We start from the raw sequence: 72,089 nt of genomic DNA, 5'->3' as shown, positions 1-72,089 counted from the left end.
TCATACGAAACCAGCAACGGAATTTACGCTAGAGCATCAGGTGTTGGTGGCGAATCAGAAGAAGGTGAAGTGAGATATGTTGCTGCTGATGGTACTCCTATTAACTACAAGTACACCGTTGATGATGGCGGTTTTAAGCCGGTTGGTAACCATATTCCTCAAGAGCCAGCACACATTGCCAGATTGATCGAATGGTTGGAATCACATGGGTCAGAATCTTCAGACGATGGTTCCTATAGAAGTGTTGGCGATGATGGTTCGTACAGAGAATAAGTGAGTTCGGAGTTGTTAATATAACTTATTAAAGACGTTTTTGTTGTGAATATTAAAATTTGTTTTACAAAGAAACGGACTTTAGGTGAAATGTAGTTTGGAACGGAACTGGCCGAAAGTAAAGTGAAAATGACTGAAAAAGTTGTCTGAAATGTTCATATGACTAAACTGTAACTGCTTGCCAATGTGCGGCCACTGTCATATAAATTTCTTGTTTCAATTTTGTTGAAAAACGTTTCTCGTCCAGTAGATGTAAATCCCTCGGTTAATCCACTCAAAGAACTTTTCTTCATTATCGCTTGGTGCATTTCGTTATCTAAAAAGTAGACACTTCCTCAAGGCATCTGTTATCGACAACGACGACCAAGAATAAACGACGAGCTCTGAATAGCGTGACCTTATATGGAAAAAGCATTAGCTAAAACAAATGAAGTAGGAGACTTTGCATGTCAATATCTTTCAAATGTTTAGATCAAAAGAAGTAGTAGAACCAATATTTGTACGGATGAAAGGTATTTGTGGGTTCCATTACATCCATGCCTTCAATTTTTGGAAAACCTTCAATTTATCGAGCTGTTTATAAAGTAACATTAGTAAAATGTTCTATTAAATCTTACAGAAATCATTCGAGAATTTCCACCAGTCACCGGCGTAGCAAGAGTTGTTAGCACTGATTATTGTATCGCCGAATCAAAGGATCATAATCGAGAAACGGACATCCCCGATTCAGATTCTGATCGATACTCGCCCGACACAATGAGAAAACAGTATTCCCTCTCATTTTTTCTATTCGGACAGGTTGGTATTGGCGAGATGTTACTCGATGATAAATTTATAGGCTTATTCCTCACAACTGTGGCAGCCGCATGTTTTTCGTATCAGGTAACATCTCCAGTGTAGTAAGTAGGAAGTAGTAGTTTTCCTTTGTTTGAGGTAATTTTGAGTTTGGAGTTTTTGTTATTAGTTTGGAGCAGGGTTGGGCGACGCTAGTCGTCCGCTACTTTTTGTTTTTTTAAATTCGATTTTAGAGCCAAAATTTCGAATGGGGTTAAAAGACAAAGTTGTTTCGTGCACCTTCCCAGACATTTTTTCCTGAGACGTCGACATCGAAAAATTGTGAAACAGAAATTTTGGTTAAGCCTGCACTATGAACTTTACCGTTACCTCGGGTTCAATAGAAATTCCTGATTCACAGAAGGATTTTTAGATGTCGACATCTTAGAAAAAAAGGTTCGTGCAAGGATCAGCTTTTGTCTTTGAAAGCCATAATAAATTGTAGCTTTAAGTAACGAAAGTTTACAAAACTTAGCATACAACTAGCGCAGCCCAACCCTGGTTTGAAGTAGGCTTTCGAAAATCTATTACTTCAAAAAACCTTCAACTATGCAAAGAATTATATTCTCTGAGTGACAAATCGACTTGAATTATTTTCCTTCGCCAATACCAATAACCACAGATCCGTAATCTGAAATACGTAAGCATTCACAATGATTAAAATATGGCAGAATTATTTCCATTGTATTGAATTATTCAAACATGAAAAACAAAATTAAAATCACACCCTTGAGATGTTAACAGATTACCGAAATCATAGATGTGGAAAATTATTTCCTTATACACCGCAAGAAGAAAACTTGTGTGCTCTGTTACAAGTTTCTCCGTTTCTTTTCCGAAAAGCTTCTCTTCTCAATGAACGGTATGTTAGTCACTCATGTACGGTTATATATAAAGCATACAATGTTCTACATGCTTCGGGAAATTTTACATTGTATTTCTCTGACACACCAGCTTTATTACATTCACCTTTTCATTGCCACCAATAAATGAATTATGTAATAATTGAGTGATTTTGTGATGTATTGTTTGCTTCGGGGGTTGTTTTTTTTTCGGAGGTTCTATGTGCATTGATGAGTGGAATAAGACTTTGGTATTTCTTTGAATGTGATATTCAGTTGAGATACAATAATTTGTGGAACTCAATTATTAATCGAATTTTATACCATAATCAGTCATCCAATTTTGGTAATAGTTGAAAAGGTAATCGGAGATGGTAAGGAAAAAGTTTGTGTGGATGCAAGTTCTGTAGCATGCGCGAAAGACAGTTCTGTAGCATACGACAAAGACATTAAGGTTAGACAAAAGTTAGACAGATTTGGGTCGATGAATTTCAGTTAATCGTCACAATAAACTAACCGGGAATTGCGGGAAATGGTGAAATTTGAAAATTTACTAAAAACAATCGAGCAAGAATCATTTCCACGGTGATTTATTTGTTTTGAAATTGTATCGAAAGTTGTAAAAAGTTATGAAAACTTTAATTTTTCTAAAATCATCAACCGATTTTAAGATTTTACTCTTTTCAGTTTAGCTCCAGAATTTTATGTAAAAAAATCCAATGTCCACTTATTGAACGAATGAAACGTGAAATACTTACACTGAAGAGTATAACAATTTTCAAAAAAATACTCAACACATTTATTATTTTTGATTAAACTCTAAACTTCTTAGAAACATATTTTAAACAACAGCTCTTATGAGTTTAGAATTAATACGGTTGAAAATTCACACTTTCAGTGCTACTTGTATAAAATTCAAAAACATTTCCTGCGAAATTCGTTCTCCATTGAATTTGGACGTAAAATTTCACAAATAAAAAAAAGTGCAGAAAATTGGAATCAGTTGATACGCACATTCCATTCTACAAACAACGATACACTTCGATGACAACGATAAGATTTGCACAAAAATGAACTCAATTGCTGATTTGCACAAAAATATTGAACTCAATCACTGAACTCAATCAAACCTTAACAGAGTATTAGCTCTTCCCTCCTCAACCGACCATCACGTACAGTGAATTTGATAGAGACTTCTATCGAAACGGAAGTACTGTTTCGGCCTCAGAGTCCGGTGTTGGCCCTAGGACAGTATAGGACTGTCCATCATCAGTTGTTCCACCGGCTCCTTTACAAGACAGCATAAATTTACAACGTTGAACAGGTTGTTGACTATTTTATAAACTTGGATACTTTTTCATCAGATGATGAAGGTGATAGAAATTGAGAGTGCTTAGAAAAATCCCCAATACAGCACGGAGTAAACGCTAACTTTGAACAAACTCAAATAAACTCAAAATAAACGAAATCTGAGATAAATTCACACAAATGAAATCCGAACTCTCCTCACGACGATACGAACTCTCTTATTGACAATATACAGGAACTCAAAATTCGTAATCAATATCAGCGTCCTGATCCATCTTATCAGAGTCCTTGATATTCTCTCTTTCAAACGCTCCGATTGTTTTCTCTTTCAAACGCTCCGATTTAACAGTCCAACATTTATTCACTCATTCAGTGGTTCACAAATTCTTTTCGAAGTGTATCGTTGTTTGTAGAATGGAATGTACGTTATGAACCTTTTTGCTGAGATTTAATTTTTATTAAAATACCAAATATAAACATTTCCCGCAACTCCCCGCTTGTTTTTTGCTTGGAGCGTGTTTATATGACTTTAACCAATCACAACATAATACAGATTGTTTGGAGAGTTCTTTTCTTTACACCGAATCTCAAGTGCTGTCGCCCTATTCAGCTTAGCTGAATACGGTTAGTGACAGAAACTTTTGTAGGTGACAGCGTCAGTTTCTATGTATATACGCAGTGGAAGATAGAATAAACGGCATGTCTTATAGTTGTTGCATCGTGATGACAGAGATGTTAGCCTTCCTTTATGACATTGAGATACTTCAAAATTTTCATTTGTGATAACTTTCGACCTAACGTTTCAGAATCGGCAAGCGAATCTCGATAAATGCGTTAAATCTGATACTTCTTTAGCAATATTACCTAGTGCTCGACACAAAATCTTTTACTTCGCTTGTTTCAACGAACATTTTTTTTATGAAAGAACACATTAACTGAAGCGATCATTGTTGTCGTTAATATCGAAAAGAAAAAACTAGCCGTTTGTTTCAGCTCTTAAAAATCTGTTGTCTGTTTCAGTCACATACAAAAATTTATTCTTTTAAAATCCTCCGAAATTTTACGAAGGAAAATCCTTAAATTATTAGAAAATCCATAGAAAACCCTCAAATTCACATAATCAAAGAAAATCTCTTAAATGGCCATCCAGAATAAGCAAAAATCCCCTGAAAATCTTTGGAAAACGATAGGACAATCCTTAATAATCATCGAAATCCTCAGAGGACTGCCTTTGTCGACGAAATTTACAAATATTAATAATATTTACGAATAATAGCCCCTCGCTAGAAAATGCGTTTCCGAGCGGGCAGTTAATAAAAATATTTAAAATTAGACTCGACGAGACACATAGAACCGAGTCACTCAACTTACTTAGTTGCACACATTCAGTGCGAGAGATACTTTTGACGAAGAGCCTACCGATTTTTTTTATCTCGAAAGTTGTTTTTGCAGAGCTACAGCACCCTCCAAAACTCACCCCTTTAGTCTAATTTTTTGAAATTGGTTTTGGATTCAAGGGTTCAAATCGTGTCTACGCACATAAAAATGATTCCACTACAAAAACGGTCCGATTTCGGTAGGGTGTTTTGTAAAAGAAACCTTCTGCAGCATCTAGCACTCAGCGCCCTGAACCATTCAAACCATTCAGCTCTCTAGCGCCCCTTTGTCTTGACGAGCAATTTTTATTGTGTGTCAAAAATTGTCTTTTTAATTTAACCTCGATCATATTCCCAGCGCCCTGGACCGTTCAATTGGTCTCTATGAAGATGCGGCACTGCACATATTTTTCCATTTTTTTGTATCCCTTTTATCAATGCAACATTCATTTAAAAAATATAAATTTTGATGTGTCGCACTGAATAAACGAACCATTTATTAGCAGGTTTTACTACCACACCATGCCTTAAATAAATTTAATTAAAAACCGAAAAAAAATGGAAAATATTTTTATTAAACAACATGAATATGGTCTATAAAATTTATTTTATCGTCAATTCATAGAGTGTGACATTATTGTGTATACTACATCAAGTTTTAATGCTATGAAAATAAATATTTTGATTTGATAACGCATCTCTTTTTCGTTAATAAAATTAGGCGCCAAATAACAAACAAAACATATTTTCCAACGCATTCTTCAAATGACTTATAATTTTCGTTTTTTTTTATCCGTCTTTGATTGTCTTTTGAGACATTTGAAATATTTACAGAAGAGTATGTTGTTGGTGTTATCATTGAAGTGTTTAGTGTAGTGTCTACGTACAGATATAATATGCGCGGTTGTTTCAATTCCTTTTTTTCGTTGTTCGGAACAAACACAATGTCAATAAAGTTTATTTATTCCATTTTTTATCGTCAATAAATCATCTTCTCAAGAGACAAATTCTTTCCCTAATCCACAAAGAGCATTAAACATCTTTTCCTCTAATAAATCACCCTTCAACTATCCCAACAATATTTTTTTTTACTGTGTGTATATATAACTCATATATGTGCGTTGTGTATCCTTTGAGCCTTTTACTCCACACATCGCCCACATCCGTATTGGTAACAATAAAAAAACGATTTTCCAATATCCGTGATGTGATCTCTTTCGTTCAATTGCCCATTCAACCCCAACAAAGGGCTAAATGTTGTTGTTTTTGGGGATAAAAAACATATTGTTATGTGGTACCAAGAAAAGCGAATGGATGAAAAAAAAAATCACCAAAACGAGTAAAACTTGCCAAAAAAAAAGAAACCCTTACAGCATACCCATACGGAATAAATCTAATATCGTTGGGAAGGGGGATGGATTTGGATATGTTGATGGTGAGTTTATTTATTTTATATTGGTTTTTGTCATAACGAAATGTGATGGGCGTTTTGATGTGCTGGTTTTTTGTCTACTGATTAGCGATATTATATTCATCCACTCGCTCTGTCCAAATTCGAGCAAATAATTATAGGAAAATTTTGTAAAATTTCGTAAAATTTGCTCGATATTGTTATCTGAACATCAGCAGTAGTGCCTGTCGAATCTTTATAAGTCTTTTGATGGATAACGACGCTTAATAAGCAAAAAATTTAAACTTTGAATTTAATCAGAACCAATCAAATAACGGATCTTTGGCTCAGTGACCAAGGTAGACTAGTAGCAAAATTTGTGGTACAGCTGAGTCACTTTTATACAAATTGATTTTAATTGAACTTTGTGGAATTATTGGTAAAAATTCTTTTGACTAACCGAGGGACTCACCAACCGTCTATTCCAGTTAAACGTTCCTAAAATCTGCACTGAGTTGCGTCTTCGAATCAGTATACTCATTCTTTGGTTGCGGAAAAACGTAGAACGAACATCTACATAAAGTACGTTTTAAAATTTCCTCAGTTCATCCACCGACCGGACCGGCGTAACCTCACAGGATGGTCCAACTGTTTCCATTGCATGGTTAACCATTATGGTTTGCAATATCCAAATGAATATAAATTACCAGGTATGGTCTAATGTCACCGCGAAAGACGAAACAATTTAAAAAACGGATTCAAACGCACTCATTTTCATATTATTTTGACATGAATAATGAATGCGTTCAAGATAAAACGATTTTGAAGATTTGGTATTTCCTGGATTTAAATCGTACGGCGTACCTCGTTAGTGCACCAGTCTCTTTTGATGAGAGACTGTTTCCATAGGAAAATCGTCATTTCATTGGCTCATTCCATTTAGATTTTGATTTAAAATAGCTTGCTGATCAACTTCCCGGCGTGACAAGACTGACTATACATACAATTTAACCTCTGACCATTTACTTAATTTGGACTTTGTGGAGACGAAAGAAAAGTTTAAATTTTATTTACTTTAAATCGAATTACATGCGACATTATGTACCATTTTTTTATTACATAGTATCACAGTCAGCATTGTTCTTCCAAACCACGATATTAAAAACGTTGTATAGAAATCGCAGCATGAAACCTTCAATTTGATCGTCAAAAATGTATAGAAGAAATCAGTTTCTTTAAAAAAAGGAAGACTCATAGTGATTTGGAGTGTACATGTATTTGGTTGCGGTGGCGGTTGAAGGAAAAATATATTAAGGATTCCAACTACAATACATCATCTTGTGAATGAAATGTATTTTATGAGATTTATATTTACCATTCTATGGCATAATATCTGATGAATGTTACAAATGCATTGAAATATTTAAAAGAAAAAAAATAACATTCTCTTGAGTTACGTGAATATTTCACCCTATCGTCGTTGTAAATATTCCAATGTAATAAATTACGTTATTCTTTCGATTGTCACCAATATACGGATGTTAGTAAATCGTCGTCTTCGAATGTAAAACGCTCAAGTTAGAAGGGTTGTAGATGTACAGTAAATTTACATCTCGTCAAATATATGTTTCAACTTTCAGACGACAAGCATATCAGCAAATTTTTTTTGTCGGATCTATTACTTCATTTGATCTAAGTATTTTCAGTAGATTGATTTCAAATCGTTTACTTCACGAAAGTGAATAAAACTTGGCAAAACCTTTCTATAATAACGTAGCTGGGAGCTTGGTGCTGACATTATCTTATTCAAATAGCATAAGAAAAATTTCCCTTATAAGCTCTACTAGCTTATGATCATGAATAATACAGCGATATCAGACCGTGTGGAATGAAACAATGATATCGCTGACTATACTGCAATATGAATCAACATTTTCATTTAGCAACAAACTTAAATAAAATAAGAAAAACTTTGGAGCATCAGTAGTGGTAAGAGAAGAAATAATGACGAGTTCTGATATTGGTTTTGTGATTGTCAACAGAAACTTTATTATCATTCCCTCTACTTGCAACCACATAATACGAAATTGACGAAATTGCAATGCTAACCATCTGGTTTTCATTATGCTCTGCGAACAAACGGATCATTATTTGTTGATTAAATATTGGCATATACACAAAAGTAACAAATAATTTGCTGAGAAAAGACCCTTGGCAAAACACATAAAAGACATCCTTAACACTTGTGCCTATCAAATATTATTTTGACGCTCTCTTCGAAATTGTAGCGTGTCAGCTCATACATTTCCGTCATATATAGGATACCTATATGCACAACCGAAATTACAGATCAGAATCTATTTGAATTTTCTCACATCGAAAACCTCAATAACTTAACAGGAAATTATTGTACAAACAAAACACCCAAAATTTCCAAATGTAATATGCGGTTACATGACAAACATTTGGTTTCAAATAATCGGTTTCTGATTAAACTGCTTCTTCAAGGAGTAACCAATTCATAATTAATTAGCAAAGTTTTCGTCTAAGTGAGTGTGGATTTTGTTTCCAGGCGAAAAGGTAAATAATGTTATCGCTTCCACGCTGTATGTATTGTACACCGTAGTATTTGATTATATCATTATTTCATTGTTCAAATATCGGTTTAAATGCTGCAATTTAATGGTTATCGAGATCTGAATATTGATAATTTTGTAATTTTGTCTGTTTAATTTTTTTTATAAAGTTTACTCGAAAAGATTGGGAATAATTTGTAGCATTTGACAAGTCACAAATAATACCCTTACATTCACTTAGCGTTTCGTTTCAATGGTACAATACGACCGTTTGTCATTATCATCCTCAAATTATGAAATAAGAGCAGAACTAAATAAGAACGTTGTCCAGTCCATTGTCTGGTGCATACAGAGGCGTTGAAGACAAGATTTACCGTCTTGAGAATGTGTATTGAATCGAAGGCCACGATAAATTTGGGATTCCACTTGTTCTGTATAATGCTGACAGCGTCATGACTTCTGGCATTACCGTCCGCAGTGACCAAGTTTTTATTGAATCTTTAATTTCTTTTGGTTAAAATATCTTGAAGTATCTTGCTAATGTGTGATTACAAAATCTATTACTTCAATAGTTTTAACATACACTCTACTATATAAGACCACATAACTCAGAGCTTATCGATTATTTTTAACATGGCTATCGATAACAGATGATGACTTTAAATTATGTTTATAGTGCGTAGATAGCCAAGGGTAGAAAACAGTGTTTGCAACGTTTCATGATAATGCCCATGTCCTGTCCGTGGAAACCCAAACCCATGGGCATGTTACATCGGCTGCAGGTGGAGGAATCAAATCAAAAGATTTCAGATTGCCTCATTTTCTTTCATCCTAGACTACATTATACGAATCAAAACAATCAACACGAAATTCAGTGGGTCTTGAATGATTGGTTTTTCACTTTAGCCGCGTTCGTCAAAGTTAAACATGATTAATTGATTATTTGTTACTTTTTGGGCTGGTTTTTCGATTTGTTCGATATTTCCTCTAAATGGAAGTTTATGTATTCAGTGTATCAACACCCCCGTATTTTTTTGTCATTGTCATTATACGAAATGCATCACAGAAAGTGTTGTATACCAGACAACAAACATTTTCGGATGTATCTCCTTTTGAACAACCCACCACAAATCAATAGTCTTCTTTAACTAATACGAAAAACAGAAACAAAACATTTGAAGACTGGAAATGGATGAAAACATTTTTAATATTTGAAATGGATGCATAGCATTTACAAACCAGCGCAAGTGCATCACATATATATAATACTTTATCAAAAGTCAATGCTTTACATATAAAACCTCTGCGGGCGATTTTAATACATCACTCTCTATTTTTGATATCACTGGAGAAGAACTCATTCAGTCGTTCCCTTTGTTATTATAATTAAATCGACCGGTTATAATCAAATTCTTTTTCAAACTTGTGGCAGTTTGACAGCTTCGACTTACGCATATTGTGTTCTTTTTTCTTTTCCTTTAAATGAAAAAAAAGGGAAAATCAAAGGTATCGTTTAAACGTTGATTTTGTATGGGGAATTCGGTTCGGATTCTTATTCCTATACGTTCTACACGTACATATAATAAATGTGTTAGCATACACGGTTTTGTAGTTAGTTATGTTTAAATATGTTCAAAAGCGAAATAAAAAATCAACAATTTCTTATAAGAAAATTATATGCGTTGAACTTGTAAATACATTTCAAATTGACAAGGAACTAAATTCATTTTGAAACACCCTTTGAATCAAATTATATGGTTTTGTAATCAATTCGAAAATGGTATTATTGACTGCTGCAACTATAAAGGTACCCAGTCAATGTGTCAGAAGTGGAGGAATATTTCATGCGCTTTTATGTAGATCCTCCAGGTCAGTTGAGGTTACTTACAAATCTTCGAATTAAAATGTCAGATTGACCGTCTCTTGTCAGGCCATGACAACAAAGGTTTTGGTTACAAAGGTTGCATTTTGATACAATGCTCTAACTATCCCATTTTGCACACAAACAAGTCTAGCGAATCATAATGAAAATGAAATTTCAATTCATATCTAACCTTGTCGAAGCTGGTTAGTAAGCTACGACAGCTGAGGCTAAACGTAAACATGTTGTTTTAATTCTTCTGTAGAAACGAAGGGATATGACTATTTCAGGTCAGCCAACGATGTTCAGGTATCGGGTTAAGTTAAAAGAAAAAATCAGTTTCGGGTCAAATCAGTCTCCAGGAAATTTCAGATCTGTCTCGTGTTGACTCTACCCGTTACTACCTTCGAAAATCGGTTTAAAGAATTTCCTCAAATTGTCAAATTGTCCATAACTTACTTAACAAAATTATAAAAGCCTTCAATTTTCTATAAAATGTTCGATGACTGTTTCTCACTCAGGGACGGCTTATGACGAAAATTATTTACAGAAATGTTGACAGTTAGTGTGAAATTAAGTCTCGAATCTAGTACAATTATTGGTCCTGATGCGATGATTAAGGATCGATGGAACTAAATAAGAATACGTCTAGTTCAATGCTGTGCAAGAAAGGAAGTGAATTTTTTAACTTGTAAAATGTCATACAGAGTTGAGTACACTTATTGCTACTGAGTATTCACAGTATTGTCATATGAGAGACTTACATCCCCAACAATGTAAAAATAAAGTTTGCGAAAGAAAATACTATTCACTGGGGCTTGCGTACCTTCTTCGGTCCAGTTTTCGTTGCAAACAAATGGGAACGCCTAACTCATTATCCCATTGCCTAACCCTTTCGTCCCGCGTACACGAGTACATAATCGAATATGTCCATTTGATCGTTTTTATTATTATTTTTTTCCCTGATATTCTCCAATCTTTGAGAAAGATATCTTTACCATACACTTGAGCTAAATATTAAGCACCAATGTATATATTTAATAAATAACATTGATTGACATTTTTCAATTTTTGTTTGAATGGAAACTCCCGCAGAGAACATATCAAACTTCAATTATGATTGAAAATAATTAAAATAATTTTTGATTTTTATGTGATCGTACAAATATGCTAGATGTGTGTAATTATGATCGAAATTACTGTTTATGGTTGAACATTGATTTGGCTTGTCTCTTTCTCGTGCTTAAAGCGATACAAATATATTTATCGTGGTAGTAATTAGATATTCTTTAGCAATGTTTTACTTTTCGAATGATGGTATATCAAATGTCGAACGTACTTTTTTGTGTTGCCTTACATGGTACAGTAGTTCAAATAAGAAACAATTATTAACGAGAAATGAACACTAAAAATGTGAACTATTTTGAGGCCGACGGTCACAAAATTCATCAAATTCGACCGGCACAAACAGTTTAATTTTGGATGTATCAGATTTACCTTAAAAATCTCATTACGGCTCTCTTCAGCCACTTTAGTGTACTGAAATGTAACCGAATTTCCCGAAGTGATTAGCCGCCAAATCGCAGACAATCCACACTCCAACAATTAACTTTTTTACAATTTAGGGTCTATTACTTCATTTGATAAAAGTACATATTTTCAAGAGATTTTTCAAATCTTTTACTTCATTTTTTCAAAAATTCTTTTCGCTATATAAGATCACATGAATCACAGATTGTGTGGTAGTTTACTTCTGTAAACTTTATCGATAACAGACTATTGTCTTGTTTACTTCTGATAATTATGATCTCTGAGGTCAGACGTTGTTCATCAGCCTTTCCACACGATCTCGGGAATCTCAATCGAACCAATATGTGCTTGGAAAATATTGACCTGATTGTGAAAACAATAAGTTTACCAGATTCCTGAGATCATGCGCTACACAATGGCATTATGTTTAATTAAAATCCTTGCAGACAGAATTTAATTATTTTTCTATGAATCTGTCAAACTTGCCATTTCCGTCTGCGTTTCCGTTTGTGTTTTCGTTTGGATTTTCTGTTCAGATAACGTGACGTTCCTTAATTAGTTGTATGGCCATGTGATAGTAGCACAGTTTACGATTGTCATGCATTGAAATAATTTATTTATCGCATACGGTGTGTGTATTGTGCGCTATAATTATATCACAAGAAAAAGAGATGTTTGCCTACTGCGATAAAATACCTCACTGATATAAGGCTGTATAAGAGACTCGTACTAATACTCGCGCAAGCGCTTGTATACGTACACGTCTCTTATATACAGCCTTATAGCAGTAATGTACTATTATTGTTATAATCCGTTCTTACACAGCACTGCTCCTAGCATAAACACTGAACTGATAAGTGTCAAAATTGGAGGCTTTGGTGATGTGATGTTTTAAGTCATTTATCTTTACAAAAGAAACGCAGTGCATCCTGTGATTTCATCAGCCTCCGAATATTGTCCATGTTCATACGAGAAGCAGTGATGTGATTCATACATTTTTGTATCTAATAAACTCGGCTATTTTTCCAGAAATATCTCACTTCGCAATCCATCTGATGAATTCCATCAACAGTCTCTCTAGCAAACAAACTTCATTTTGACGCTGTCAAAATACCTCTTTAATTGTTTGTTTGTTTGCACTGTTGATTCATCTCTAATTTTATATGTAAAATACAAAGGCTACCTTCCAGTTTTACTACCTTAATAAACGTAGTTAGGTTGCTAGAGGGGTATTGATTCCATAATTTACAATTTTTAAATGTGAATCGGATTATTGATTAAATCTATTTCTAAAAGGTTATTCGAATGAGTCTTTAATTTTTCCTTGTCACACACACTCTCAAACGAGTAATTTTCTTTATTTTTTGTTGTCAAAAGTTATGTGTTATCAAAATTCAATCGAACGGACGGCTCTCAAGCCCATTATTTGAAGAAGAAAAAGCAGAATCAATTTTTCCCCTAGAGCTTTTCAATAAATTTCTCAATTTATATTAACTTTTCCTTTATTATGTACCTCTATATCCCTCGGTTGCTTTCGCATAAAATCATTCTTTTTCCAACTAATCAAATTTTATTCTTCATATCCTTAATTTTTATATTGCCGCGAAAACAAAGTCCCAAGTGTCTCGTAAAAAAACAACTTCACACAAAGTAAATTTAGATCAATATTTTACACAGTCATCAGATTGTAAAGGAATTTTTTTTTGCTATACTAAAACACCCAATAAATACTGAAATTGCTCATAAATAAAAATAAGAATTTTCAAGGGGGTGTGAGTGCAAAGCGAACATCAGAGCACGATTACAAACTTTTATTCAGCTGTTTCGATTTAGAGCCTAGTAACATAGACAACGTCGGTTTTATGGTTACTTTAAAATTTTCAATAAATTTTTGTTGTTGAAATTTATGCCTCTAAATAGTACATTTTCCGTGGAGTAACGTGTGTCTCGTTGAGGCATAAAAAGCTTTTAATGTGCAGTCAGACCATACTAAGTCGATCAATTTTATGACTCATCTCTATTTGAAAGAATGGATGTGTACCATCACATAATGCTCATTCAGATTAACAACTGAAACAGAAATATAAAATTCTCTGTTCCCATTCGAATTGTTACATATTTCGAACAAAGACCCATGCTGGTCTTGTCCCTTCAAAATTGTTGATATCGAATTAATCACTTTTCTGTGAAATCAGTAGCCGATACAAATAAAAATAAAAAACCAACAGAGAGAATACTTAATCCTCGACAACAATTTATAATATTATCGGGGATCGAAGGTGGTATGTATGCATATAAATAATACGCGGAAAACGAGAGAGAGATATATAAATAAACTTGCATTAAGACAAAATCAACCGTGCAAAATCAATGTGAAGTTTTGTGTTTTGCTAAACTAATTCGCGATGCGGTACTTTGATCTTAACAACCATATTAAATCACTGATCTTTGCCGCTATCACTTTTTATCGACATTTTCCAAGACATTCTTGTATCACCACCTCTCTTATTTGTTTCCAACTTTTTTTTTCGTTCGTCTTGCTGTTTGTTTGTAGGAAAAAAAAGTTTTTTTTTCTGTAACTTTTATTTTTCCGTACAATTAAGTGCACAATGACTTCGAAGGATATTATTGATTTTCATAATCTTTTGTAAAGTGTCACGTTGCGTAAAGCAAATTGATTCCGACTGTTTTATACGTTGCAGGGAGTCTGGACGTAAGATAACAGTCAAATGGAACTTCAGTAAAAAATCTGATATGGTCGAAAAATCACTCATAACCGCTCATATCACAAAACAATTATAAATTGTAAAAACGAGTAGCGATTCAATCAAGCCGATATGTAGTCATATCTCATTTCGTCAGACAACAATCGGATTTAGTTCGCGAGTCTTAACTTAACGATTTAATGTCTACCATTCGATTCGACTTACAGTGTTGTTGTTTTTTTTTCAACCTTTAATATCACAATTATCATTGTTATTGAAACACTGTTAGCGGTGTACAATAGCGCAACGAAACATCAGTTCAAATCAGAAGATTGAACGATTTTAATTTGTTTTGGTAGCCGGTGATGCTTTTTTCTTCTTCTTCTGTTCATCTCACATATTTGTAGTTTATTTATTGATTATTATTGAATTGCTAATGTAAATTGATTCGCTTTAATGGATTTATAAATCGTGCGTTTCAATCAGATTAAATGTGTGATCGCGCACGGTATTAAATACACAGTCAGAGGAATTTAAAAGTCTTTTTTATGGTCTCGTTCCATGCCACTGTTGGTAAATGGTGTTACAAAAAAAAAGAAGAAAGAAAGACATACCAACGTCCAGAAATTATTTTAAAATTAAAGTCAATAAATATCAAATGAATGATAAATTAAATACAATTTAAGCCATGTATATAATCCAATCACCCATTGAATTTCATACATTCATAATCTATGCCCATTTGAAAATTGAAATCAACCAACAACAATAATAATTCGATAATATTTATTGGTATTACAATCAAATAACGACTTATTAAATATGGGCAAGTAAACGAAGTCCTATGGAAAATGTACCTACTTACTTAAGCTTCTTCTTTGTACAAAAAAATCATGTGTTACATTGCCATTACCGCGGTACAATCATAATAAACTTCTTTCGCATATTCGGAATGGAATTCGTTCGATACGATTTTTTTGCGCTTTTCTCCTCTGTTACAACAACCGAAATGGTGCAATTTGAATGTTTTATATTCGTTCGATAAGTGTGTACATAGGGTAAAACTACCAAATACGGACCACTACTGTAACACGAGTCCTCCATTTCCTTTTATTCGTTCGAACGATAGTGGACTTTCAGAGTATTTGTTGGATTAGACAAGATACACTTTGATTAAGGAGCGTCGTCGCTCTTTCCTTGTCTCTAGGTATTCTGCTATGATTTTTCAGTAGCACATTTTTTCTCAGAAAACCTGGAGAGGGATTACGGCGTCAGTTCTTTTTTCTCTATTCTCTTCTGATAGAGAACGATTCACTCTTTCACTGAAAGATGTCGCTGCGACAAAACCATTGTCAACAGAAAAATAATTAATTTTTTACTCGACGGATTTCGGTCAAATAAAATGCCATCGTATAGCACATGATCTTAGGACTCATCTTAGGACAAATTTGGTGTGATTTCATCTTCTATCAGAAATAAACGATGCAATCATCTGTTATCAATAACAATTCTAGAAATAAACGTAAACGTTCTGACTAGCATGATGTTATATAGCGAAAAGTTGCGTGAACAAATGAAGTAAAAGATTTGAAAACAATCTCTTGAAAATTCTTATATCAAATGAAGTAATAGACCCGATTTTTTCAGTGTTTTTCTGATTTTGCGTTACTGAGTATCTGATACGGCTGCTAAAGTGACTGAACTGAGCTGTAAATAGATCTTTAATTTGAATCGTAAACTTGCATAGACAAATTGTTTGTGCCTGTCGAACGAAACAAAGGAAAGATAATACTTGGCTTATAATACAGTAGTGACTCGTATTTGATAGTTTTACCCTATACAAGTATATTGAAACCGTTAATCATATTTAGTTGATTATTTTCATAAATTTCATTGTTAAGTTCCGTACAATGCGTAATTTACATTATTGCATTTGCATTTATCATGCCACTATATATCCTTCTGATTCTTCGCTAATTTCGTATAAATATTTTCGAATTTACAAATCCAATATTATAGGACGCCGGTTACTGTTATTAAATTATATTGATTTAGAAAATGCGTGTGTGGTAACAATAATATTTCATATTTATAAACATTGAGAAGATTGAACTCGGATATATACGTAGATACAATTTCTGCATTAACTGTGGAGAGCGGTTGGTTTAATATTTACTTTGCTCCTTTACCATAGTGGATAAATTATCGCTGAACAATTGTGTCAACTTTAATTACGGTATAAATATTAATTACTGTTTCATATATTGCATTTAGCTTAAGTTGAGGGATTTTCTACTTAAAATGTGCTGGGATCGTTTCTTTACAGTAAACAAAATAATCTTGGAAACAGATTTTTGATTTTTTTAAATTTACAGTTGACATCACTCAAATTTTTGCCTCAACCGAGGCCTCAACAGTTTTACCAGCTGATCGACTTATACAATAACTGCTTGTGCTTGCTTACATTGTCTTTTTATACTACCACGCGCTAGTCATAAAATCGTATCAGCAGTGTCTTTTTTGAGTGGTTTAAATGACACAAATTTGGTTGACGTTCACTGTATTTATAAAAAAAAGTAAAATTAAAAGCTGCTTGGAGAGAAGGTACAAAGTTTCTTCAAGGGAATTTGGTAATAGCAACTTTTTGAGCATAGAAATTGAAGTGTCACTTTAGATGGCTATACGGACTCGCCGTTGGAACATTCCAGTTCGTGATGTGTGCTTTACTGTTTGTTGCGTTAGCATCACCACATTTAGCGTCCTATAACTAACTAACATTTTTCATTAAATCAAGACCATCAGTACGTTTGTCATATTATTTCACAGTCATCGTCGGTTCTAAGAACTACTGGTATACCAGCAGAGACAAAGGACGAATTGTTTGATTCACCTTATGATTCGCTGGATAACGACCAGAACTTTTATAGCCACTTAGATCCACAAGTATTAATACCGGCGATACCAGTATTAATACGGCTGAACGGGGTCAATCTAGAATTTAATGATTCAGATTCTGAGAAACATTAGGTGGGTGAAATTTGGGGAATTTGTTTAAAATAGAGAAACGTTTCTGGGTACTTGCAACTTATTTCTGCATTAGATGCTTTTTAACCTGGAAACATTCCTGTGCTGTAATTGTAGGATATTGACGCCAAGCGCAATTGCGATCTGAAATTTTCATTTACTAATTCTCAAAGTCCGTACAAATTATGTCAACTTTCCATTTTCTAATTCCTCTCTCTAATACACCCAGCCAATTATCCAATTCGTATTTGATTAATTTTCAATTTATTCGCAGTTATTTACAAAATAATTTCATTTTCATTTAATTAAAAACGAAACGGATTCAGCCAATCGAAATGTCTACTAAAACAAATAAATCGCTCTCTTGATAGCTGACGCGTTTGGGGGATTCTTTTTTTGACGATGGATGGTAACGAGAAACAAAAAAAGTCTAAATTTTCCATGAATAATGTTCGGGCAGAGTCTATATCTACTTATAACAAGTTTCAATTTGGAATTGGAATAAAGGACTCGAATTCTTTTTTATAGACTGATTGAGAAAAAAAGGGGTGACTTAATTAAAGACAGTTGTCGATTTTTAAGTGTGGTATTATGGCTGGAAGGGTTTTTTTTTCTTCAATTTCAGAAGAAGAAAAAATCCTGTATCTACAATGCATTGCGTTGAAGATGACACGGTATATAAATTCACGATTCTAAATTAAGAAAAGGGTTAAATTTTTTATTTATGGTATAGATAATAGATAATTACGTCGCGAAATGAAATCAAGTGGAGAGATATAGGCAATTTATTTTCCCGTTTTTTTCTTCGTTTTTTCTTTCCTTTTGTTTGGATAAATAAATCATTGGAAAATTTTAATTAGAAGAGATGAAAAGTGATCAAGATAATTCTGTCCGCGTCATTGAAAAAGTCTTTTAATTGGAAACAGAATACATTTTATGAACATTTCTCGATTAAGGACACTGTTTATTGCGTAAAAAAGTTCAACATTTTCACTCACTAAAGAACTATCAAAATTTCGACACACAATAAAAGGGTTCCAGATGTCCCACAGACTGCATTATTGACAGCAAGGAATATACATCGAACAATGATGATTCGATATTACTTCAGACGCTGGTTTTGACAAATTTTTGTATTAAATCATTCATATGTAAGACGTGGGAGATTTACAATTTCGACAAAAAAAAGGATTTGTTTTTTCCAACAATTTTTTTCTGTTCCTTTTACTCTCTGTGCTATTGCTCGTCGAACAATAGAATCGTTAAAGTGATATCGATATTATTACCTGGAATGATTATTTTTTTGTTGATGGATTTAGTTCATTGTTGATATGATGCATGAGACTTTTGTGACGACTGTTTGTAAGTGCAAAGGCAATCTAACTTATTAAATTGATCTCATTCTTACTTTCTATTATGAACCTATGAACCATGGACTCAAACTCAATAAGTAATTTTTTTTTGTAAGCAATCGAAGAATTTTTAACTGGTATGCACGACAACCCATAATAATTTTCGAACGTTTTTTTTTCTCTTTATTTTTTTCTATTTTATGGTCATCATATTCTTAGGTTTGTCCTCTTATATTGACTACCTTACCAGAGCTATTGATTTAACGAACCTGTGTGCACTCACATTTTATTGATTTACTATATCTCTATGAGTTGTGTGTTTGATAAACAATCAAAGTTTTAAACGGTTTTCGATGGCTTCAATATTATTTTTTTCGAGGTAAAGTGTTCTTGACAGTAATTTGTCGGTTTATTTGTAAATATTTGTATTTTTTAGCTGTCTTCCAATTGTTATTATGTAAATATCAATGTCAATGTTATTGGTTTTCAGACAAGTGGTTGTGAGAGTTAATGATTTATTACTTATTCGAAAGAAGTAAGAATTTTAAGGGAATCTACAATAGGTCTAGGATCTTATGATTTATTTGCCTTTTCGATGATTCTCACTAGACATAATTTACTGGTCTTTTTATCAGCTGAACTTAATTTTTTCTTGACTCTGTAGCCAAGTAATTAAAAAAAAATAATGTAAGCAAATGTAGTAGTAAATTTGAACTATTTTTACTGGGTAATTCTAAGTCACTAGCCATTTTTCTGTAAGATTCAATACAAATTTCTTTACAAAGCTCTGACTACCTTTCTATCTAAACATAAACTCTGGTACTTCTTTTGTTTAACCCACGAAATTCCATCTTCGCATTTGAGATGATTAGCTGATATTAATACGAATAAAACCTTCTCCTGACGTCTCTTAGCATCTGGGTACCATTATTACCCATGGTCCATGTCCCATGGAAAGTACCACCTAGGGATTGAAACAAAATCTGTTACTTCACTAGTTTTAATCACTTTAGTGACTAAAGTTTAGTCGTCGTTTTTGATTACAGATGAATAGCGGTATCAAAGAGTCATGTTTCTGATTTCATGAACCTCTTAACTATTTTTGGTATAGAGAAATTGAAATCAGTGAAAACACTTTTAAGTTCAGATTTTAAACGAGTCGCAAATACAGGTCCTATGTATTTAGATTTCAACAAAAAAAAAATTAATCAAAACGATTAGGTACATGCATTTTTCACTTTCATACCTCAGATGTACTTCTTGGCTTCTCAGATTTCTCAGATTTACCATTTGAAATAGCATACGAAATGTGAGAAATCGGAGAAACGGAGATAAACAGTAGTAGCCTCTTAGGGACAGTTCCTAAATGACGTCCGCTGTTAGAGGAGGATTCAAGAAAACGTGATAGCCTTAACAAAATTGGTTCAATTTTGACCATTTTTGCGTGACGATAGTCTAAAACCGACCAAAAGAAGTGGACGTAATTTATAAACTTCCCCTTAGATACGAAAGTGGGATTTTTCGCAAATCATGCAGGGAATCGTCGAGCTACTTGCATTGTAAACCTTTTACGTATCGTAATAAAATAATTAAATCTGTTACTTCAATAGTGTATCACAGTGACTATTACAATAGTACATTGAATGACAAGGGGCGAAAGTAAAAAAATTCAACCGTGTGCGAGAGTTGATGCCCGCGCCGAAGGCAAGGGCCTCAATCGCACAGGTTGAATTTTTTTACTTTCGCCCCTTGTCATTCATTGGTTATTTTTTTGATACCAACATCGAAAGTTGATACTTTCGCCCTCGAAATCCGGGGCGAAAGTAAAAAAATGCAAGTTATGTGTTTGAGCGGGGAGAAAGAAAGAATACATAAAGCGAAAGTCAATATACATAATGCGAAAGTCGACTACATAATGTAATAGTCGACTCTTGTCAATAAGTGTACTGCGATCAAAATTGAAATAAAGCGTGCGCCAGTGCTCTTATTGAAATCAACATATGAAGTTGATACTTTTTGTTGCTGAATGATTTGTTAGTAATTTGTTAATTTTTGTGTGTGTTGTTGTTCTGATGGCTAAATAATTAAATTTTTGATATACCAGGGGGCTGCCGCCCCCTGAACCCCCGCATTTTCTGCCTAAATGCCTTCATATTTCAACATTTTGTTCTGCTGTTTGCGATACGTATCAACTTTCGATGTTGGTATCAAAAAAAATCTTTTTCATGCTTCGGGGCCGAAAATGAGGGCAATTTTTCGAATTTTCTCGGGTTTCCGGCCCTCTGCATGAAATGGTTATTTGTGTACCTGTTTTGGACGATTGATTTTAGGCAATTTCGCGGATTGTAGGCCGAACGAAGTGAGGCTTACAAGCGAAAGTGCCTTAAATCAACCGTCCCAAACAGGTGCACATGTAAGTTTTCATGCAGAGGGCCGGAAACCCGAGAAAATTCGAAAAATTGCCCTCATTTTCGGCCCCGAAGCATGAAAACTCACATGTGCACCTGTTTGGGACGGTTGATTTAAGGCACTTTCGCTTGTAAGCCTCACTTCGTTCGGCCTACAATCCGCGAAATTGCCTAAAATCAATCGTCCAAAACAGGTACACAAATGACTATTTCATGTGTCGGGGCCGAAAATGAGGGAGTTTCGAGATTTTTCTCGGGTTTTCGACCCCTTACATGAAAAATTTTTTGAGTATCTGTTTTGGACGATTGATTTTAGGCACTTTCGCATGTAGGTACAACAAGCGAAATTGCCTAAAAACAATCTTCCAAAACAGATACACAAATAACTATTACTTCAGTCGCCCTAACTTACATTTCACGATATAAGACCATTTAACCGAAGGTCATCGCTTTTTTTGTCATTGATGCCTATAACAGATGATTTCAGAACAGTTTCTCGTTTACATGTATTTTTTTCTGGCAAGTAGGCACCCAACTGACCCTAACGGAACATTCTATGTTTAAAATCAAAATAAAAACGACTAATAAAATAAAAAAAAAAAATTATTGGTTCATGGTGTGATGTAATCGATAGTTTTCGATAAAAGATGGTCTAATAAATAACGAAAACAAATTGTTTTCGATCGCATTAAATCAAAAAACGAAAAATAAATCAACCAGAGAGGAACAGCAACAACAACAACGGTCGTATTTTAATCAAAAAAATGTACAATCGAGATCCATTATATTACATATATGACCAATAAAGCAATAAAAATACCTTTTTTCCGAATCATTTAAAACAAATAAATCCCATAAATTAAACAAAGTAATAAATTTATAATTAATTTTAATGAATATTTAATTTCATTTTATTTTGTACAAATGCATAAGACATTGTGTACCATCCGTTGGTTCGTTGAGGTTGTTTTATTAGTGTTGGTGTTTGGCTTTTTTCCGCGCCATTTGATTTATAAACGACCGTTTAAATTATTATTATTTATATCGCCCGAGTAATCGAATATTTCTTTCGATATAAATCTCCTTTGAATTCAAATTAGAATTAATTTTTTGTTAATTTTTCATCTTTAGTTACATTTAATAATATCAAAATGAACATACTGTGATTCGATGGCACTTTACATATTAACAAATGGCTACTGAAGTTGCGCACGCATTCGAAAGAGATATGGATAAAAATGTTGCGCTTAAATATACATCGTTTTATGGGGTTTTATACATAATTATCCATTTTTTTTACTTCTCTCTTCGATCTTTCTTGTATTATGTTTTTTTTTTATTACTTTTTGTATCGTGGAAACCCCCCACGTGGTATAAATAGACTCAGGTTTTGTCGGTGCAATGGTGATGCTTTTGGGATACATACATTTTCGATGTTAAATATATGCGTTTTGTACCGGTGTGGTACAGTGACGGAATGAGAAGCGTAAATTTATCGGTAAAATATTTTATTTATTACTTTCACAAATCGTCTGCACCCGACTCTGGTCCACATTATACACCATCATATCAACAAAAGACTATATTTGTAAAAGTCATATTAATACTTGTATCATGCGGTTATATCAGACACTTCGATTAATCAACAATTATTAACAGCATTTAAGGATATGCTTCTTTCGTTTGTGGATATGAAGATTTTGTTGTTGTTGTTGTTGTTGTTGTGGTGTTGTACAGCAAAGTAATAAGGTGGGCATATAAAACACACAATATTCTATGAATGAAATGGATTTCAAAACACTTTTTTTTCGCTTTGGAAGTAATGGGCTAAACGTTTTTTTAACGCTTCAATGCAATGTGTATTACGGTTGCATGTTACAAATTATGCATTTTACTTAAACCATTTAATGGTAAATAATATTTTATTTAATAATAATAGAAGAGAATTTTTTGTTTGTTTATTTTTCCTGGTTTCGAAAAGGCATGGGTGGAATAATGAGCTTATTGTTGCCATATTGACATTTATTAATATTTAGAGTCATCGTATCGATCTTATTATTGTATAAAGTTCTTCGTTTATTCGTATACAATATCATTTTTGCACACGAAGATAATTTCAATGAACAACACAATTGTTAGCTTATAATATTCAATTGGTGAGGTGGGATATCACAATGGAGATGATGCTAGCAAAATATTTATTTGGATTTTGTAATTTATTTAAATTTTATATGGATTGAAAAGAACCTTCGAGTGGGAGTTTATACCTTTGTGTTAACCCTTTACAGACGGAAAGCATTAGGAAGTAGATTGTCGAACATAAGCAAAGTATTTTCAGCAAATTGAAGCAACAGTCTCTTCGAAAATCATTTTCTACGTAAGTCCCGGAAACACGTCAAATGCTCTGAGGGTATCAAGAAATCAAATGGCAAACATTTTTTTCAACGTTTACAACAGTTCCACTATTAGATCTGCTACTTCTTTTGAGAATGATTTCAACAGAATGATTTTTCATATCTTGTACTTCATTTTTTTAAACATGTGTTTTGTTATATTAGACCGAATAAGCGCGGGTTGTTTATTTCTGAATTGGATTGATATGGCTCGAGTGACTTATTCGAATAAAACTTTACAATGTTAGACAGTGTTATATAGTTACTAAACGTACAGCATTATAACTTTGTGCCACCGAGAATTGAAATACGACGGATTTCAATATCGATAACTAGATTGAAATGTCCAAAATTACAACACCCGTTTTCATGGCTTATTACAACACTCAAACCAGTGTTGAAATGAAATTCGTATGAGTTATTACAGCATTCGTTTTAAAAAAATGCAAAGCAACGTGATCGATCAAATTCGAAGAGTGATTGTTTACAATGAAAATTCTGAATTTTTGTGCATTTGTCTATTTCAATTCTCGGTTGGCACAAAGCATGATGTGTTACACGTATTGTAATGAGATTTTTTCAGCACACGACCCAATTTTCCTTACTCGCTCCGCTCGTAAGGAAAACTTGGGTCTAGTGCTGAAAAAATCAACATTACAATACTTGTAACACAACATACTATTGTGCCATCGAGAATTGAAATACGACGGATTTCCATATAGATTGAAATGTCCAATATTTCCACACCAGTTTGATGAGATATTTCAACACTCAAAGCAGTGTTGTTATGGAATTTGTAGGAGTATTTACAGCATTCGTTTTAGAAAATGCAAAGCAATCGATCAAATTTGAAGGACATACGATATTTTTAACGTTTCGAATAGGTAACGGACTATTAGAATATCTACGATTAAGTGTTACATAGAAAGCGAATGAAGGAAAAATCATCTTGCCCAGCCGCGGATTTGAACACGGGACCTCTTGATTGTGAGTCGAGAGCTCTAGCGCCAAAGCCACAGGTTCAGACAAAATGTTATATTCTTCGAACGCCTTTATGTTGTGTAGAGTGCTAGATTGAATGTGTAGTGTAGTGTATGTGTGGTGTGTGAACATAGATATTAAATTAGTCTTTGTGTATGAAGAGTGATTTCTTTTATGAAAATTATGATTTTTTGTGCTTTTTCAATTCTCGGTTAGCACAAAGCATGATGTGTTGCACGTATTGTAATGAGATTTTTTCAGCACACGATCCAATGTCTAGTGTTGAAAAAATCAACATTATAATACTTGTACCACAACATACTATTTTACGTTCGAAATATTTATTTGGTCCACATATTTAACACATAGAAATGCATATGGAACGAGTGGATCGAAGGAATAGAGTGAAACGATTGAGAACGTAAGAACTGAAAATGCGGTACGTTCACCAATTTAAAGTTAAATAAGATGAGATTTTAAGGGCATTTAAAGCGGAATCTTCGATCTTCGATCTTCTTTACGAAGAATTTAAGTTCTAAAAATTCTAAAAAATTTTAAAGAAAGAGAATCCGCTGAAATAAGTCTCGTTTATGGTCCTAATAAACCGCAGAGGAATAAATGAGAAACATTCAGAAATGAAAATGTTTGAATAACAAAAACTAATAGGAACTGATCCTAATGGTACTCACCAATAGTATTTATCACTTGAGGTTCTTCCCGTCTTTTACATTAATCTTTTTTGACTATGTGAAAACTAGAAGAAAATCTTGATTTGATGGTGACCTCCTAGTTATCGTTAGGCATAGGCTGAGCTCTTGGTTTGTTTTCATCATTTCATCATTTTATTTTTGTCGATAAGTGGTACGAGATAGCCGTCTCCAAAACATTGAATTTGATCGAAGAACACTGCACTCTTTCCCTAATCCGGCAAAAACGTATTCTTTTTAAAAACTTCGATAAAGATAAACAATTATCACCGTTTGAAAACTAACCCAACCTACTGACGACAATACGATTTTTTCTATTATTAAAAAAAGATTGCTGGATATATAGTTGCCGTTCAGCTTGATGCATTTTTAATTGTTATAAAGTAACTCTAGCGAAAAGAATTGATATAAAAGGTGTTCGCTTATAAAGATTATTTGAGGCGTAAAAACATTCGTTGGATCGTTGGCTAAATAAAATCGTAAATTCTTTGAACAGAACATTTTTACAGCATTCATCAGATTTATTATAGCGCTGTGTAACGCAGAGGATATAGATGCTACTTAAACCACAATTCATTGTTTAAGCAAGTGGATATAATATTTCCTTTCAATTATTTTATTTATTATTTGTCTAGTAAGTCACAGACATTTTCTGGTTTTAATTCTTTCTTTCTTTTTGGATTGATCTATACATTTAGCTTTTAGCAATTGTTGAGACTTTTAATAATGTTTGAGCTATGTATTCTTGCGAGTTACAACCTCTCAGACACCCGAAAATATTTTTTTTAATTCGCTGTAGGAATTCGAATGTTTTTTTCCACTGCTGGGTGCAGGCCTCGCTTAAAACACTACGAGTTGGTGGACCACATGCTTAATGTGAATTGCGAACCACACCTTAGCCTACAACTACTATAGCTACAACTCAATAGCGCAGTGTGTTGACCAAGGACTCGCATCGAATTGTTGAGTTGCCAGTTGGTAGGTTCGAATTCCAACCGCAAAACACTATGATATGTCAATCAGATATGTCCACAATAAGAACATCTGATTCAATCGGTTCATTAGTTGGAGATTAGATGAGATAGTATCTACGAGCGACACCTCTCGTTCTCCCGTTGTGCCAAGTGTTATATGGCTTCTGTATCGTTTATATTGTCATTTAGTCAGTTGTCATTGGAAGTGTGTGTTGTCTTATAATCCTGTCTGTGTCTGGAGCTAATTTTATCTCCGCCTAAAGCTAGACTCAGATGAAATTTGAGCACAGAATTTATAACATTGTGAATAGCTCTCGTCATTCTGGGTACGGTTCCTTGCGTACACCAAATACCCCAACAACCTAGATTATTAAGCTTGGGTATGACCAGAAACTATACTTTATATTAAAAATTCAAAAAAAATCGTTTTCAGAATTTACCCTCATCGGAATTGAACTCAAATTTTCGTAGAAGAAGACCAATTTGCTTCAACTGAGCCAACCCATTTTTGACTACATGTACGAATCCTCAAGTTATTGCTCATTCGGACGCTCAAACTAAGATAAAATCTGAAAATTTAATTAACCATTTCTTGAAGTGTCTTCTACCAGTACAATTGTTTATTGTATACGGCTTGGAGCATTTATTACATTTTCTACGAATTTGTTGCATTGCTTTGGTCCAAATTACATTTTCCATTTCTTCTTATGTTCGTGAAGATTATAACACCCTGCAGTTGGTTGTGTTGGACAGGTATATAGGAATAATATATTTTGAAAGCTCCAGTTGAAACTCAGCATAACTCGAACAACTTATTTGCAAACTTAATATGTCGATTCCGACCGACTAACTCTACTGAATTGGTTCCACACAGTTTCTTAAGTGGAAACGTATTGTTACATAAATTGTTGACTAATAAATTGTCATCGATACCTTTGTATGGTGCGGACAAAGAATAGTCCAACTAGAACGAAATAAATAAAATGAAAAACAACAATGACCCCCCCAAACCACACATAAAACAAAATAGCCAAACAAAAAGTGATATCCAAACAAGAAAATAATACTTTTCTCTTTCAGCACCAACGACCATGGCCACCGTGAAGTATCACAGCAGCAACATACAATGAGGAAAAATTATTAAAAAGAAAAACATTTTTACTTTTGTGTTTGGTGCGGTAATATTATCGAAAATTTATTATCCTTTGCTAAGTTGAAAAAAGCAACTCAATAATGGAATATAATTTATGTCTCAACGGGAAGAGAGAGGAGTAAGTATAAAAAAAAATCCAAACACATTTTTGCTATGGGGATATATAACATGAGAGGATGATGATGAAGAAGACAACGAAGAAGAAACGGAAAAGTTCTTGCAGACTGTAATATTGATAAATGTGTTTTTTTGGTATCAATAATTCTTTTGGCTATGAAGTGGCATTATATATTATTTTCTTATAGCGTGTCGAGCATATATATACGCTCGATATGTGTGTAACAAGAAGTGAATGTATGCCAGATGAAGGTATTTTATGAAATATTTGAGTACTTGAAGGAACACTTTGTGCGTTTGCCCCGTTTATAAGCTCACAGCTTCTGTATGTATATTTGGTTGTGTCTTGCAGCCCATATTATATAGATAAGTAGTTGCTCCGTACCAATTCCGAATATCGCTTATAAGAAGAGAATATCGCATCGCATAGACATTGCTTGGGATGGAATTATAGAGAGATGTGTACGAGATATGCGTATAAAATCAAATATTTTTTTTGCTGTTGTTGTTCGGATACGGAGACGTTACATTAAACATATTAGATACACAATTCGAAGGAACAGAGTTTGTATGTGGGAAGGATAATAAATCAGTCCCCGAACCAACAAAAAAAAAGACGCTGGAACGTGGAAAAGGTAGAGTTGTTTAGGATACTTTTTCAGTCCATAAATTACTCAACGTAGGAATAAATTTCTTTTAAATGCTTCGAAAATACACTCACGTATATCTCTGGCTCTTGAATAACGCATTGCTCGACATTCTTATTGTGTTATAAAAGTTTATTGAATCATCACAATTATTGGCACGGGTTATCGATTAAGCACGGCTATGATATTGAATGTTGTTTTTACGTATGTATCTTCGATAGCACATCGCTGATAAATCAATCAAATCGTGTAGAAATTCTGCCACCTAATCACATATGGAATTATCAACTGTTATGGATTCAATCGTCGACCAATCGAGGAAATATTTCGAAAATACTTGTACGTTTTTCTCAACAGATTATAAATATGCCAGCTACTTATGTCGTACATAAAAAAGAGCTGCCAGAATAAAAACCAACATGCAATCCATTCCAGTGCATATAAATATCTGATTTAATAACGAAAAAAACGCAATCATAATGATAATAATTGCTCAGTAAACACGTCGGTAATATTGAGTTAAATTAAAAAACGATCATTTGCGGCGTTCGACGGGGCTCATTCTCGTATGATTGCAATTAATATCGAAAAAATGTGCAACGAGATGTATCTGGATGAATGCTACAACAACACACCCGATGTCAATGTAATAGGTAATAATTAAACGAGCAACTTTTTTCTTATTTATTTGCTTTATTTATTACTGGATTGTTGTTGTTCATCTACATTCCTCATTTCTTTCATTATAATTTTTGCTTCATTTTCAAAGGAATTGAAATACTTAATTGGAAATGAAAATAATTCGATCGAAACGTAAGAGTCTAATTACTGAACACGTTTGAGTCTCAGTGTAAACGAGGAGACTGAAAACGTGTCCCAAAGATTTTACAATCATTTTTTTTTACCTCAAAAGTATTTAATGCCACTATTATCAGGTTTATTCTGCTGCTTCTGTGGTTTAGACTACTTTTTAAGGTGTTTGATGAAAACATCTTTTACTTCATTCGCTTTAACATTTTGATTAATAATTAAAGGAAAGTAAAAGTTTGTCGCTCATTGCGATAACATGATGGATTTATCAAAATCCATGAAGTCCAATTTCATCTTCTTATGATTCACTAACGCTAATTCTTCCTTAGCTTGTAAAACGAATTTTTCAGCATTATTGGGGTTGTAATTGCCATACAAAAAGATAATATTAAAAAGATTTGGGTGCCTGGTGTCACAAGTTAGAGAAACTTTAGTGAATTATAAGAAAAATGGAATTGGACCTAACGGTTTTCGATAAACTCTTCTATTGTGACATATGACGATTTTAAACAATTTTGTTTTCGGAGCGTTAAATTTTTTTGTGAAAACTACAGTTTCTGTTATCGGCGCAATTATTTTATACGACTCTACTTTTTTTGAGCCAAGTGCCATGAACCGATTGTGGGAGTAATTTTTTGCGGACCTTCTTCATGGAAACATTGGGGTTGTCTGTCTATCTCTTTTCGTCTGTCATGGTAACAAGTATATCACAAGTTTCCATAGCAACCGTTCTCACAAAAAATACTTTGAGAAGCGCGTTGGGACTTCCAGAGTAACTCCTCAGGATTTACGAGTCTTCGAGAATAATTTTTTTTTTAGAGCTACAAATCCCTAGCCTTTTAGAGATAGTAATCTTATAAAAACTTATAAATGCTCGCGATATATTTGACTCGAATACACAAGTTATTCCAGAGCTGTTATTACAATAAATTAGGACATTGTAGACTCGCAAAGAAATTTACATTACCATTGCTACTTTTATTGTACATGAGGTGAACAAGTACCGAGGGAAAAGCCCCTAATAATTGAATGAAGTTGACCACTTACTACCCGAGATGAGCGTCAAAAAGTAGTGATAATAAATTTTCCACCAGGAACCATCACTTTTTTAAACACGAAACAGCTATACCACTCAGACGATACTTCAAGCAAGGATTCGATCGGTACATACGATGTCTTTCAGAGTACCGCGTACCTCCGGCTCAAGGTTTAAACACGGCTAATCATCTGTTATCGAAAATTATGACAATAATAAGTAAAGGTCTATCCAGCTAACGTGCACTTATATAGCGAAATATATGCTGAACAATTGAAGTAAAAGAAATTGTACCAATTATTTGCCTTTTAACAAAAGAAGTAATAGATTTTCGCGATGCGTTTTACAAGACAATAAAACTCCACAAATTGAAAATATGAAAATTCAATTCCATAAATTATTGTTCAACCGAGAACTAACTGAAACAGAAATTTAACGCGATACCAATTGAGCTATTCACAAATTAATATTTGTTTTGTGTCGAAGTGTTAATAAGCAATCATTTGCTTATGGAGTGTCGATGCATATTATACACATCATTGCACACCATATGAATTTATATAGATATATATATAGAACATGCAGTTCATGACTCGACAAACACATTACACATCATTGCTATGATAAATGGATGGATGGTTATGGATATTAACACATAAAAGTTAATCTATACCCAATTGAAATGTTTTCATTTTGTTAAATTATGCAAATTTTATGGGAACAAAATATATAATATTGAGATGATGATGGTTTCAATTAATATTTAATTCAGTTTAATTGATCGCTTTTAGCTCACTTGTAACCGGATGGCGTTTTTTTATTGCTTGTTCGTCTGGTTACAAACTTCATATACGTAAAAATGAAGAAATGATTTTTCCACAGTCAATTAAAAACCTCAGAAAGATAACTTACATGTTGGATCGAATTAATAACGCAAACAATCCGTCTTTACGATGTCAATTCAGCTTCATTTGACTCAATTTATTGATATACAGATCCAAGTGAACATTTTGATGGATTGAAAATTCCTTTTTCACTTTTCGACAATCATCAAGGTCAATCTCTGTTATCAACAGTCCTTCCGTCTCCCCAGATAGCTGTGGCGTCGCATAACCATTAGGTGATGCTACATAGCTCGATCCAAAGTAACTGAAACTTCTCCCATCACGAAACGTCTCCGTTCCACTTCTGTTTACCATCACCGTGAAAAATCCGTTCGAAACGGCTGCATTTACACCTTCAGCGAACCAAAGTCTTTCGGACATTGAGTTAGCATCCTCTGCGGATGGATTGAACACAATATCAGCTTGTGACAGACCATGCATCATCCAGCACATTGGAAAATGTCGTTCGTAACAGATAACAATTCCAATTTTACCCACTTCAGTGTCGAAAATGGCATGATCGAATGATCCTCTTTGTAGAAATGGCTGTTCAATTGGTGGGATATGGATTTTTCTGTACTTTCCGACAATATTACCAGTTGTTGATAAGATCAATGTTGTGTTGAAAAACATGTCAGACTCTTTCTCAAGGATCGGGGACACAATAACCATCTTAAATTTGGCGGCTAACTGATCGATAAGAGAAAGTGACCATTATTTCATTGGTAAGAACCGTGCAGTTTAAAATTGTACACCTTTTTGATGAGTTCCGAAGAGGCTCCAGTTTCAACATCTTCCGCAAAATCTCTCCATGCCACACCGTCAGGTGTGTAGAACGGATATGGCATATCTAGATCACAGTCAGATGCAGATCTTGAGTGGCTATTGACACTTAGTGCAGTGAGTTGTATCACCTTCAATGTAGGCATCACTTATAATATCTGTTGTAATACTTTGTTCCGAGATTGTTCTCGGAATATATTGGTAAAGCACGTAAAATACTAATTTATGGAACAGGTAAGGAAACCTGCATGAGTGACACCTGCATTAAAGTAACAGACATTGAGCACTAACTGGGAGTTTGAATATTTAACTCACACCACATTTCCGGAAGGCATAAAACATTCACATTTTCAACAGCGGCAGCTTCAATAATTTTCTCCACTTTTTCGAAAACACCTTTCCTTACTTCATCCACACTGGCAGTAGCTGATGAGTCGATCGACGATTGAATCGATCCAATTTTTACGATTTTGGAATCGCTGGTGGTCTGACTACGAAAACAATAGGATTCAATAACGAATTTGTTTTCGTTTGCAATAATCTGGGCAGCATCGGAAACTCGCGAATGTTGCCTGGACAAATTTTCTGATTACTTTTGAGCAGCCAAAATCGAAATAAAAATTGTTTTACACAAAGCGGTCGTCCATGGTCGATGTACTTGAATCTACTAGTTTTGTCTTCCAATTTTCCTTATCTTATCAGATGACTCAAGTATTTCAGTTGAAAGTTACAGTTGATAATGGATTAACTACATTCAGGTCCGGACTGGTCATACTGGGATACCGAGCATCGCCAGGTATTCAATTCTTGTATAGAAGTTTCATTTTTTTTTTGGTCTTTTGAATTTTTTGGCAATGGACTTTTTGGTAGCCAGTCCGGCCATGTCTACACTGTAATATCTAGCACAATTTATAATAGTCGTTTTCAGCATTTCGGACGATATCGCCATTAAAAATATTAACTGGGACGTAAAAGGAGTGTCACAGAGTATTCAAGAGTTACAGCGTCATTAATAAAATGGATTATATTAAACCGGGAGATAAAAAAATCAAAAAGGGAAATATTTTTGGAGATAAAAAATTCACAGTTGGAGATATGAAATTCATAAAAGGAGTTAAAAACAATTAATATAGGAGATATAAAAATCAAATTTCGAGATAGAAAATACAATCTTGGAGATAATAATTTCGTTTTGGAGATAAATATTTAAATTTTGGAAATAATTAAAATAGTAAAAGAGATAAATTAATTGAAAATGAAGTTAAAAAACATAAAAGAGGAGATAAATATATATTAAAATGGAAATATTTAATTTAAAAAGGGAGATACCGAAATTAATAAAATGGAGATAAAATAAATTCAAAGTGGAGATATAAAATTCAAAAAATGGAGATAAAAAAATTAGAAATGGAAGTAAAAATCGAAGATAAAAAATTGCAGATAAATATTTAACGCGTTTACAATTGTGGAGCGGTTTGACAGATGGAAAGTTGGTTTCTTCGGCAAAGTTGTTGTCTGAAAGTGACCACACCACAGTGTACGCTTCTATGTAATAGTGACCACCCCCTCGATTTTTTTAACTTTTTGTGTGAAGCAGATGGAAAGTTGGTCTCTTCGGCAAAGTTGTTCGGTATTGAAACAGTGGTTGTGGTGTGGGGTGTAGAAGGGTACGGGTTTCACCAAATTGATGGTTTTCAACAAAGGGAAAATGTGTACGTGAAACGGAAAAATGTCTACGGGGAACGAGGTGTTTTTCGATAATAGGTGTTTAACACGCCGAGCGATCCGGCCCATTGCCCCGGAGCGAAGCGGAGGGCCGCAATGCGAGCCGGGCGCCGGAACGGTGTCGGTAACTTAGGTGTTAATTTTTTTTCTCTCGCTTCGTCTAATAATTAGTCTGTGTAACTCATTGCAAATAAAAAGCGTTTTAACACGCCGAGCGATCCGGCCCATTGCCCCGGAGCGTAGCGGAGGGCCGCAATGCGAGCCGGGCGCCGGAACGGTGTCGGTAACTTAGGTGTTAATTTTTTTTCTCTCGCTTCGTCTAATAATTTTTCCGGGGCAGAAATGTGCTGAAATTACTGCGACTGGCAGATGGAGTGTTTATTAGTCACAAACCCTTAAAGGGCCTTTTTACATAAAGCAAAGTCAGCTTTTAGTGACCATTCCCTCGAGCAGATGCAGAGTTAGTTTCTTCGGCAAAGAATTATTCTGTATTGAAAGAGTGGTTGTGTGGAAGGGACCAAAGTGTAAGCTATTGAGCTATTGTGTGTTACTGACCACCCCCTCGATTTTCGTATATCTCTTTTAAGCAAATGTAGAGTTGCTTTCGAACAGGTGTTTCTCAATAACAGGTGTCTGCCCGGTCTAGCTTGCTAGGATGCGACGTGGCACGAAGTGCCACGGGATGCAGACTAGTTATTGAAGAGTTGTAAGGTTGCAACTTCATTTCAGCTGCGGTCTGTTTTCTAGTTTTCGAACTCAAGGAAGATAAAATAGTTACAAATGTGAGTCGTTGTTCAAAATCCAGATACAAACCCTTGTGAATGGGTTAACACAATTCACCTTAATATCCATCTTAAGATATATAGTTCCACTGTTCTAACTCAAGTAAACAACTTGAAGCGCTGCAGGCTAATTTTTTAAGATTTTTCGATTTACCACTCATGTGTGCTAGATTCGTCTCTAATGATAACGATCTTCAACTTTTTTTTACAAAAACGAAAAAAGAAAAAAAAGTAAGATTTTGCAGTGAGGGTCAAACTTTAAAAGTTTAGGCTTTTTATAAAGTCGAACAACTATTACTAAAACCAATACTTTAAGGTATAGATTCTTAGAAATTTTATATTGTATCAATACAGTTAGAGACAATGCAATTTCAGGATGAATTTGCTTCAGCTGTTTATAAGCTAATCCAAATATAAAAACAAAACTGTTTATAGGTTTCTTTCATCGTACAGTAAAAACCCAATGAAAGTATACTCAATAGGTGGGTAAATCCACGTATTTTGTGACAGTGATTTTTCTCTTTCACTCTCACAACATCACCACTGTATTGTAGCGATAGCGCTCTACAATATCCATTTTCACATTTGGTAACATGACTTACGGTGTGTTTTTTCGCGTCTTCTTTGGTGCATATTCGTACATTGAAAAGAGACAAAATTCTGTTTTGGTAACATGACTTACGCTGGAATTTCCCAGGTATGGTCTAATGTCAAAATTTCTATGGAGTGTAGGAATTAGCAATTTCATATAAACAAACTCACCTTTCAATGATTTTAATTGAGAGGTGAATTTTTTTAGATAAAATCGCTATTTCCTCCGGATTGTATGTACATTGGAAAGACTGACTCGAAGGAGTGACGAGAGCAATTTCCTCAATCTATTTTACATCATGAAAACTAAAAAGGTGTTTCATAAAAAGAGGCCCTAGAAACCAAAATGGTCCCGGGCGCTGAATATGCTGGATGCGGCACTGTGCCTGCCACTACAATTTTGCACAATTAGAGCGCTTGCTATGAAAACTGACTCAAGTTTCAAAAATTTGTATGCACATTACATGACGTAATAAAATTCAAAAATTGAGATAATTTTCACTAAATTTTGGAATTAAAAAAAATAATTTTGGAAATAAATAAAATAAAAAAGATGATAAAAAACTAAATTCTGAAAATGAAAAATTTAGTTTTGGAGATAAATGAATATATTTTACAGATAAAAAATTTAATTTTGAAGATAAATATATATTAAAATGAAAATTTTAAATTAAAAATTGGAGATAACGATATTACAAAAATGGAGATAAAAAATAATTAAAATGAAGATATTAAATTCAAAAAAGGAGACGGTATGACTCCAAATTTAATTTTATTATCTCCTGTTTTTAATTATTTATCTGCAATTTCAAATATTTTATCTTCGACTTTTAATTTTATACCTCCATTTCTGTTTTTTATATCTCCTTTTTTGATTTTTATATCTCCTTTTTTGATTTTTATATCTCCCGTTTATTACTATCCTTAATAAAATTAGATCAGAAGAAAACGCTGCTTTTTACAATGGAAATTTACTTTCATGATTCAACAATTTCTTCTACTGAAATCTAGTCGCTCGAATGTTGAACACAAAAACCTTACCAAATTTTAACTACATTCTCCATGGAGACATCCACCATTCAGTCTCCTCTGTACTATTAAATTGTGCAACAAATTCAAACGGCCAATAAGGTTAAAAAAAATCAAATTACAGACACATGAACCAATCTGCGAATTTCAATTTTTTTTCCCATTTTATTATTTTACCCGAAACCAATTCTGTTTTCATTGCAATGAAAACCACAACTTGTGTGCAACAATATAATGAAATGTTATTTGTGTGAAATTTGGAAAATATCCGGCACCGAAATGAATACCTGAGGGTGTTATTTCTATTAATTGATTTACGTTTACATTAAATGCACAGAGCCGCTAGCCAATATAAATATATATTATACGGAATGCCAATAGATTCCGAACACACTGAATAAATTTGATATTTCACCGTGTGTGCAGGAGCATATGTGAAAATCCGTACACCTCTATAGTGTATACGGAAGTAATTGAGAGACTTTCTTATCTGGGTTACATTCATTAAATTTTCTTAATGAAGTGCTAACACATCATGGATGTACGGCTAAGCTTAACTAGAATTTGCATTGAGATATTTTAATTGAATTACAGCATATCGCAAGAATTAATAAACTGTAGACTGTAGCAGAGCTTATTATTCGGAATTTGTTCAAGAATTTTTAATAATTTTTGGAATTTTCAGACTTTTTTTAAAAGAATTTTAGAAATTGTTAAAAATTTTACAGTTAGAGGTAGTTAAATTTCGGCATAAATTCACTTCAGCTGTTTTTCAGCTGATCCGCACAAATAATAAAAACAGTTTGACAGTTTTAATGCTGAAATTTTACAGCCTCCGACTAAGGAATTTTTAGAAATTTGTGAGAATTTGTAAAGTTTTTAAGAATAAAAATTTCCGAATAATAAGCCCTGCATTGTAGACTGTAAAGTCATGCAACTCGGTTTGTGTAGTGTACGTATATAATTACGTGAAAAGCACCTCTTCTCAATACGACACACGAGATATAATCCCCAAAATTTCCGAGCATATAATTTCGTCTTGCCCTTTAATTACACGAAGTATTACAAATTGAATATCTTCAGAAATTAATGCAATACAAATCAGACATATAAATACAAAATAATACAAAATCAACTTGGCCCCTTAAAACGAAAGTCTTTTCTTCTCGTGAAAATTTCCTAAAAAGAATATCATTTGAGAGACTGAAAACTTGAATATTATAGCAGATTGCTAACAACCCTCTATTGATGTGATGACTGAGTAAAAAAGAAGGTAGAAAAAAAGAAGATAATCGTAGTTATGACATAGCATAACGAGTAAATAAAGATTGGAAAAAATACACCCACCCTTCAATCAGTCCATAAAAAGAGACGTTTTTTATGATACATATTGAGAAGAGCTTTTCATCTTCTATACGCCGATTGGAGTATAATATCGGCTGAAAAAGTCATGCAATTGTGTCGAGTCTCTTTCGGTCGGTGGAATTGAATTGCGGAAATTTTAACGACCTGTATACGATGCCTTTGCCTGCCTTGTTATTTTATTTCTGTAATTAAGGAAGATTATGGAAGAAAAAAAAACATGAATGAATTGTGTATGTGTTCTTGATGTACTCGTAATTATTCTACGCTTCTCTTTCTAGGCGTAAAATGATTGTACTACGAAACCCGAGTTAAATCAATTCAAACCTCGAATCGCTTTTCCAACCCATCATCGTCACACTAAATAAACATTTTCTGATAATTCATTGTCAATTTCGCACACACAAGTTTAATTCACCCCCCGCAACAATGCGACGCAGAGGAAAAGCCCAACAATTTTCACAATAATTCAGTAGATCCGTTCAATTATACAAATAGCTTTTCCATGCATTTTCCACATGTACACCAACAACAACAACGATCCAGTCTGCACACAGTCAACTGTATCGTTTTAATAATATTATTTACATGCTGTCCAAAAGTCCAATGTCAAATGCAATCGACATAGGGTCATATTTTGTTAATTTATTGAACCGTAGATGACAAATTCATAATTCAAACCGCATATGGAAATTGGATATATTGAGTTGGGTTGTTGAGTAACATTTGCTATAATTTGTTTTTGGTATCGTTTATGCATGTGTCAACTGTACAACCGTATTTTTTAGGATGTAAAAAATCTGATATGTTGGTTATGACACGGTGGTGAGTTTATCGAATCAATTACTCGATTAAAACCAGGAAAATATAATTCAAACTTACCATAGTCAAGTTATCTTCCAAAGTCTCTCATCGGTTTCTCATACCATTCACGCTCTTTCTGAAAATACTAAACCGATTACCGATACCAGTTCAATAAATATGCTCTCACCAATACACCATTCAAAACCACTTTTTGCTGTCTCGCTTTTGAATGGCATTCACACATTGATAGCTCTACGCAGTTGGGTCAGCACACAATCCATGGTCATGCTAAGTTTAATGGATACCGCCCCATTTCTTATACTTTCGATTGATTTTGATGTCTGGAAGCAACAGTACGAGTATGTGCAGTGAATTGATTTTAAGATCGATGTTATTGGACTATGAGGCTATTGGACGTTAAACACACCTGATCAGTGGAGAGTGGACGGCGAGCATGTGTATTGAACAGCAGTTATAACTTTTAGAAATGATTTTTTTAAAGAGGAAAATCAGTGAATGGAAAGTCGGTTGATGGTCAATAGAAATTGTGAGTTAGTTGGATGTAACTCATTGTTGTTCCAATAATTTAATATGAAGAAGTTGTTTCAAGCTTGAAAAAGTTAACGTCCTACCTATTGTTTATCAAACCGGAAATACTTCACTATAAGAATTGTGGGCTGTGACTGTCACTCATTTTGTTTAAAGTTTGAAGTATCACCGGTTAATCTAGTACTTCATTAATTGTAACATTTTGATGTATTATGGTTCCACTAGCCACAGATCAACGCTCATTGTTTTTTTCGTTGTCGGTAAGAGATGAACAAGGCATCGAAACACTGAGTCGAGGCAATATAATCCAACCAATTACAAATATATTTTTTTACATTAATCAAGTCAATTCTCGCAGTAAATAATTACAGACAGACCTACAGCATTAGCAAAACCGATAGTAAATGTGTGCCAAAGCATGAATGTAACAGCACACAAAAATCAAATTACTGAGTCAATATAAACAATTTGTAACATTTTTAACGTCCAAAAACAATCGAAATGGCGCTAAATAAAAATCGTTTTATTTTAATGGCACACGAACGATACAGCACACAGAGCACGCCGTTTAACTATAAACTATAAAAAAGAGATAATAAGTTACTGAAAAATATAAGTACTGCCGTTCAATAAACAAACAATCGAACTCTCTGTGTGCTGGATATTCTTCGTTTTTTTCCTCTTGCCACCCATGTGGATCTATCTAATTCAAATATAAATCTTAAATGCGTCCAAACACTGAATTAATATCGAAATGTTAAATAAAAAAAAAATCGTACAGACAACAAGAACCGAACACAGTAGCTCTGTGAGATCATCTTCATATGTATATTAGACTGTCGAAATTAAAAACATATAAAATACTAAGACAATGTAAACAAATTAATTTTAAATTTGTGTATTGAAAAAAATATAATTTTTATGTTCAAAACTAAAGATAATCTTAGAGGAGAAGTGATTCAATTTTCGTATTATTTTAAGAAAAACAATTTTTTTTCCTCAAGCATCTTACACACGAACGAAAATGAAATAAATAAAATCTTTGATGCCATATCATTATGCATCCATATCCAAACGTTGTTATAATATCGAGTTAGGGAATATCTTTGGGTGCAACCGAAAAAATTATGTCGACGATAATAAAAGTACAAAATTGTTTGAAAATAGATAAATTCTCTTAGACACTACATTATAGCCTATATGTATTACCATGTTAAAGGGTTTTTATTGCCTATAAAATTTGGAAAAATTTCTCGTGTTCTTAAAAGGATATCAAACGGTGGCATCATTGTCATCGGTACGTTTAATCTTGTTTCGAATGTCATATTTTTTAACCGTTTTTATGCTCTACAAATGGTAACGATGAATCTTCAGGTATTGTTGTTTAATTCTAGATGAAGTGTTGTGATTTTAATTTTCATCAAACATTTTTGAAACTTTTTCTTTTGACACAAAATGCAGTAATGTCGTCTTTTAATCACCAAATCTGGTACTTCGTTTAACGTAATCGAATAGTTTAGGTCCAAAACTATTATTCACTTGACTGTAAGTCAAGGTCTTATGCCGGAAAATATACCCTAAGAATGTTTGTCCCAATATTTTGCTTGTAAACACGTTAACTTGAGTAATTATCAACCAGTTACTAATTTTATTTTTTTAATCGACGCAGAATTGAATTCTTGAGGTTAAGTTCGAAGATGGGCTATGTGGGATTAAGGATCTGGATAGTCAGGTGAAAGTCAGCTATAACGCATGATAGTTTTCTATAACGCTGATAGTCAGCTATCACGGGCCTCGTCACGGGCAAAATTAGAAGATTTCACGCCTTGACATAAAATATTTATTAAATTTTATGAAAAATCAATTTCTGAATCGTTACTCAAATGTATGGAATGACACTAAAAAAAACAATCAAACAGGAAACTTTAAAACTCCCACGATTGCGAAGTTTGCGGCCAGAGCGAAGCGAGGGCCGTAATTCGCACGAATCGTGCTATTTTATTCATGATTAAAGGTTTTGTGAATGTAGTAAGTACCGGGGGGTTTTCTTTTTGTACATACGTGTAAGGGAAGAACGTCTACCGTACTATTCTATATTGTACCAAAGTGAAAGAAAAGAGTCCTCTATTCGTTCCACATTCGCATCTTTTACTTCTGATTAGCGTTAACAATAAGACTATTATATGAAACTGAACAATAGATAACTTATTCGAGTGGGAAGTTTGCGGGCAGAGCGGAGCGAGGGCTGTAATTTACACGAGTACTTGTCTATTTATGATTCATTTTTGATTAAAAATCTGGCCAAAAATTTACAAGAAAGTTGAGAACAGAAAAAGAACTTTACCAAAGAATTTGTACTCAAGCGAAGGTTTTTATATCAGTTATTTGTGATAACGGAAAATAAAATGAAATTGATTAAAAATAATAATAAGAATAAAATTGTCAGTCAAGGGACCTGACCCGCCCAAAAAGTGGGGTCTAGTTTTAATTGGTTTTAACATACGTTTTTCTATATATAGCATTATAGGATTGGATTAGCCAGAGCTTATCGCTTATTTTTTTGTCGTCGTTGTTTGTAACAAATGCAAGGCCGTTTAAAAAAAATATTTTCGAGCTGTATACATCAATGTTTTTCTTAAAAAAGCCACCGAAACTTATATTAAAATTTATGCAACTTAGCATCATAATGTTCGAAAATTGTGAGCTATGTTGCATCGTTGTATGAATCTCAGTGCAAAGTACTTCATTATGCTCACGATCTCCTAAAGTATCCAACATTAGAAATCTCATACCCAATATTCAAAGAACATTTTCGCTGCCATTTCTTCGTTACATTTGAACAAGGTCAACTTATAAACCCTCAACCGTAAGCTCCATCCTTAATAATGTACCTGCAATTCGTTGCCGAAACAAAATACAAAGAATTAACCTGCTACAGACGGCTGTCATCTGTTATCGACAGCGAAAGCAATAATAAACGGCAGGCTCTGACTAACGAGGTCTTATATAGCAAAAAGTGTGTTCAAAAGAAATAAAGTAAAAGATTTCTGAAATCAATCTCTGAAAATCTTCGGTCAAATGAAGTAAGGTCCCTGACCGTGATGTGCGGATGCGAAAACCTGATCGTGATTTGCTTATGCAAATTTACATGTAAAATAATCACGGTTATGTTGGATCTTGATTTGCGGTATAATTTGTATGACGCTTTAGATACCTCCAAATATCGGTCTCTATTGAATTTGATATAAAATACCACAAATTAAACTTAGTTAAAGAAATTCTTTAAATATCGATTAATTTCTGATTAATTGCGAAGCCAAATGTTCAATCTTCATAATAAAGTTTACCATTACTCCTGGATGTCAAAGGATTTCAAGAAAACGACGTACAAAGTTAAAAATTGTCACAATTTCACAAATCACGGTCAGGGACCTTAATAGATCAGATAGTAAAACTGTTAATATGTTTGCCGTCTCTGACAGATTAATGGAATGGTACGACCACAGTCGATATCAGTATGTTAAGAAAGCGATTCGAATCTAAACGTCCCAATTAATCGAAAAAGTATCAAATTAATTGAGGGTTGAAATAGTTCGTTGGTCGCAACAGAAAGCACCTTGCCAATACTGTCGCAGTCAATTATACTAAAGCAATGACAAATTGCAATACCGAGTCATTAATGCAAGAATTATAAAAGTTATCAACCGAGCTCGAAGAATACATGAAAGTGTGCACTAATACACCAGACTGTTATACGGACGAGATGATTATATCTCTTGAATGAAGCAAAAGATCGAAGGGGAAGATTGTGGGTTCGTGTCTCAGCTGTGCAACCTTTTTTTATTTCAAATTACATGTCCACGTTCACAAGCACACTACATTACATACGATAACACTTACTCATATGTCAAATGGCCTATTCAACAGACTCTGTTGCTAAATCGTAACGTTAAAAATATCGAATGCGTAAGCCCTTTTGTTTGTATATCCACTCATATAGAGCTGAAACAAAATGTGTCACTGCGCCACCTACTTCAAAGTCGGCGACTGTAGTTGCAAGCTTTATTTATATAAGAAATCCATTCTTGCATAAATACAAATTAACTGAAATGTTCCGGATAAGAAATCAATATGACCTGACCATTATTATTCAACCTCAACGATTGCATGATCGTTTGCACAATAAAAACGACTGTTTGTGGCAATGATACAATTTACACGTTTCGGGTAATTTTTTTTTTCCGCAAAATAAGATTTTTTTGCTCGCTAACACGAACTCTTCATTAAAACACAATTTGCATAAATAATTTTCATAATTCAATGAATCAGTTCAATTCGGACCGTTCCATGAACGAACAAACAAAATGCATTTCTCCACACTGTTCGTTGTGCATTTAATTTTTCTGATAAAATATCAACAGACTCGAGCCGATAGAGTGAGGTTCATGGAACACTTAAATTCGTCACGTTTCATTCGAAATTATTGCAGAGACCATACGACGTTGAAATCCGATCGTTTGAGCCAAATACTATGGGAACAGGAATATTCGAACCGAAAACACTGAGAGTAAACAGAAAAGGGCGGAATGAGTACGTTCTGACCGGGGATTTTACATTGAATATGAATCTTGGCGAAGATTCCATGGTAAGAAATACTGGCAATTGAATCAACACAGTCGACAAACTGAGTATACCAAAATTCCGTTTTTCCGTTTTTATTGAAGTTGGTGTACGAAATCTTCAAGAAATTAGATGTGAACAACAAGTACATGAGTGTACTGAAAGGCGGGGGAAACATTTGCAAATTTTGTGCAACAAATACCAACTTCTATCCGAGATTTCAGACTTTTACCAATTTTCCGGATGCTAACACTTGTCCGTTTCCAAAGGTTAGTCAACATGTTGGTAACGTTTCCTTTTCCAGTTGAACGATTCGCCTTCTAGGGAAACTACACTATAAAGGATTACACATTTGATGACCAACTTCTACCAGCGAACGTTCCCACTGGCACTTATGTCGTGAAAACTACATTTTCGAAGGATAATCAAAATATTTTCGGGGTTTCGACGGAACTATTTGTTTCCAAAGGTTAATGACGGTAAATCTGGGCCTATCGAGCATATCAATCAACAATGAAGAAAAAAGCGCTTGTGGAGGGAATGGATTTTACTCACACTCTTTGTGTCTTGTATCCCAATTTTCAGTTAATAAAAGCATACAAAATTGACGGTACATTGACTAGTCTGTCACAAACAAAAATACCCACAAAACCTATTTGATATTCAGACCGTGCTCCAGGAATCGTTTACACATCTGATTGAAACAAAAATGTTGTTACATATGCAAAAACAATAAGAAAAAAAAATTGGATAAAAGGAACCGAAAACATTTACATCTCGACCATACGACACACCAATATAAATAATGTAAAATTGCTTGCGATGACTGATGTCGACGAAATTAATATGCAATCGATGTTCGTTCGATTTATATTTGGTTTGTTTGGCAAAGAGAAAAACCAAATTGACGTTCCGTGGCAAATGTATCGTTTTATTATTCCCACGGAATTCCATCATCGAACAGTGGTACCATATTAATCGATCGATGACAACGAGGTAAGTGTGTATGGTTTGATTGTGATTTACTGTGTCCGCACAATTTGATTTAGCACAAACGATTATGATGGCGTCAGCTTAAGTCATTCCGAATTCAGAATGACTAATTAAAGAAAACGCAAACGTTGAATGTTAATCTCTTTTCTATGCGCCAATACAATGGCAGTTAATCGTAATTTCTGTCGCATTTATTGATTATATATACGTACATGGTCCAATACCATTCAAAGGGTTTCTTTCTGTTCTTTCTATTCTATTCTACTCCATTAAAACGTAATAAAGTCACCTAATTGATCATAATTGATCACAGTAAATATTTCATTTCACAGCCAATCGATCAATTCGATACCAGACACAAGCAATGTCCTGACAGCCAGCCCATGTAACGTATCGATTCATCAAATGTAATATAACATGAAAGTACAAGAAAATAATACAAAGGAGGCAAGTGAATCAAAAAGGGATTTACGTAGAAATATACGCTACACAGCCAATGGTGAATTCGTCGACTTTTGTTCTGTTATTGCGAGATTTATGTTAAAGAATAAAAACAAAAAAATGATTGACTAGCAGAAGGGATAGCGCATCAGTTGTAGGTAGGTGGTATAGGTACAATCAATATTAATGTACTGGTACATCTTTAAGGGAAAGGATTCAATTTGTTGATCTTGATTGATAACAATGTATATTTGGTCCAATGGAAGAGTCATGGGTATGGATATGGATATAACTAAGTCATCTGATATCGACTCTGACGACAAAAATAACGTCTGGATAACGAATTTTAGAGTAAAATGTATGCCAGAACTAGCGAAGTAGCAGATTTTGTGGCAATCTGTCGATAATACTTAAATCAAAAGAATTAATAGATTCGATAATAGTATTGGATTCAACTTCATTACAGATTGATTTTAATCCATTTTATTTGTTTATACATGTATCTTAGAGTCGATAGTGATTTAATGAATAATTTTCTTTGTAATTCAATACCCTCTTCAGCAACCTAGGGTGGTAAAAATGCAACAAAGCCTTATAAGAAATTAGTCAACAGTGATTATACAAACAAAGGAATAAGGTTGTATTTTGACAGTTTCAAAACGAAGCATGTTTGCTAGAGATGGTGAAATTGCATTCAGTCACGTATGGCTGCACTGATAAAAAAGATTTTGGCGGTGTACTTCGGATATGTATGATATACTTCTGTTATGCATAGTATGCGTCGGGTATGTATGGCAGACCTGTCGTATGTAAGTTTACGTACGATATGTGTGTCATACATCTCACGCGTGTAGTCGACGTAGGACATGTGTAAAATTTTGGTATGTGTAACTTCATCGCAAAATTACCTCATACGCCCAACATGTTTGAGAAAAGCACACGTTTAGGATGTTTGTATACGCATGGTAAGTATGATGTCAAAAGATCGTACTTGTTGTGCGTTGACATTCGTACACTGTGCATTTTATATTAATAGCAACTATGTCAAGTCCTTTACGTACATGAGATGAATGTATCTGTATCAGGATTTTAGGATTCACTTAAAAACAGAAATATTAAATTCAGTCATTTAAATTTCAATACGTTTTATTCCCTGAGTTCCAATCTCATACTGTTGAAATATCGAAATATTACGCAAAAAGAAGAAGAAGGAATTACGATTACGATTCTCGATATTAGGTCATTGTCATATACCATAGTTCTAATTAGAATAAAAAAAAATATTTTCAAAGTTTCATATGTGTCTCATGTAAGTAAACGTATAGCATGTATAAGTACTTTGTGTGCAAACGTGCTCCACGTTTACCTACTTCTACCAACGCTTCACAATACAACTATCAATGTAGTATGTCTTAATTGCAACATTGGTTGAAGCGCCGCTTTGAGATCAAGAGATCCCCAGTTCAAACCCAGCACCAAACATGGAGAAAATTTTTATCTAAGAAAAAGTTACGATATAAATGAAAAATGAAATGAAAAATAAAAAAATTAAAATTAAAAAGAACGAAATTTGACGAAATAATGTACATCAAAATTTCATTTTATTTCGGATACCAGAGCAAACGTACTGGACGTTTACTGACGCAGTGCACATGTACTAAACGTTCCCGAAGTTCGATCCAAAAATAGCTGTCTGCCAGCCAATTTACACGTCCACTACGTACAGTACACGTCCACTACGTACAGTACACGTCCAGCGCGTTAAATTTTCTATCAGTGTGTTCATCTGTTATCGATAACAACGAAAAAAATAATGACAAGCTCTGGGTAATATAGATCAGTGTCAAATAGCGGTACTTCTCTCTAAAATAGTGTCAAATAAGTTGTCAATTTCACAAAGCTAACCTCAAACAATGACAGCTTCATATAATTTTTTTTAATATTGTGGTTAGCTTTGTGAAAATGACAGCTTATTTGACGTCTCAAACGACATTGACAATAATCTATAGTGTTTTTAGTAAAATGCATGTTACAAAATTGAAGTACAAGATTTGAAATCAACAGATTAAAAATACGTTGATCGATTGAAGTAGTAGACTCGATAATAATACTGATTATATGCTTGCCGTCTGTAACAGGCTAAAGCCTTGATGAGCAGTTGGGTCTTCTCCAATGTCAATTCCTTCTTGTTATCTTTCCTGTTTATTGCTGATGTCTTCAATTTATCGTATCTGCTCAACATCCCCGATTTCCAAATAGATATTTATTTGGAAATTAGATCACACGAAGAGTTCAAAGCACCATTAACGTCCAAAACTTCAAGTTTCGGTTCGTTTTTTTGTTTTGTTTATTTATTTGTGATTTGCGAGTCGTTTCTTTGTTGCAAAATGCTATGCAAAGACTGAAATGAATTCTCAACAACACTTTTCAAATGTGTTCATATATTTACATGAATGCCTTTGAAAATGTTTGAAATTCAAGCCTTAAAGCATTTCTCCTCAAAGCACATTTGTCTATTTAATATGCAGAATAACATTTTGTATACATGGCCCCAGCGCGCGTTTATTTCATTTTGACGTTTTTGAATTGTGTTTCATTTGTTGGTTTTTCCACAATTTTTTCTTTCTTTTTTTTGGTAAACGAAAATATTTTCTTCTGTACTTTTGGCTCCATTCAAATATTCCGAGGATATGGTGTGTGTGTGTTATGTGTGTTTGCTTGATAGGTATGGCAAGAAATCATGGAGTCCTTTATTTTTATCGTACGTAGCCCAGGAGCTGAGTGTGAGCATCGGATTTTGTTTTGCTTCGTAGTTTCGGTTTGGGAGACGACCGAAAATATGTATTTTAAACGAATACTCTGAGAGCCCGTGTGTGGATGATAATATTTATGTACAGAAAAGTGGTTATTACTTTGCAAAAAAAAGCTTCGTTTGGTGTGAATGAATTTACCTTTTTTGTTGCTTCAATTTTTTATACGAAGTATCAGCTCAGCAAATGGAATTTTCAAACAGTTCGAGGTGGTTTTCCTAAAGGGTTACAATTTAATCGTAAATTTTTTCATACGAAGAAATTATTTCAATCAGTCAAAAACACTCGAAGAGTAAAAGTGACGCAAGTCCCTGGGCATACTTCCAAAACAACTGATATCGCTGTAGGTGACGCATTCTGCGCTTGTACGCAAAAATTGTCAAAATAAAAATTAGGCCAAAAAATTTCTAGAAGATAAAATTTTACCAAAAAAAATTTGAACTTTTAAAGCTAGGAGTCATTTGGATTTGAATTGTAGAACTTCAATATTTGCTGTATATGTGGTTCCGCAATCTACGACAAAACATTTGTTTTTAAATTTTTCCTAGTAATAGGACTTACGTCACGGGCGCTATGCTAACGCGCGCCCATGATACTGCAATGTTGTTTAAATGCTTCCTACAAAAACTGTATTTCGCTTAAATCGAAAATAATAGATCATTTTATTTTGACTTGATTTTACATTTTAGTCGCTGTATTTATTTAAATCTGGAGATAAATGTCAGTAACAGTGAAATCACCACATGTTTTTCCAATGTTCTTCATGTAAAAATACAGCGAAAGTTTTATTCGTTTAGAATAAAAAATTGGACCATGATCATGACCATCGACTTAAAGTTGTGTTTTCAGTAAATTTCCTAGTTTAATAATTACACGGAAACATGCTCCTGTTGGAATCATAGATTACGAGTTATTTTTGTTTAATGGAAATTCATAGTCGTCGAATCAAGTAGTCCAAACGATGTTAGTAAAAATTAATTTCCACTTCAAATAAACCGTTCAAACGAAACAGTCCATATTTTCAATTATCCCGATAAGATCTTTATTCCGAGATACGCTGTTCCTCCAATAGGTTATGGGCCTTCCACACTACTCGTGAATATTAAATATCGGATTCAGAAAAGCTATATTTGCTGCAGGTATTGGTGAAGGCTTTTTAAATTGTCCGAACGAAAAAGGCGAAATTCTACAAATCTTGATGAGAAATGTACTGTATGTTCCAGGGCTAGATGCAAATTTGCTGTCAGTACGAAAGTTGACGGAACTCGGTTTCAAGGTCAATTTCGACGGCAACGAATGTTATATCCGTGAGGACGGTACAATTATTGCTGTGGGATCAGTCGATCAGAACAATCTTTATCGATTACATATCAAAGAAAAATTGTGGAAGAACAAACGCGGGAATTGTGGAACAATTCAGACACAGACACAGATTAAGCACAGCAATGCTAATGGAATGAAGAAGAAAGCGGTGATTAAAAAGTCAAGCGAATTGAAAGAAAATCATAAATTACAGACGTGCTCGGTAAATATGAAGTATAAGAACCGAAACAGTAAAGAGATTGCAAACGGTCGTCAAGCTAAAATATCAGAACAACAAGCAACGAAAATTCAATTGGGAAATCACAATATCAAACTTCATGATTTCCAATACTTGAAACGGCCGATGAAAATAAATTGAAAGGGAAGACAAATGTAACCAATTACAGTAATACTGGCCGAGCAAAATCTAACAATGGTCGTCCATTCACAAGATCTTTGGAATCACTAAAGTAACGTAAATTTACTCATCTTATTGGACTTGATGATTTTAGAGTGTCGTAATCTTTGAGGAGGGATGTTGGAATCATAGATTACGAGTTATTTTTGTTTAATGGAAATTCATAGTAGTCGATTCAAGTAGTCCAAACGATGTTAGTAAAAATTAATTTTCACTTCAAATAAACCGTTCAAACGAAACAGTCCATATTTTCAATTATCCCGATAAGATCTTTATTCCGAGATACGCTGTTCCTCCAATAGCTCCCAGTTCTATAACTTATAGATTTTGAGGAATTCTGAGTTTTTTTTTTAGATTTTCTCCTGTAATTATTGAGTTAATGAAGTGGTAGGATGTCAGATCCTAAAATTATGCCACTGTACAAGGTCATCGCTCTCCCAGCCCTACAACTTAAGCATTTTGAGGATTTTTGAATAAATAAACCATTTTTGTGATTTGAAATGAACGTTTTCGTTACATATTGAAATTGCTATGAATGGTTTTCACGTTTTAATAATGATAAGCGAAGTAGGACATGTTAATTAACATACAATGCTTCTTTCGCTTCATTTTTTTCATTTCGATTACAATTTTAGTAGGTTAATTCGAACATGTTCCTATTTTTTTTTTCGACTATTATTGAATTTGACTGAATGATTAGCAATCATTGCAATTATAATTCGGCGTACATTATAGTTATTTGTGTATCTGTTTTGCGCGACGTATGCTGGTTCTGCTAGGTCTACAGCAAACAAAAATATGGTTTAACTACATCATCCTAAACAGCCTCGATGAAGCGGGTTCTGTCGTAAAATTTGGATTTTTTTAGCGCAACATTTTTGAATGTGAATTTTTAAGAATTCGATTTTATTTGATTGAACACAAGAAATAATCAAAATTGTCCTAATTAATGCTCGCAACAGTTCAAACCTGGCCTGAAAGGAGAAAGTCTAATTTAAATCAGGTTGAGGTTTCTAATTGATTGATCACAGGAACTGAATCAGAAAATCTCATCACATAAACTGACTCAGAAAAAATCTCAGGTCTAGAATCTAGACCGTTTAGATTACAGGAAATGAATCAGGTCGTTAGAGTGCTATCCTACCAATTATTAATAATAAAATCATAATTTTGAATTCTTTTTCACACAAAAAAAAACGAAAAATCATCACATCAAAACAAGAAATCTAATTTAGAATTTTCTCAACTGTCACTTTTTCGTTGTACCACTTTGTCGCAATATGACGCAACGACAAAACGACTCTGCCACTGTTACCCGCTTCATCGAGGCTGTTTACATCATCCAAAACTGATAGAGTCATCCCACTTTAGTGTTCCAAGTATAAAACAACTGAACAAATGTTTTAACAAAATTGGAAAATTTTAGCAAAAAAAAAAAATTACAAAATTATATTTGCGCAATTCGGGTGTAATGCGTCAATGCCAGCCAATGCACTTTTTAGCCCCGTAGGAAGTACTGGGGGCTTATAATAACACCATGCCGTTTGTAACATGTAGAATTCGAATTAGACGGTAAGGTCAAAGCATTTGTCTATGATTATAGATGACGAATCCACAATAAAAAAAAATGTCTGTCAGTCTGTCTGTCTATGTACACGATAACTTGAGTAAAGCTCAACCGATTTCAAAAAATCTTTTTTTCCCTGATAGGTAATGACAATGGCAAGACCCCATATGAAAATGGGCATATTTGGGTCGACCACTCCTGAGCTGGGGCCCAATAAGGGTTTTTCGAAGATGTCCACAGCATTTTAAACGCTACACTTGTAAATGATACGTCAAACGAAGGGTATTTACAATACCGATCGACCAAAAAAAAAGTTTATGGAAATTGGATGACCGACTCGTGAGTTAGAGCCCTTGATGTGAACTAGGTACAGTGCGCGAAGCAGTTTTTGCTTGCAGGTCGGCCAAATTTTAACGGATCTCGACTATTTTTGATTTATTAAATAGGTATTGAACGTACCAACCAGGGAAAAAAAGTTTATGAAATTTGGTTGAGCGTGAGCTAGGTCCCTTGGAGTGAGCTCATATCCGGCTGTACAGTGAACGTGGTGTATTTTGTCAATATCTCGAGTAAATTTTGACCGAATTTCATGATTTTTTTTTTTGTTTGAAAGGTATTAACGAATGTAAATTGTCAGAACTACTTCCGGTCTCCTAAAAAAAACGCCCATATTGGATTTTGGTAAAAGTGATGTATCTTGGGGAAAATGGTACAGAGAAAGTTTCTGTTAACAGAAAGTAATTATGTGTGTGGGGTGTTTTAGGCATTCCATATATCACGCATATGGACATGGTGATAGAAAAAGTTTCAAATTTGGGTTCCTTAAATTACTTCGTAAATTTTTGTTTTATTTGAGAGGTACTTCGTACGGGCTTTCGTAATTGTGCTATGTGCAATTTTTAAGATGAATATGAATACTTTCATTAAAATTGCACGTGCTGGACACATACGGGTTATAGCTGTATTAGGGTTGCGGACGTATTAGGGCTTCGGAAAAATTAGGATCACGGACAAATTAGGGCTTCGGATGCATAAGGGTCACGTACGTAATAGGTTTACGGGTCGTACGGGGCTCAGTCGCAGCAAACGCTCCGACTGTTCTGACGGCTTGTTTCAGTAAGTTTGATTATCAGCCAATAAATAAAATTTTATTTGATATTTACATTTGTGCAACATTTGTAATTCTCACTATTCAATTTGACTATAAATTGAAGCGTATTTAGCATTATTGATGCATTCTTACTGAGTCGAGCCTAAGAAGTGTATACCAATTAAATATTTAAACGACATCCGTTTGAATAAAGAAAAAGTTTGTAGTTATGAAGTGGTACATCGTTTCTTGGGTTTTGCTTTTTGCACAAATCCTAACGCAATTGTCAACAGTGGAAAGTGCCAGACAACGACATCGTCACCGTCACCGAGTCTACAAGCAACGGTTTGATTTGAACGATGTGGGCTTTGACTTGAATTATCGAAACAACATTTTACTCGGTAAACATTGAAATATTACAATTTGATTGTTGAATTGTACATAATCCTCTTAACCTCTTAACGTAGAGTTTGAGAAAGATCTGAACACTCTTACGGACGGACTTACAATTAAGAAAGATGTTTTAGAAACGACTACAAACAATGTTACTTTTCCAAAAGTTCAGGATTTCGCTTCAGTTTTAAAAACACAGCAACATGTAAGGTCATGTGTGTGAAATACTGATGCTGACTAATCCTGAATATTATTTTATTTCAAGCTATTAACTGAAATCCCAAACAACAGTAATGAATACAAAAATTTGGAAATCAAAGTGGTGGACTCCATATCACGAACGCTAAACTTTTACTATTCTCAGTTGGATGATATTAAAGAAGGAGATTCCTCACTTTCACTGGAAATTCTAAAAGGTTGCCCAAATAAAATAATATATTCAAACGGCGAACCGATACTTATTCTATCAATTTTTAGATATTGACGCTAAGCATGGAAAATTTTTCCAGCAAAACTTTCCGTTGAAGCAAATGATTCAAAGTGCTAGCAATTCTGGACAAGAATTGGACAAGTTGATGGTACGCCAATGGAAAATTCGAACAGCCAAAGCGAACACGAATTATTGGAAACCTGCGTTGGTTTTGCAAAACTATCTGAATCAAATTGACGATGCGACTCTGGACAATATTGGTAACGAGAAAGAAGGACTGTGGGGAAAAGTGAATAGTGAATGTCAGGATGCTATTGTAAGCAGATGTGAAATTCCGTACATCTGTGAACGAACACTGCTGGATCGTACGCCGAGATCACAGTATCTTCTTACGCATCAGATATTTCAACGACTATTGATTGACAATGCAAATTGCCCGAATTTACAACCATTTATTTCTGACGATGATATCTACGCAAAACTGTGTACCAAAGCATATTTGGAAGCCCAATATTTGGATTTACTGGACGTGCCTATAAATCAACGTGATTTGTTTGCGGAGTTGGGTAACTTCAACGTTCCAGTTAATACGATTAACTAAGCAGATAAAATTGTGATTTTTTTGCTTTTAGTTGGCCTTTGTGGCTACTTAGGATACACAAACTTTTTACGAGTGGATTGGCTCCATCGAATTCTATCGTGGCAGAGTGAATCTGATTCGGGTTGCTACATTGTAGATCCGGATACACCTGTCGGATTGATCAGCACTGACATGCCATTCAAACGAACAGCTACGAAGAAAGAATTGCAAAATGGTATTGTGGATACAAACGAAGAATGTTTACCACATTTGACTGCAGTTGCTTTGACGGCCATTACAACGTTTTGGGACTACTTACAAAGTAATCAAGTACGATATGGCGACCATTTGGAATTGTAAAAAAAATAAAAATTTTTGGATCGGATTGGGATTGATTGACAAATAATTATTTTATAATTTAATCGTTGCAAGAAAAAAAATTTTTTGTCCTAAAAAGTCAATTTGCTAAGTTTTCATTTGAATTCATACTGTACAATCAGAAACCGAGAACGATTCGAATTTTGTGGCCCATGATACGAAAATTTCCTTTTTATTGTTTTGAAAACGTTAGTTGCAAATCCGGGTCTGTCGAAAGTAGAGTTGAAAAAATTAATCTAAAAAAACCATCAGAATTCCTCCATAATCCATAAGTTCTAGAACTGGGAGCATGTTTCCGTGTAATTATTAAACTACGGCTCGAGTTGCTGAAATTTACAGACAACACAACTTTAAGTCGATGGTCATGACCATGGTTAATTATTTATTCTAAACGAATAAAACTTTCAATGTATTTTTACATGAAGAACATTGGAAACACATGTGGTGACTTCGCTGTTACTGACATATCTCCAGAACGAGGTCATCGATTTAAATAAATAAAGCGACTAAAATGTAGCTCGTTTAATTCTCTATAAAACTTCAGAAAAAAGTTTTTGACAATTCGATCGGTTTCAACCATTTTCCTTTGAGAAAATACTACATTTTTTTACGAGTGCTTACGACGTGTACCGAAAAATTCAGCTTTCCCCACAACCTACAAACGATGATTTGGCCCAAAATCCGCGGAAACGCGAAAACGTCGAAATTTCGCGAACACAATTTTTCCCAAAAAGTGTTTTCTCGACGTTTCAGAATGTCCTCTATCCGAATCTGCAATAAACATTTTTGACCCAAAAACCGCGGAAACGCGAAAACCGCGAAATTTCGCGAACACACTTTTTCTCAAAAAGTGTTTTCTCGACGTTTCAGAATGTTCTCTATACGAATCTGCAATAAAAAAATCTGACCCAAAATCCGCGGAAACGCAAAAACCGCGAAATTTCGCGAACACACTTTTTCCCAAAAAGTGTTTTCTCGACGTTTCAGAATGTTTTCTATCCGAACCTGCAATAAAAATATTTGACCCAAAATCCGCGGAAACGCGAAAACCGCGAAATTTAGCGAACACACTTTTTCCCAAAAAGTGTCTTCTCGACGTTTCAGAATGTCCTCTATTCGAATCTGCAATAAATAAAATTGACTCAAAAACCGCGGAAACGCGAAAATCGCGAAAAATTTACCCAACTTACATTTGCGAAAGGGATCTCCAAAACTTTCTCTACAACACACACACTTAAAGGTGTTCTTATATGGGAACTTCGAGGAGCCCTAGCTCCCAAACGAGGCCCGTTCCCCCCAATTTTTTTTTCTGGAATGTTTCAAGAAATTTTAAAGAAGACTTTAGAAGATAGGAAACACGGACAGACGGACGGAACCACAAAGAAACGTAGGATTTTTTCATTTCGTTTAAAGTACTGAAATTGACCAAAATGTATGGAAATGGGGCTTCTTGGAAGATTTATTGCGTGGCCAAATTTTAAGCTACAAGAACGTGTGATAGCTCGTTGAACTCGTACGGCTGCCTAGCTTTTTTTAACACATTCAAAATATTTGCGGCTTGTCAACTTTCGGCACCCTGGACTTTACTTAAATAGTCGTTGATTACCTCCAAATAAATTTCTAAGAATCTAGAATTCAGTTTTGGATTTTTAGAAATTTATTTGGAGGCATTCCTCGACTATTTAAGTAAAGTCCAGGGCGCCGAAAGTTGGCAAGCCGCAATTAATTTCAATGTGTTAAAGCTCATTTGGAGTCATTTGGATTTGAATTGTAGAACTTCAATATTTGCTGTATATATGGTTACGCAGTCTACGACAAAAATTTGTTTTTGAAATTTTTTATAGTAATAGGACTTGCGTCACGGGCGCTATGCTAACGCGCGCCCATGATAAAAAGACTGGGTGAATGAGACGAGAACGTACGTCGTTTGTTGATTGAATGGTCGTAGAAATATTTGTAGATCGCAAGATGTATGTTAAAACTAATGAAGTAATAGAGTTTGTGTAAATAATCTAATACAAATTCTAAGTTATCAGAAGAAATAGATTATGAATGTCAGACGAAGTCTCACTGAGCCACCTGGGCAACGCATATTGAGTCATATGTCGAAATTAATTCAAAATTGGTGTCGAAATGCAAGTATTGGTGTGAAATGACGAATGAAATTTAAAAGTAAAAATTTTATTGAATGGTCTGTTGTGCCAGAAAACTGAACTTTTCGAATTTTCAACTTGTCTGGCACGATAAAAGGTTTTTTTGAAATTTCGTTTGTTTTTTAGCACTAATACCTTCACTTTGTCTCAAATTTGGATTTTCTCCGATGTGTGACGACGGCATGGTATGGGATAGATTGCATTATGGGAGACTAAATCATGTCTACCAAGAGGATGTTCAGCTCAGATCTGTCCAAAACTAACTAACTGTTATAACACCCATGGTCTTACATTTGGACACGGATAAGCGGTGAGCTCCAGTTACTCTTGCTTTTTATTAGAGAGTGTCTGTTAAAACATATGAAGTAAAATATTTTACTCACTAAGCATCCGAGAAATGGGTTTTAGCCTTGGCCTTAGCATTCATGTCAATGATGCATTTCCCGGGAGCTTAGTGAGTAAGACTTTGAATACTTTTTAAACAATAGAAGTAACAGATTTAACAATTACCTCTCGGTGTGTGAGTTTTATAATAGGTTAAATACATACTAAACATTTGCTTCAAGTTTTCTTTCATGTTTCCGTCCACCTGGTAATATTTGAAGAGATTTGTTTAAATTCTAATCTATGTAAGAGCCGAATGTGAATTTCATATAAATTATCCCGACTCAATAGCAAACATAAATTTAATTATCAACGAATACAGTAAAACTTGACGATACCACCCCACCACGTAGGGACGCAAATGCCAAACAGCGAAATAATTTCGAGAGAAAAAATTTGTCAATTGCAATTTGAATCAACAGAAAATATTTTAATTTAAAAATAATAAATTTTTCAAATCACTGTCAATAGTCGTCCCTAATTTCGCTGAACATACTTCAGATTGTCTCCTATATTTTTTTTAACTTGAAAATTCCATTTTATTTGATTATCCACTTGAAAATAATATTTCCCATTGAAAATTCCTCTTTTTTATTTTCATTTAAAATATCTGCATGTCTTGAAAAGGTATATAATGTATGGATGTTGCCGTGTACACCTTTAATGTTTACATTTAATACACGAAATGTAATTTCTACTTCACCCTCTGTCGAATCCTCTATATATCCATTTTCAATATTCCGAATTAATTTTCTCCCCCACCTACCCGAAACCGTACTATATACATTATGTCTGCGTACACCGACATAGTATTCTGTGTTGATCAATTTTGCCATATTAAGCGACATTAAAATGTTGTCTCCTAATGTATAATCTCCATCCCTCTGTATCGGTTCGGTTTATTATTTTGTTGTGATGTGATGCTGTTTTCTGTTCAAACATAATATAGAAGTATCTCTTCTACTTCGTAGTTAGATTCAAAATAATGGTGTATTATGCATTAGGCATATTTACGCCAATGCAGACAATGTGAATTTCGGTTGGCAAGATGACAAAAAGGAATAAACATCGATTGCTTATTGTCGTGTGTTATTTTCGACAAAATTTTACTTAGATATTTGCTTCAGGCTATGTGTGTCTTATGGGAAAATACACCATTAGTCTTGGCATACGATGTATACTGAGTATTTGTTATTTGTGAAGAACAACAGAATCTTCGATGGTTTCGTCGAATTGTTTTCGATTTATAGGAAAAACTAAATTTCGATTAGCGAATGGATGAGAAAACAAATGTCGTACTTCTTGGTCTGGCTTTGATGATTACCATATTGAATCAATCTCTCTGTTCCATGTATGTGGTATATCACTCGAAGCGAATCATGTTACATTAATCAAATATACTGTAAATTGAAATCTGTAGCTTCCCATCAGTTCGTTTTTCAGGTTGATAATATTCCGAATCTTTCAAAATTATCTCCAAGTCTGCATGTCGCTCACTCATTTTGTTTTCGACATTTGACTAAATATTCAAACAGTTAATAATACATGGAAAAGTTTGAAAATCTTTAAATTTAATAGTAGAATGTAGAATTGACTCAATTTACATTGTCATGCCGTTCATAAAGTTCAACAGCACACGCGAAAATGTTCTTTGTGTGCATTCAAAAGAAAATAGAAAATGCACAAAATACTTCTACTATTTTACGTTTACACAAAACTCTGTTGACAGAATAAATTTTCGAATAAAATTAATGCGATAACGAAACGCACGAATTGGTTTCGAAAATTTTCCAGAGTTGTGATAATTCGACGAATTGTTGGAAAATTATTTTAGCTTTAGTTGGATGTACCAGACGTAGCACGAATTTCCGAAAGTATATAGTTGAAGGCTCCATTTGACAGTCATTGGAAAGCAGTGATAGATATTTTTCATGAATCAAAACTGTTATCTGTTATTGACATCGACGTCAAAAATACAAGCGATTAGCTCTGGTTGTATATAGCAAAATGAATGTTCAAAATATTGAAGTAGTAGATTTTGTAACATTGTGTTAAGAATCGAAAGAAGTAATAGATTTCGTAATTATGGTGGGGGTAGTTGTTGTTTCTAGATTCTAAAAGTAAGATTAAGACATTCACGAAGGCAGCTGGTAGCAAAGTCTGAAAGATGTGTGACTTCGCTGAGTTGATCAGGCAGACAGTGCCACCAAAATCTTCCAATCCAAATATCGTCTTCATTACGTTTCGCAAACAGGAGACAAATTAGTTTTGGCACTTATGTAGGAACAGGGTATTCAGCCAACACGGTGGAATAAGAAAAAATCTGGTACCTATGTTACACCTGACTCGACAACTATGGTACTGCGCCATTACCCAGATGAAGACACGATGGTGGTCAGAATTTCTAGAACTGCGGTCTTCGGAGTAGACAATCTGGTAGGATTATATCAGAGACACGGGATGTACTAACAGAGACGGTAAATTTCTCTTTAGAAAAAGGCATCACAATCTTATCAAATCACCAAATGAACCTTAGGCACCTTAGGAAATTGAGACTATGGAAAACATCAAAGTACACCTGAGGTTGATATCCACGTCGTATGCGACTACTCTAAACTCTTCCCATTGTTACACAGGATTTTGGTTAATTTCACCATCTAAACTTTTGGAGCTAGAAACTATCAGACTGGAAAAGGTTCCTAGCGAAACCAGGAAGGTTCATGCCATTGTAATATTAAAATGTCGATGGTGTTATCTTAAGTTAAGCTGTACATCGCATATATTATTTTGATTCTATCTGACGAAGACGACTACAATTTTATAGGATAAATGTGTCTGTATCTCACCTTTATAATCATGATAGTAACAACAGATGTTAATTTGAAATAAGTTTCTTATCAATTAAAGGTGTTTTTCGAAGAATGTAAATAATTTTGCAATGCACAAGTAAAAGGGACAGAGAGAGATAGAGAGACGACATGTATATGTTGTCTTAAAATAGAATTTTTGTTGTAACATCATCTCTCACCTGAAACTTGAAGCTATACTAGAAAATCAAAATTATATTAAACCTCGATATTTTCCCTGTTCCAAGTGATATAAACCGGGAGCATACCAAATATTTCTTAGTTCGAATCAAATAATTTTCCACATACACATAAAGTTAATGAAACTTGAAAATGAAAATTGTAAGAGGCAACAAATACAAAAGATGTTGCAGGTTGTCTCGAACAGAGAATGGAATTATAGAAGGGTTAATAAATTGTAAAATGGTAAAGTTGTCAGAGAAAGCTTATATATATTTTTCGGGTGGGGTACGAGTTTTTGTGTAGCAAAAATTTTTGCCAAAGAATTATTTAAGACAAAATGGGTGTACGTATAATATTCCGTATATGTTGCCTGATATACTATGTACACACTGTGATTCTTCCATTTGATGACACATATAATTTCTACTGCATGTTACGACGTTATAGGCAAAACGTAGACATTATCTGCTAATGTAAAATAAGAAATACGAAAATGCTACATTTAATAAACTGAATGAACGGGGTGAGACAGATACGTTTGGTTTGGTGTTTCTGAATGAACGGGTACGACTTGTGCTTTCTCCTCAGCCACCCATATTTTATAGACTCTGGGTTTATTGGGGGATAGGGAACGACGATTTTACGCATCGATGCGCTGAAATTATAGAATATTTAATTCGAGCAATTATCAATACAAGTGTTGTAAGGATATTAAGTTTCGTTTATCGTCTGTATGTATAGAAAGCTTATGGCAGTTATATATGAAAACGGCAGAGAGTAATAAAATTAAACACAAATTCTTATCGTTCTTTCAGTTCTTATACAAACGATATGGTATGTTGTATATATTGTAATATCGTAGCATCGAAGACAATATTTCGTTTATTAGACAGTATTTTTCCTCCGAAATAGAATTTATTGAGCCGAACGTTTTAAATTTATAGGAAAAGACAAAAAATACACAAAACTGGTATAAAACCATAGTGTAAAAGCGAATGAGTTTCATTGGGAAATGGATTAATCTTGTAATTCCGCACCAATGACTTTTGATTTTAACTTAATTTCTAAGTAAACATTCGCATCGCATTACCATACAATATATTAAGAATTGTATAAACAAATGTATAATATATACATGGAGAGAGAGACAGAGAGGAATAAAACGAAGGAGGATATGGAATCACTTTAACGGCAAACGGCACAATAGCTTGTTCCATATAGAAAAGATAATAAAATTTATCTTTGATTTGTTTCAAATGTTATGTGTGAAAATCGGTTGGCTTAAGTTTTAAATAGGTGCTGCATAATGCATGAGTTTTGTGTTTCGTTTCAAAGAGCATATCACATAGAACTACAACTTTGCAATTAATTACTTTATGAACAAAACCCATTCAAAGAAATAAAAATCTAACCAAGTGTGGTAATGTAATGTGCCGTACATATATAGGGAACTTCGAATGATTATTAAGTAAAGCGTGGATTTTCATTTACATACCGACATACAGACACTTGTGGAATAGATTTTATTAGATGATCAAGATCATGACGATATTTTTTATTATTTTTTCGCTTCTTTCGCTTGTAACGGAAAAATTCACATACGACAGTTGCATACACGTTAAATGTTTATTTTGTGCGAAATAGCCAGTTTTTATAGGTTTTGTTGGAACATGAATAAATATGAGATGCACAATCGAAATTGCCATATTCCGTTACTATTTACATAATCTGTAAATTAAATTAGTCGCTTTGGGAAGTATCTTGCTGCATAGCCTTTGACAGTCGGCAAAGATATCGTCATTGTAATATAATATCTGATTTGTTGCTTCTCTTCATACAAATATTATTAGAGTTCGTTCAGAAACTGCGCAACGATAATTAACTGCATTTTACACATTTCCCTCCCACTTAGTCACTTAAGAAGAGTCGAAGAATCGAAAAAATTGTTCCGTACGTCTTAACCTTTTAAATATTTTTTTTTGTTAAGTTGTTTGTCTTAAACATTCTAGGAAATTTATTTTTCCGGAAAATGGAAGCAATGTATATGAAAATCCTAACACTCAACCCCAGTACCATTTTCCTTTGACATATCCTACACATTTCTGATTCGAAAGATACATTTGAGTACTTTTCATACCAGTCGGCCAGATATGAATATTTAACCATCCACAATAGCCAACTAAACAACCTGGAAGAGCCAGGGATGTATTTCCACGGATTTTCGAATTTCGGCTCGAATTTTAGCTATATATCATGGCTGTACTTTTGAACTCGTTTTCAATTTTTTGTGGGACAGGCCACTACTTCCTACATCTTTCCCTTGTAATTCAGGATTTGGGAGTTTCCAATGTTTTCGAAAAGGCAAGACATAGGTTCCTAAAAATAAGTTTCGTGTTTGATGTCTACCATCTTACGGGTCCTAGAACTTTATAACTCCAGAATTACAGAATTACGGGTGATACTTGTTATGCAACGTTTTTCTTCTGGAACAAGCAAAGTTAGTAAACCTCAAAACAGAAAATGTGTCGGTTTTCGAAATTTCGTGTGTGTAATTTTTAAATATTTTAATGCTTTTTCGAAGAGTTTTAACTTTGAGGGTTTTCAGCGAAACTTCTATTTTCCGGAAAAAATACTTTTGTTCGACAACGGTGGCTTATTGCAAACAACATGAAACAAAAAGAAAAATCTTAAAAAGTTTTGGGCACACTAGTACCTGCATTACTTGTCAAAACTGGTTCAAATTCTATGAAATCACAGCACTTTCAGAATCACTCCACTTTCTTCCTATGGTGTGATATTACTTGAAAACCATCTCTTATCAGCTTGACAAAAGATCATTAAAATATACAATAGGTCAATGACAATATGATCCATACTGACTACTAAAAGTGCATTCAACCTATCCATCCACATCCTCAATAATACCTTGACTGTATCTGTGATAGTTTCACAATAGTTAATGAAAAATCATCGTCTGTCCTTCTAATTCCATAATTTATTGCATCACAAAAATGAGTCTCATATCGCAGTAATAAGTTTACTTCACCATATTTGCGACAAAGAAAAAAATCAGAGATTTGTAACGTATTGATCCATTACCCCAACCCCAGAAACCAAAGATAGCAAAAACTCCTACATTATCATCACCAAACAACATCGACAAAAAAAAAAATCCATATTATTAGATAATGTATCATCTTTATTGAACCGCCATAAGTAATCGTTAAAATGTTCTTATGGGGATGAAACACACCATAGAAATGGATCTAATAAACATCCCTTTAATGGGTTCTTCACATTGCAAAGACGTCTAACAGCAAAAACCGGCAAAACACACTGCGTCAGAATAATTTTCGGTTTTGTGTTTTGAATTACGTTTGATTATGCTTAGGTGTGTGGTGTTTGTGTGCTGTTGTTGTTTCCTGTTTTTTTTTTCATCTCGTTTCGAAGTAAGATTGGACTGGAGTGCACAGAAGAAAAAGCATCGCGATGGTATGGAATTATAGATGATGCAAAATGAAATATGTTTTCCTTTTTGTTCTGATAATGGCATGTTATTTGATAAATTTTTGCCGGTTGAATAATATAATTAGGTCGGGAAATACTATTGGAAAATTGTATCAGCTCAGCGCTGATGGAAATAATAAGCATTACTCCAAGTGTATGTGGTGTTGAATTGATTCTGATGACGAGTTGAAATAGATCCATTTTTTTTGGGAAAGAAGGTGAAAGACACCCAGATGTCATATGAATTATATGAAGATATGAATTATTGGGATTGCACACACACCATTCTTACCAGTCATCTCACACAAGTGGATCATTTGAAGTACTACAGGCTTAAGCTGGGATTGACTTTTCCGTTTAATCTAAATATACTGGGAATTCTTAAAGAATATAAACTTGTGTCAGTGTCTTTACCACTACTTAACTTTCTTTTAACTCAAGATATATGTGTGAAACAAGCTACATGCAACATCTAAAGAAAAACCTATTTTTATTTTTTTTATTTATTAAACAGGGCATCTGTTCAATTGCTTAAACAGATATGCACGTAGGCCTCTTGTGGACCCATTGTGCCATCTTTACCTTGAAAGAAAAACCTAAGTTCCTAACACACTCTAAAGTCATACCTCTTGCTTGTCTGTGCTTGCCAGTCAAAAATAATCATTGTAACCAACAAAGCAAAAGTAATCTACTGCAGAAAGTCCTCTATTTTACTTGACAATACTTTTACAGTGTTTTACAGATGTCTATGTTTCAGTACCATATTTAGAGTACACATTCTAGTACTTCAATTATTCAGGAAATAAAACACAAAATTCAATTTTTACATGGTGGCGAAAAAATTCCCCTTGCTCCTAAGCTATTGATCGTAAAGTACCGTTTCTTCGGCAGGTATAAAGGTAATTTAAAGAAAATAGTAACTGCAAAACAAAGTTTTTGCACAAAAAATTAACTTCAATAGTTATAAGTTTCAAAAGTTAACTGTAAAAAACGACTTAGAGGAAAACTCGGAACATGTGCGTGAAAATGGAAAAATTGAGAAACTTCGAATCACCCAAAAAACCGTGACCCGTCTACTTTCATTTAGGCTACATATGACTATGATAGCTGCAACAGCCACATCACAATAATTCATCAAACGTCTGCATAGAAAACTTTGAAAGAGAGTGAGGGGAGAGGTTTTAGAAGTGCTAGTAATCAATTTAGAACCTACTTATCAGTACCAGTCGCTGGTCTGAAATACACCATTCTACTATTCTCTGAAATATTGTTATCCACTTTACTCTGTATAGGACCCAACTATTCAGCGAGCTGCGGGAACCCTGTAAAAATTCAATTTTTTTACCGAATTCCAGAGACTTCAAGACGTCCAGTCACGATTTGTGAACTCTGTTATAGAATATTATCCGAGAACGTAGTATAGTATGGCTGCGTATATGGTCGAATATGCTTGAATCTAGTAAAATGTGATATCTGCTGCAATAAACAACATGTTAATGACATAAAATTGATTCAATTCCCCAGTTTTATTCATCATATTCCCCAAGTTCACCTTTTAAACAAAATAGATAATTTAAGATCATCGGTATGAGATCGCCATGAATTCAAACATTTATAATTCCATAGTTTGAGAAGAAAGAACAAAACGAAGAAGAAGAAGAAAAAAAAATTATTAATTCCGTGTCTGCATTTCAAAACTGAAAAACCTCAAACCATTTCAATGCATGTAAAAATCATTTAAAACATAAAATAAAATAATATTTCCTCGCCATCATTTCATAAAATCGTTTTGACGGATTGGTCTGTGCGGCGTTGATGTCTTTTTAATTATTGGCCTTTTGAATGATATGCGGTAATTATATAGATTCCGTTCGATTTTTCTACAAACACACACAAAAAAATGAACAAGAAAAGAATTTAAATCCCCTCTGACTGACAATGAATAATTTTTTTGTTGTTGTTGTTAACTTCAAACCATTTTAAAAGGCGATTTGTTATTCACGGTTTTTCAAATAACAATTTGAATTCGAGAAAAAAAAAATATTTCCAAAAAAAAACAATTCATCGAAAGACAATCATAATATGGATGCATGTGTTGCATGTGTTCCTTTCGAATATCTAACCATATCTCGAACGATATATAAATGTTATAACGATACAATATAAAAAGAGACCGAGGAATATGACGTATCGGATATGTGTTTTTGATTGGCGTTCTCATGTGTGTACGAATTGTATCGAAAAGAATGATATATTCCAAAGAGAAAACCAAACGAAAATATTAATTTGAATAAATTGTGGTTAATACCCAAAGATAACTTTTTTTCTTCTCATCTTTGGATCGTAGATTCCGTTTCATTTTTTTATTAATTTAATATTGAATACCGACTACATTATTACCATTCGTATGGAGTGTAATTTGGTTTAATTGACACGATGCACGAATATGCTAAGAAATTTCAAAATTTATTATTTTCATTGAATGAAAGGAAGCGGACAATTACTTGAGGTCTCATTGATAGCAATAATTTTCTTCGTTCTCTGTCTCTACGATTATTTTATTGCCAGTGACTTACTGACATTGTCATGCCATTATAACGTTGTTATTAATGTTGATTTAGTGAATTTTTTTTTATATTTATTCTTCTCGGAAATATTATACACTCAAGAGCATAAATTATTTATGAATGTAAAGCGCTACTGCCGAGACTATTTTCAGATGCATACAGCGTGTTTAATTGAAAATAATAATTTTGAGTTATACCTTCACTTAAGCATAATTTATATAGATGTCGGTTTCGAATGCAACGAAATGCAATCAAGGAAATATTATTGATCATTTCACTTTAATGCAAAACGCATCGACAGAATGCGGCGCGCCAATAATAACATTCCGTCTGGTCCACCGTGCACCTGCATCTTAAAAGTTTTGTGTTTAATCGACTCGGGATGGAAACCATACTCTTTCCCATTATCAATGGTAATGCTAAACAAACAACACGTTTTCTGATTAATTTAATAGTTTAATGTTGTAATTATGCTGCAAAAGTAGTTTCGTGAAACTAGCTTCGAATTGGATGCGAACCAATGGTTAGTGTAAGTCTTACGATCTTATTCAAACAAATAAACTTTGGCAATAATTGTAATCGAAGTTGAAATAATGTTGTAATCTCTGAATGCGGAGAGAACTTTGAAATTTTCCAATTCATTCTGGTGTTGAAATTCAAACAGTGCCTGGGGAGTTATTAAAAGGACTAGCAGGTGAATGAACCAATATTAATATTTATGGTATTTACATAGACTTTCTACCAGAGTTATTCCTTTAAAAACGGTATTGAAACCGAAACTATCTTTACTTCTCAACTAATAGTCGAGTGATTAAAAATTAACAGCCACAGCACCAATGAAGCAAATGATGGAAATCAAATGATGGATTCTTGTGTGAAATTTGCCGATCGAGGCGTAGCCGAGGTCGGTAAACATACAAGAATTACCATTTCCATCATTTATCCCATTATGGTGAGTAAGACATTTTATTCAAAAACTTGAGGCACACGCAGTTTCTATGTTATTAAAATACATGCAAAAGGCACAAAAAGCCAGTAAATCACCAAACACAAACTGTGTCGATTTTCAAAATTCCGTGCTGTTAAGTTTTGGATCCGTGCATAAAAAGTTATCTTTACCTAATGTTTTTGAATAAAACAATTGTGAGATCAACGAAAATGTTCCATTCTGCTAACACCTCAGCTTAACCTTTCACAAATGACATAAAATATTAAGTGTCGTGAAATCTACTACTTCCTTTGGTTTCAGTATTACAAAGGATTGTCGCCGCTCACTGACTAAACAAAAAACATATTTATTCGAAAAGTCCAAAAAAAACAAGTAAAGTCAGGAAATGTCAAGAAAAGTCACGAAAACATGAAAATTCGGTGTTGTGATTCAAAAAGTCAAGATAATAAAAAAGGTCACGAAAAGTCGAAGTACTTTCCAACTGGACAAAATCTTTTACTTCGTTCAGTTTGACATACATTTTGCTGTATAAAGCCAAATAAAGTAGAACACGTCGCTCATATTTGTCGTAGCTGTCGACAACAGATGACAAAACTATTTTAGAAATTCTTTCCGAGTATTGGACGAATCCTACATAGTTACATCGAAGAACAAGATTGCAAATCATAAAAGAGTCGAAGAAATAGAGGAAGAAGAGGAATGTCTGTTACAGTTTGTTTACCTTTAGAAACCCAATTTTAGATTTTTTAGAGTTTTAAAAGTTTTAAAAAACGTTCCCAGTCAATTAAGTTATTCCCAGTATATGACATTTTGGCACTAAGGAATTCACTTTGCAGGCTATGATATTCTTAACCTAGAAACTTTTTATTGACTGGAAAGATCGATGACTTTCAAAACTCTAAAAAATCTCAAATATGTTCCGAACTCACTGTAGCCTGGAACACCTTTCAGAACCGGCTTTTCATCTGTTATAAACAGCAACAAAAAATGTTGGCAATGGCAAACGATATCACTTTTCGAAAATGGCTCATCTGTTATAAACAGCAGTGAAATAAATAGATGACCAATAGTTAATATAGTTTTCAGTAAAATTAATGTTAACAAATGAAGTACAAGATCAAACATGGGTAACATTTTGAATAACAGAATTAAAAGACTAATCAAGTAGTGTTATACGCTAAATGTTCCTTAAAAGTGAGGATTAGGGTAATTTGAGCGTGGTATCTTAAAAGGCATGAGTGAATCATGTAATTTTCAAATATGGATGGCAACAACTTCCAAATCAGAATCTTTGCTGAAAATGTCTTGTACTGAAAAGCAAGGTGAAATATTCCAATTCTTCAAAGATGCGACACCTTACCACATTAGCGCAGCTAAACGCTGTATTCGTTTTCAAAATTATTATCCAAAAAAGAAACGAACCCTTGGAAATGGAGCACACCATATCCATCAAATGTCAATGATGAAAATATTCATTTCGATTCCATAATCGTAAAAAATATATATAAATTTTCGTGCAGCATTTTATTGACACATCTCAGAGGTACATTACTCGCTACATACTCTCTGCCATCATTCCATCACACGGCGACATTTTCCAAAGACAGTTCAAAAGATATATTTTCGTTTATATTGTTCTCGAATAGTCGGAAAACGAATAAAATATATTATTTATAAAAATCGTATACATGTTTTTCGTTTCCAGCGGTTAGATGGATATGATATGTCAGTAATTTTCAGCTGCCGATGACTAAAATGAATCTTCTCTTTTGACGACAATAAAAAAATCGTAAAACTTTTGTGTTTTTTTATGCTACTAGTTGTGTGTATGCTTTTGTTTTTGTTATTTTTTTTTCGTCTCGTTATGACTAACCCCAAACAACCTACATAAACAGCACATTCATGAACAGTGGATGTGTGTACTTGCGTTGAGCATTTACATGGCTCTCTATACCCACCCACCAATAGAGCAGGCTGGGTACAATGAAAGTTATGGGGTATGATAAGGTGTAGAGAGTCGGTTGGTTTATAAGTTGTAACGCTACATGGAAAAAGCTAACATGAGGAAAACGCGTAAAAATCGCTAAGTGAAAACAAACGGGGCACTTACTTTTACCACACATACAATCCTAAAAAAACCCAACATATATGTGCCTGCTAGTGGGTATTGTTATATTAACTCAAAGCTCGTGTGCACATTATTATATGCTTGGCGCTGGGTGAATGATACTTGACTAACAGAGAGAAGCAAAAGAAAAAAAAAGAATTTACTTCGAAAAACCGAAGAAAATATAATTTTACTGTGTAATTCAAGGTTTACGGTCTTGCAATTTCTATGAACATTGAACGTAAAACTGGGATTGTGGTATATTACAGGTGCTTGACGTGGGTAACTTCCGTTTTATTGCAAACATAAACGCTGCCTGTTTTTGTTGGGACTTATATCTTGGGATTATGATTTTGCGATTTTGTTGAATATTTTCCATGGTTAATCTACAAGATACGCACGGAATTTTCACTTGCCCTCCACTTTCGATGTAGATTAACTGCCCACAAAATTTAGTCTGAGAATACTAAACATCCTGTAGCTTTTATCATAAAAAGCCATAAATATTAAAAACCAAGATTTTTGTCAGGCAACAGGAAAAAATGAGTCTTTTACCATGGCAAGACATACAGAACATATCTAATTACAACAAACAATTCATTCAACTACAGCACAACTTAAAATTTCTTGAGCACAAAGATAATGACTTTATTATTTTCGAAAAAATAAAAATCAGTTTGTCTTGTGTGCCTTGTTTGTACAACCAATATTTTTATTTGTTTACCATAAACGTTCTCTTATCCTAAACAAATATGGCGAAGAGGAAAAAAAACGTTTTATTTGAATGTTTGTTATTGTATTTATGGGTAGTGAAGATTCTTTTTAGTGCATTTCGAAAGGTAAATTATTTTAAACAATATTGGGTGCAATAACATGATTATAAACAAATTTATTGTTTGTTGAAAATGTTGGAACAACAGCGCAGCGCTCTTTATACAAGGAAAAACAGAAATTTCTTGATTATTTATATGAACATGCGACAGGTGAAGAGATTGGTTTGTTGATATTAATATTAGTTATGGTAGGTGTACCGCAAACGAATAGATTGTGTCGTGTTATGACCATAGAAGCGAAAGTGTTTGCTATTGACTATTATGAACTATGCCGGAAATTGTGATTCTTAATTGGAATTCGATGAAAAAAAATGTCAATCGATCAAAAAACGGAGTACACATACTTAGTCTACCGGAAGGGATATACCGACTGTTCGACGTAAAAACAGTTCTTGCCTTCACTTTCAGAAAGTATTCATAAAAATAAAGGATGAACTGAGGCTAGTGCTCTAGTGTATATTGAAATGTGTAGTAAAAAAAAGAAGTACAAGATTTGATATATAACGCGCGAGTGAAGTAGCAGAGTTTATTGTTACTTGGCGATACGGTTAACAATTACCAAATGTTAAAAATGGTTAACTAAACTATGCAGCAACATTGTTATAAACTCAACGATACATTAATCAAATGAAGTAACAGACTTCAAAATAAAAAATAATAAAATAAAATAAAATATATAAAAGTAAAAAATAAAAATAAAATAAAATAAACAGACTTTGTCGTCTTATATAGCCAGATTGCCATTTACAAAAGTTAAAGTTAATTAGATTACCAGATAGTTAAAGCAACAATAACATATTCTTATATCAATAGATTTCTCAGAAGTCAAAGTTCTAATTATCAGCGGCGAAATGAAATATCAAATGGGTCTCACCGTATTTATACAACATCAGCGAAAGCATAAAAAAGCAATGTACCGCCTATATACCACATGATCCTCAGTAAATAGTGAAAAAAAAATCAAATCAAAAAACGCCTCCATATCAAAATCCTTATCCAAACATTTACACGTTAGAAAAATCAAAGTGAAAAATATGCTCAACACGTTTATTATACAAAGGTAAATATTTGCAGCGGAAATAACATCCTTGGAAAACAGCTTTCATTCAGATGACTTCTTCCAATAATTTTTTTTTTATTTTCAGAATTCATCATGAATGAAATTCTATGTGAAATTTTCCTTCAATTGCCGCCGAGATCATAGCATTTGATAAAATCTTATATGAAATGGAAAAAAATGGGATATCAAAGAAAGATGCCGATTAAAGCGCAAAATGTGACGGAAAAAAAACTCTCAAAAGAAAAATGGAAAATAATCAATTTGAATTACTTTGCATTAATTCGAAGGTAAAGAAGTTAAAAATGTCTTTATTCACTTTGCCAGTGGTTGTATATTTAGGGTGAAATCACTGAAAAATTGTTGGACGTGACTCGCTTGCTGAACACGTTTTGATCTCGTTTTCGGCAATTTTATAATTGAAATCAATCGACGGTAATTTGTTTCGAAATATCAGCAGTTTAAGTGATTGCTGATAAAATAGATGTTCGTGTGGGGGAGATGTCTTTAAAAGTTGTCTGAAACATTACATAAAACATAGCTAACGCCGACCCGTACGAAACACCTATTCGTATCAAAAGCCTTTAATGTGAAACTCTTCACGGTGAGCTTGAAAAAACTTTTAGTCGAAAGTATTTACACATGGGATTTTTTTCCTGAAATGAGTCTATCGAGGTCCCAGCATTCTATTTATGTGGAAATTAAAATCGCCGAACTGTATCTTTTCTGATGAAGTGCTATTTTTCTGATGAAAATGTACCCCGGCGAACTTTGGCGACTTTTGCCGCCTGTGAATTAAATGTTTTTCGATACAATCAATCATTTTTAGTTAGTCCGAGGCCAGAGCTCTCCAACCATACCATGTACGACACATACCGAGTGGAAAAGGTTGATCTGATACCTCTTTAAATGTGTTGAATACGCCCTACTCGAAAGTACGAGAAAACCATCAAAATTCTAGTGTTTTCTCGGGTTAATTGTTAATTTTATTATTTTAAAACTTACACAAGTAACTTCGTACGGGTCTAAAAAACGTTAAGACTTTGTTGTTGTATTGAACAATTTTGTTTTTTCAAACAACGCTTTTTCAGACTTCGTCTTCTTGGCTTCTTAATATTTCACAAAAATACCATTGACTCTATTACTTCTGTTGTTTAAACATACTCACAATATTTGATGAAAAGTCTTTTACTTCATTAGTTTTGCCATACGTTTTGCCATATAACAATAGGAAGAATTCATCATTTGGTTTTGTCGTCGTTGTCGATAACAGATGAATATGTCCATATTTTCTACTTGCTGACCGGTAGCAATGTTAAGCAGTGATACTCTTAAATACAACTTCTATACCATGACTTCCAAAACCGATCAAACTTATGCTGCATCCAAATGATATCCTACATTCTCATCTGTAATCCTCACTCTCACTCCTGTAGGCAATATTTTCCCATCATTTAATAAACATCACTGACACGATTTTTTTTTGCATGTATCATGTCAGCTCTAATATACATACATGCCAAACATAATCTGCATTTTCATCAAACCTCCCTTCGTAAACTTTGACAATAACATCGCATCAGCAAACAATGCAATTTTCAATTTTACATCTGGCCAGGTGTTTTATAAAGCGTAATCGGTTCCCATTTTCCCCCCCAGAAAACCCGATTGTTCG

At 33.9% G+C, this 72,089-nt stretch overlaps 4 protein-coding genes and 1 long non-coding RNA gene across 5 annotated transcripts in view; 4 read left to right on the top strand and 1 right to left on the bottom strand.

The window, feature by feature from the left end:
* LOC119077644 (flexible cuticle protein 12-like) overlaps window positions 1-344 on the top strand; it is a 704-nt gene extending 360 nt beyond the window's left edge. Inside the window, exon 3 of the mRNA XM_037184865.1 lies at window positions 1-344. This exon is cut by the window's left edge and continues 30 nt beyond it. Within this exon, the coding sequence (XP_037040760.1) occupies window positions 1-273 (273 nt within the window). The 3' untranslated portion in view covers window positions 274-344.
* LOC119077645 overlaps window positions 1-17,650 on the top strand; it is a 22,348-nt gene extending 4,698 nt beyond the window's left edge. The window contains exons 2-4 of the long non-coding RNA XR_005087845.1: window positions 7,617-7,623; window positions 14,369-14,374; window positions 17,640-17,650. This is a non-coding gene — a long non-coding RNA (uncharacterized LOC119077645). The remainder of the gene's footprint in view (window positions 1-7,616; window positions 7,624-14,368; window positions 14,375-17,639) is intronic.
* A 13,015-nt stretch (window positions 17,651-30,665) lies between these two features.
* LOC119077641 (beta-ureidopropionase-like) lies at window positions 30,666-32,640 on the bottom strand. Its single transcript, XM_037184861.1, has 4 exons — window positions 32,595-32,640; window positions 32,280-32,536; window positions 31,937-32,031; window positions 30,666-31,871 (listed from the first exon to the last, which is right to left on the bottom strand). The coding sequence occupies exons 1-4, from the start codon at window positions 32,609-32,611 to the stop codon at window positions 31,254-31,256; spliced, it is 987 nt and encodes a 328-aa protein (XP_037040756.1). The 5' UTR covers window positions 32,612-32,640; the 3' UTR covers window positions 30,666-31,253.
* A 10,498-nt stretch (window positions 32,641-43,138) lies between these two features.
* LOC119077643 lies at window positions 43,139-44,061 on the top strand. Its single transcript, XM_037184864.1, has 4 exons — window positions 43,139-43,242; window positions 43,296-43,451; window positions 43,531-43,695; window positions 43,751-44,061. The coding sequence occupies exons 1-4, from the start codon at window positions 43,171-43,173 to the stop codon at window positions 43,898-43,900; spliced, it is 543 nt and encodes a 180-aa protein (XP_037040759.1). The 5' UTR covers window positions 43,139-43,170; the 3' UTR covers window positions 43,901-44,061.
* An 8,143-nt stretch (window positions 44,062-52,204) lies between these two features.
* Window positions 52,205-53,841, top strand: LOC119077640. The gene is made up of 5 exons (XM_037184860.1): window positions 52,205-52,448; window positions 52,515-52,645; window positions 52,706-52,856; window positions 52,918-53,436; window positions 53,503-53,841. The coding sequence occupies exons 1-5, from the start codon at window positions 52,277-52,279 to the stop codon at window positions 53,808-53,810; spliced, it is 1,281 nt and encodes a 426-aa protein (XP_037040755.1). The 5' UTR covers window positions 52,205-52,276; the 3' UTR covers window positions 53,811-53,841.
* Window positions 53,842-72,089: the final 18,248 nt, after the last annotated feature.

This window comes from Bradysia coprophila, unplaced genomic scaffold (assembly GCF_014529535.1).
Source record: "Bradysia coprophila strain Holo2 unplaced genomic scaffold, BU_Bcop_v1 contig_24, whole genome shotgun sequence".
Lineage (NCBI taxonomy): Eukaryota > Metazoa > Arthropoda > Insecta > Diptera > Sciaridae > Bradysia > Bradysia coprophila.
This window is presented reverse-complemented; position numbering and strand designations above follow the sequence as displayed.

Coding starts and splice junctions, on each gene's coding strand:
- LOC119077641 (XM_037184861.1), bottom strand. Junction 32,032..32,279: donor ATGCCTTCCGGAAATGTGGT/GTGAGTTAAATA, acceptor ACTGTGATCTAG/ATATGCCATATCCGTTCTAC. Junction 31,872..31,936: donor CTTCGGAACTCATCAAAAAG/GTGTACAATTTT, acceptor CTTATCGATCAG/TTAGCCGCCAAATTTAAGAT.
- LOC119077643 (XM_037184864.1), top strand. CDS start 43,171: ATGCATTTCTCCACACTGTTCGTTGTGCATTTAATTTTTCTGATAAAA. Junction 43,243..43,295: donor AACAGACTCGAGCCGATAGA/GTGAGGTTCATG, acceptor AAATTATTGCAG/AGACCATACGACGTTGAAAT. Junction 43,452..43,530: donor ATCTTGGCGAAGATTCCATG/GTAAGAAATACT, acceptor TTTTTATTGAAG/TTGGTGTACGAAATCTTCAA.
- LOC119077640 (XM_037184860.1), top strand. CDS start 52,277: ATGAAGTGGTACATCGTTTCTTGGGTTTTGCTTTTTGCACAAATCCTA. Junction 52,449..52,514: donor TCGAAACAACATTTTACTCG/GTAAACATTGAA, acceptor CTCTTAACGTAG/AGTTTGAGAAAGATCTGAAC. Junction 53,437..53,502: donor TGATTTGTTTGCGGAGTTGG/GTAACTTCAACG, acceptor TTTTGCTTTTAG/TTGGCCTTTGTGGCTACTTA.